The following is a 72,089-nucleotide window of genomic DNA, read 5'->3' as shown; positions in this document are numbered from 1 at the left end:
GTTGGGTCGCCTCAGTGACGCCACTACTTCCTGTCATGTGCGTTCGCTTGCTAACCTTTTTTTGGTAGGATACGTCCGCCGAAAGTGACCGACCTTTCCACACGCTAAGCATAGATCGAGCCGGGGACTGCATCCAGAGTGGCCGGAAAAAAAACCACATTCGACGGTGCGAGCCTCTATGGTAACGTTTACGGCTCCGTCTTTAGAGCTTTTTTTAAGAACACAACACAAAACGGTTAACTAAATACACAGACCAAATAGTTTAACAATAGTTCACGTAACTCATGTTTCATGTTTTGTTATAATTACAACTTTAATTAAAACACAATTTTCTTCATATATATATTTTATATCTTCATAATTGTTACGCGTGGTTCGGTCCGTGTCGTCCATTGTGTAAACCGTAGCCTTTAAAATGACATGTACACCATGCGAGTTTCCAAGGCTGAATAACAAAAACTGACCACTCTTCACTGATACCAATATCCTCGTGCTTCTACAGCGTCCCCTAGTGGAAAATACGCACTGAGGGGAAAGTAATTTTCGGCTCATTCAATAAATTTCAAACGCCAAAAATTATATTAAATTCCCCTCTGAATGTTGAATCCTTCATTTTCTGATTCACATTTTATTATACGTAACCAGCCATAAAAAGAAGAATATCAAACGTTATATTATTGAAATATGTACACAAATATGCTAAGACGTCTTACGTAAGTAGTTTGATGCAATCCTTTTATTATGACTTTATAGACAATATTTTTTCTACTCATAATGATTTTGCATGAGGTTCGTTATTTCTTTATTTAACATGTAATTACAGAAACTAAGTCGATAAGAAACATGGTTCAGAAACACATTGTGGATGAAAGCGCTTAATCATATAATGTTTTACCATTATAAATACAAATATTTATTCACCACCGAATTAATTACATTTGCGTTTTATTTTATAATTTATAAACAAACGACACGTAATAAAATGTTATAATAAAACACTATCATGTTTGTTTCTTTCGGGATATTAAAGGAAAAATAGCAAAAACATCTTATCTCACCACACATTAAATTAAAAAAGTTCACATGCGAACTTTAAAATAAGCTGTTTTATTACAATTTTAAAACAATGCAGAACGCATCAACTTTCTTTGACGACATTATCTTTAATTACGTCACATTTTTCGGAAGCGTTAATTTTATCGCCAGCGCTGATGTTGCATGGATGGAATAAAATATGTGCAATATTGTGAATTTTCTACGGTAAGGCGCCGAACTCATTAGGAAATGTTGAAAATGGTATCTTGAACACAGGTGAGCGATGAAAACGCTTAAAATATTAACTTAAACATGGTTGGCCAACATATAAATACTTGCGTCTTAACAGTTTTGATCTCATAGATAAAAGATTTGAAGCGTTGCTTCTTACTCAAAGTATCTTGAGCTAAGATTCAATTATAAATTTAACGGCAAAAGACTTTAACATACAGATAACTAAAGATGTTAGAGTGAGATTGTACGATATTGTCAAATATTTATAAATTTATATAAATTGTGTAAAAAACTTATTATACATATATTTCAATATAAACTTAAATAAAAGTTTAGAAGAACATGTGTCGAAAAATGCGAAATAAGCCAGATATTTAATTCTGAAATCAAAAATGTCTGTACAGTCGAATTCGCCAGCATGTATATCATGCATGTACGATGTGAGTTTTAATTTAGTTTAACGGGTCATTTTAATTTCCTACAACGATATCTATTCATACGACACACGAACACTAACTCCGATCCTAATAAAAGACGAATGCTTCGGTTTTTGTAGGAAAATACGTACGAAATATCTTCGTCGCATTCGGCTCGGGGCGCTAATTTGTCTTTGCTGCATTTTATGAAATTCGTCTTCAATTTATACTTTTCCTTGCCTATTTTGTGTTATTGTAACATATTTTTATCAATATATTACAATTTAACACATATAACAATCGTACAATCTCACTTTAAGTAACCCGTTTAAGTGACAGTCCCATATAGATGCCGGATTAACACGGATTAAATCTGGGATGATCCGCATATGAGAATTGTGACTGCCGTGTAGCTCCGTGTCAATCCGTTAAGGTCCTGAAACTTTCTGGTATGTTCAAAACTTCAATTTTGATCCGTGACGATCCGGGAAGATGGCAGCTGCCGATAAGGGTCCGGACAGCCGTTTTATGCCGTGTTGTCAATGAACAAATCTATGAACAATGTTCTTCATGGAGCATGAAGGCAGTCAAACGGCTGCCTCCTATGCTAAAGACGATGTAACATGTGCGATTAGATGACGATTTAGAACAAGCTGACACTGATGAGATAATAGCTTCTACTGCAAAAAAGCTTATGTTGAACATGCTGAAGTATCTTGATCGCTAAAGCGAATATATGATGGAGAATCTGAAAAAGCACCAACAAGATTTATCATTGAATAGAATGAAAGGAGAATGATCTGGGTCAGACAATGGCTTGCAAAAAGGCCAGGCATGAGTCAATACCATGGACGAACTCAAAAAGGACACACCAATGCCTTTAAATATCCTGCGCGTGGGCTTTAAGATATAAGAAGAGAATCTGTATTACAAGTATTTAGCAAAGAATTAAGCCGAAGAAACCAAACATGTCGGTACCTTACATCGGGCACAGTTACCACTCGCTGATGTATGGCTTTCAGGTCGCACACAGCACCGTATCCAAGATCATCCACCAGGTCAAAAAATTAACAGATATTGAAAGTGACCAATTTCATGGGTAAATGTGATAAACAAACACAGAATGTATATAAACAGTGATCTTAACACTTTCATGATTAAGCGAATTTAACCCAGAAATCGAATAATGTTATTGCAAAACGGGTTGCAGTGTCCTATTGCGATGGAAAAAAAAGAAATAAAAGCCCGTTTCATAATAAACTCATTTTGCACTAATTCATCACACATGTACTACTTGATTCCAATTGATTGGACACTTTTCGAAGAAAGTCTCAATGTTGTTTATTTAGGATTTTTTTCTTCAAAATAAGACAGAGGTGTAATATTCGACTAACAAATAAAAGGCAGTTAAAGTGATCAATTTCATGAGTACATGTGATACAACAACACCGAATAGGTGTAGAAAGTAATTTTAACCAATGCAATACTTAATTGAAGAAAACCGAGAAATGCAATAATTTTATTGCAAAACGGGTTAGAGTGTCTGATTGCAATTTGATTTTTTCATAACAACCCGTTTTGCAATAAACCCGTTTTGCAGAAAATTTATTGCAAAACGGGTTGGAGTGTCCTATTGCAATTTGGATTTTTTACAACAAACCGTTTTGCAATAAAATCGTTACTCTTGTATAAATTAATTCAAATGGATTGGAAGAGTTAAAGGGGAGTTTGACGTGTTTTATTTAAATAACATTGTTATAAAAAAAGACAAAAATGTAAGTTTAGACTTAAAAGCATAGAAGGTGATGCATTTCGAGATTTAATACGATAAAACAACACAGAATGTGTATCGGAAGTGATTTCAAACAATTTAGTATTAAAGTTAAGATAACGCAAAATGCAATAATTTATGGAAAACATGTTGAAGTGTCTTATTGCAATATGAATTTTGTTTAACAACCCGTTTCGCAATAAAATCATCACATATATACTAATTGTTTCATATTGATTTTAAACGGTATAAAGGGAGTTTTAAATGTCGTCTCTAACGTAAATATGATGAAACAAGGCTGAATGTTTATATGAAGTGATGTTCACCAATTTTGGAAGTCTGTGAAGAATACAAAGGAGTGCATAATTTTATTGGAAAACGGGTTGCAGTGTCTTATTGCAAAACGGGTTGGAGTGTCTTATTGCAGTGTGAAAAGTTTAGAATAACCCGTTTTGCAATAAACCCGTATTGCAATGAAATCAATGTGAGTTTAGACTTAAAATGCATGGAATGTGATGCATTTCGAGATTTAATACGATAAAACAACACAGAATGTGTATCGAAAGTGATTTCAAACAATTTAGTAATAAAGTTAAGATAACGCAATGCAATCATTTATGGAAAAACGTGTTGAAATGTCTTATTGCATTATGAATTTTGTGTAACAACCCGTTTCGGATTAAAATCATCACATATATACTAATTGTTTCATATTGATTTGAAACGGTATAAAGGGAGTTTTAAATGTCGTCTCTAACGTAAATATGATAAAACAAGGCTGAATGTTTATATGAAGGGTTGTACACAAATTTGGGAATTAAGTGAAGAATACCCAGAAGTGCATAACTTTATTGCAAAACGGGTTGCAGTGTTTTCTTGCAATGTGCATTTTTTGTAACAGCCCGTTGTGCACTAAACTCTTTTTGCAATAAAATCTTTACACATGAGCTTATTGATTCAAATTGATTTGAAACGCTGAAAATAAAGATTCAAATGTCGTATATATGGAGTTTGTATACATATAATAAGACATAGGTGTCAGATTCGACCTAAAATCAACAGACATTGAAAGTGACCAATTCCATGAGTAAATGTGATCAACAAACACAGAATGTATATAAACAGTGATCTTAACACTTTCATGATTAAGCAAATTTAACCCAGAAATCCAATAATGTTATTGCAAAACGGGTTGCAGTGTCTTATTGCGATGTAAATAAAGAAATAAAATAAAAAAGACACCATATCTACTATTTTTTTAATTGCATACAAATATGAAAGTTTATAACACACACATATTTTGAAAATTATACAACACAAATATCAGAATTATACCACATATATATCAAAATATTGCATACATATATGCACTTTTAGAACATACATATGAAAATATCGGACATAAATATGAAAGTATACAACATATATGTGTTATGCAGTACATATATCGGATTTTACCACATATATATATATAATTTTATACAACATATATATGCGATTATACCACGCACAAATGGAAATATACAACATATAAATATATACAAATATACCACGTACATATGAAAACATTTAAATTTGCAACGTTTGACACGCCATAGGTTTTAGTCGACCTCTTATACTTGCGTCGAGCTATTTAATGTATCCCCCTCCACCGAATAAAGCAATCATAAAAAGCCAAAAACAAAAGGAGAAACAAGAGAAACGACAATAAACAAATACTCAACATTAACAAGTGTAAAAGAAAACCGGTTGTCCGAATTGATATATATGCGAACCTAGCAAACCCTCGATCATCTCCGCCGCTTGCATCTCGCTTTCATGCAGAACAGATGCGATTTGATATTGTTCCAGTATCTGTTGTACGTAGAGATAACACGGTATATTTAGTCATTATATTAAACCTGATTTGTACAGACATATTTCTGCACAACTATGTTATCTGTGTATAACCATTGTATGAATCCCTGAAGGAAAAATCTGAACAAGACCTATCAAACACGAAGTATAAGCTTCAGAATGTGTAACGGATTTTAACGAACGTATGAATATTCTGCGATATACTTTGTATGTTCTTTTGGGGCTACTACTCAGAAAGGATAAGCTTATACTAACGCAATACACGCTTAGCAAGAAGACAGCAAGAGAGCGACCTGGGGCGGTATTCTGAAACTTTCTTAGATATATTACATAGAATTTTCTAATTCTTATTTTTTTTCACTAAGAAAGTTTTTTGTCTAAGATTTTCATCTTAAAATTTTTCTAAGACCATTCTTAGAGAAAAAAAGTTCTTAGAAAATAAAACTATTTTCGTTCGTAAAAAATTTGTATTATTGACAGATTAAGCGCTTTTTGCAGTTGTGCGCATGCGCGTTTACTACTGCAAAGCAAAACAATATGGCAACTTCGATGAACAATGTGTGTCATTCCAATACGCGAGTGTAATGTGTTTTAAGGCTTCAAACACATTATTTTAATTGTATATAGGACGTGATTCCATCTGCTTTGTGTTAAAGCCGATAATAATGAAATCGCTCAAACGTTCAGAGTAGAGTAACAGTTATAATGTGCATCGAATTTTATTCGCGCGAATGTGGAACGATTGTTAGAATGTTACGTGTCTAAAAAATCTTCAATCGAAAGCAATAAAGGTGTCAAGTCTGAAAAGAAAACGGATGGTTGCATAATGGTATGTTTGGAATAATGTGATTCTATATTTATTTGATAATTATGTCATTGTGTAACCATTCGACTTCGTCACGAATAGGAATTTCCGTTTCTAAAAATAGAATATTTAAAACTGAATGTAAACAGACGACAACTGTCATCAGCGAAAACAATGGCGACAAGTAAAAAGGAAAGGGAGCTAAATTTTCCTTAGATGATTGTATTATTCTCTGCAATTTGATGGCAGAAGATTGTGGATTGAACGGATTGAGCAACCATGAGCTTCTTAAACACCGATTTACTGAAGGTAACCAAATTCAGGGCCAAAACACCAACTTTGGGAAAAGGGACACAGCCTTTTTTTCAGGGAAAAAACACACACTTTTCTGGTTTTGGGGAATGAAAAATACTGAAGGTAAATTGGAAATTTAGAGAAAAAATGCATGATTTAAAAGAAATTTCTGTATGGGAAAGGGACTTTTTGGTTAAGTGGAAGAAAAAAATGCCCCTTGTGAAGAATTTTTGTTGGCCCTGAAATTATAGTTAAATGTTTCTAGCAGATTTTGCGCATTGAACATACAGTTGTTGCTGTACATTATTAAACGAGTAACTTTATACAAATATTTATAAATTATCATTTGCAGTCAAGTATTTTTTGGCAATGCCTTTCAACATGTGATTAGTATTATAATTAACAAACATAATTTAAATCAAACTAAAGAATAACTTATTTTAAAAAAATACCAATATTATTTTTAACACAATATAAAGGGCAAATACTCGTTTATCTTATTGCTAATGTAAGGGGAAATACTCCTCCAGTCTTGTGTGAATGTACGGGAGACAATTGAGAGTGTAGGGGAGCACCTGTTTGTTGACAAATAAATATCAGAAAACTTATCAGGGTTTTATTAGATTTAACAATTGCTATATTCAATATAAAAATCACTTCAAGTTTCCGCTTGTTGATACTAAATTAAGTATATAATCCTAAGCACATTTATTTGTTCAGTCTAGTACATATGTCAAAGTATGACTAATGAATTCTCTTTGTCAGATGTCACTGCAGCTGTCACAGAAATGACCAATTTCAGGAGATGTCTATGGAGCAACTGAAAAGAAAAAAGATCATTCTGGAAATTAAGCTGTTAACGCAAAGGCTGCAGTCACAATAAATGTTGTTTTTTTAATGTTAACTTTTATTTTTGTTATCAAAATTCTTAGTCCATAAAAGAATTAAATACTTTTTAAAATAGCATTTGTTTACATGAAAATATAATACATTTTTTATACAGAAAACAAGTTTGAAAGCATGAAATGCGTAAATATTTATTATGTTTGAAAAAACTTTTACAGTATACAATAATATATAGACTCTTCTAAAAATCACATTTTTAAACAAATGTATGGACTTCATTTTCATTTGAATATTTTGTACAGTTGTGCCAGTATTACTGACAAGTTAAATTCAGTTTAATAATTTAGAAGTAAGATAAAATGGTCTTCATTTATACATTCATAGTTATTGTTCTTTATTGTTGAAAGAAACATACTTTTACAGTTCGATAGTTATATTGTATTACCAAAAATTGGTAACAAGTTTATGCTCTTTTTTACTGTTAACTGCAATGATAATTAACATCAAAGAAATCTTATACAGTTTGATGTTTGTAAACAATGTACATGGGTTGTTCACTCTAATGTGTATATTGATATTCACTCTTATGTCCATATTGAAATTGTTAAGTCATTAATTTAATTTGTTTTCCTGTACCTTAGTTAAAATATGTTAGTGCTTCAATAGACCAGTTGACGAGTGACGTCACGCGCACCTGCAAAGTTTAGACTCCGCCCCCTGGTTGGCAAAAAGAGGTAGAATTCATATAAGCGCATATAGAGAATGTTGACAAAATCATCGTTTTTAAGGATAATCATGCACAATATCAAATATAATTTTAATAATTATGTCTTAATAAAACATTAGCATGCAAAAAAATAAAATGCATCATTGGAACTATTATATTGTTGTTATTATTTGTTTTTACTAACAACGAACTCGGGAGTGGAACACAATCTAAGAGCTCTATATGTGGTAACCACAAAAATCTCTCTACTTGGCACTTCTTCGCGACCATTTTTAGTTTAAACATTCTCAGAAATTGAAATTATTTCAGAATAAATTAAATTTAATTAACTAAAACAAATAAGGATGATAACAAACAACCAATAGGTCAATTTTATGCACGCAACATAGGGTAACTGATTTGAACCTTTATATGTCTGAAAAAAAAGACCCATACAATGTATTTTATAGGTGTTTGGAAAAAAACTAACCTTGTTACACATTTATTAAATTCTCTTGATTAATGTCATTGTTTTTATTTAATTGTTCATACTAATTTTGACAATCGTTGTTGCAGCATTTATATCCCGGTGTTTAATTGCACCTTTGTTCATCACAAACCGATTATCTCGTTATGATCGGATACTGTCCAAACAATTACAAAGAAAACATGGTGTCATAAACCCAGGGACCTATACTTGGGTCCCTGCATAAACCACATGTGGCAGATCAGTGTCTGGTCATTAATCACAAGTTACGATACCTCCATGTCATCTCTTGGCATATTGAGCAGTCATTTAAGCAAAATTTTAAAGCTAAAATACTGAACAGTTGCTTCAATAAAATATTTTAACATTAAAAAAGAAGACATTTGTCGGAAATGGATTAACAGGAACTAGTGTATATTTTTTTTTATTAGCCAGTTTTATCATAATAATACAGTGTTTAATAACTATACCTTTAAAATATTGTGCAATTAAACTGCTACGCAATTAAGGTATTTAACGGGTACCGGCACAAGTAAACTTCGCTATTACGTGTAAAGATGGTAAATTACTTCAGTGAACGAAACACCATCATGAACACAAGCAATCACAATAGGGTAAAAAAGAATTGCGTTAAATAAATTACATATATGCATTTGTCATAAAACGCTAGATTTTTATCACTCCTTATTACTAGTTAAGAGATGTCAATATACATGCAAAGACAGTTCAATTTGCATAATATGCAGGGGTTTTCCGTTTGTATGCAAAATTGTATTAATATTGTCATTCTATGTAAACGAAGCGAAAATTCATTTAATGTAATATAAAATTACCACAATATTTGAAAATTGTAATGTATTCCGCTTTTTAGGGCTTTGTTTTATTATTGATTAAATGCATCTTTGACACTATCGATCGCTGATGAAAAATAACACTATCCACACCACTTATAATTATAATACAATTAATATATGTTTTATTATTGTTGAAATATAATTTATTAAAGTCTTACTATCAGAAAGAATACGGCTAATTTATTGTTTTGTTTTGTGGAATTGTCAGTATTTAGTCTTCCGATCACGTTTACTCTATGCTTATAACTACTTTGTATTTTTATGAAGAGGAAATTTGTTTTGTGACTATACATTTATTTGGTAATAAATATGATATATTTGCACTATTTTTAAGAGTTTTAATGTTTATTTTGGTTTTATAACCAATTTAATGTCTAAACAAAAGCCCTTTATACATGTTATACGTTACTGTAACCAGTGTTTTTTGCCAACCAGTCAGTGCGCATGCGCGGAAAATCCCGAATGTAAACAATAACATTCAACTGGTCTATATCCCTGTATCGCTGAAAGTAGCTCAGGCACCTAGTCCCCCCAGATATAACTCGTATTAGCTGCTCTGTGGCAGGGGTATCATCGGACGCCACCCGACTCATTGTCGCTAGGTTCGGCTAATATCAGCTTCTCCTCCCGCTTAAAGTTTAAAAATCCGTGTGTCACTTGTGTTCGGAGGCACAGCCCTTTAAATGAACATACATTAAAAAGACTTGTTTTGTCTTTATCAGGTGTAAATGTACACACATTTTTAAGACTTGTTTTGTCTTTATCAGATGTAAATGGACACACATTTTTAAGACTTGTTTTGTCTTTAGCAAATGTAAATGAACACACATTTTTAAGACTTGTTTTGTCTATGTCCATACCTTAGTTAAAATATATTTGCGATACAAAATCCCTATATCGAAGCCCATTCTGTATGTCATGGTAAGGTACTTCCTGCTGCATGTTGTCTGGTATATGATCCCCAATCATTGGAATCTTCATGTCTTTGCATATGTTATGCAACACTCCACATGTCATGATAACTCTGTAAAAATGACATTAATTTACACTACATATAACAGTGTATTATGACTATGTTGTCATTTTATTTCAAATAAATGTGATTTTTATGTTAAATCATCATTTTTATCATTGTAAATTTGTAATAACCAAAGGATCACACCTCATAGATAACACTGCATAGTGAGCCATGCTATATTTATGGTATTGGTAATGATGATTTAGGTATACATAACTAAATAATGTTTGTTTTAATCATATCATTTGTTTACATTATTCAATGTTGTTGTGGGTTTTTTTTGCAATAAATTAATTACTTACTGGCAAGCCTTTTCAGGTTTCAAACGAATTTCGCCATGCAGCACTCCCCATCTTCTTTTCAGTTGGCCTATTCCTCTTTCGACTTTTGATCTTGTTATTTTGTGAGCTCTGTTATATCAAATATACATTTAATAAAATCCAGCAAAATTATTTTTCTGATTATACTTTTTAAATAACAATCATTGTGTGATATTATTGCACTATATAAATACTTAATTTATTATTGCTTGTATTATAACACCTCATTACATAAAAATCTTATATATTGCAATGGATTAAGTTTTAAACATACATACAAAAACACTCACCATAACCTGTTATTGTTTTATTTCACAATATATTTGAAATATGTTTTCGTGTTTCTAATAAATATTGTGAACAATGAATATGAATCATCTTACCCTGGTTACATCATGCATGTTGATTGGGAATGAAATGTGTCTTGACATTGTTTCCCTGTTAGCCAGCATCTCTGTGAATTGTGACACAGCTCTTGACACGGATGGCTGTGACAATTTATGTATGTCTCCGTCATTTATTTGAAAGTCACCTGACGCAAAATAGCGTAGGGTGACAAGTATTTTCTCTAAAGCAGAGCCATTTCTTTGGCCAAGTGTTCTTGGCGATAGGCGATCAACGTATTCCTCGTTCAGCCGATAAATCCCATTCTTATCTAGACGATATCGTTGAACAACTTCCATGTTTGTGAGGTTTTCATACGTATCGAGTCTTTCATTCATATCTACAAGTCAATAAATAAAAAAGGTTTATATCCATATCATCTTACATGTAAAACAAATACACAAATAATAATATTAGAAATATTGTGTAGTGTTCTAAGAAAACTGGGCATAATGATTGTGAGTAAATTGTCATCCCAGATTAGCCTGTGCAGTCCGCAATTTCCGCTTTAAGGAATTTTTCGTTAAATGATGTCTCTTCTTAGCGAACATCCAGTTTAGGCGGCAAGTGTCGTCCCGGATTAGCCTGTGCGAACTGCACAGGCTAATCTGGGACTACTCTTTAGGCACATGCATTATATCAGTTTTCTCACAACGTGACACAATAGAGTAATAATAAATTTTAATTTACATCAGCGTTTACATTTGGGGAAAAAATAATCATAAACACATGATAGTGGGATGCAATGGTTGCTAATTTCCTCATTAGGTGGGGTTTCATTTGTCGGGTCAGGTATGAGTGCTTATAGGTCTATTAGATGTTCACATCTTATACACATGTTCATTTCATAGGTAATGAGTATAATGTCATAGCCATCCAATTACAAATTTAATATGAACAGTTCAACAAACAATATAAACAACGCTAGGATGACAATAACTAAAAATGGAAACCAAAACAATAACATCACATTTTTTAAGAAATTCAGTATAAAACTTTATAAGTGAAAACGGTAGTAAATTGACATGTGAAAACTTACACTTTCTCCAATTTAAGAATTGTTACCAATTTATAAATCCATACAGTTTGATAAAATTATGAGCATTTAACTTGAAAGCACAAGAGATGATGTGCTTTTGAATCGTTATGTTTCTATTTACATTGGAAACGTTCATTTAAAATTTTCCAAGATATAAACAAACGGACAAGTCCGCCATATTTGTTGTGACGGAAATGTCTCTAAGGAGGTTTCGTCACTATACAGTTTCGTAATAGGAAAGTGAAGGTTTCGACAAAGTAATAAATTGTAGGATGATAATAACTGTAAACATATATTGTGGTGAATTTGTTCACACATTTTAAATGCGTGTGTACACTTGTAAACGAGGGATGGATATTTATGTTACGTTAAATATTTACATATTAGTTGCTTTAACGTCATTTACAATGTAAACATTGTTTAACGATGTTAAATTTAACTTACCTGTGATGGTTTGACGTGAAATTTGAGCTTTGATTTTATAAATCAACACAAAATGGCCGATAAAAAATTTCTCTAAGAAAATTCTATAAGTTTTAGACAGGTGTAGAGGTTTCTAACTTTCTTAGTATAATTCGGCAACTCTTAGAAAATTCTAAGATATTAGAACGTTTCTTAGACAAAAACTAAGAAATTATTACAGTTATAGCAAAAAACTTAGAAAAAACGTGAATTCTTAGTGAATATTTTGTCTAATAAAGTTTCAGAATACCGCCCCAGAAGTACACACGTCAGCGTTACTGTTATACATGCCGCACTGCGTCTGTATCAGGTCTATATGCGGTATATACTTGATTCGCAATGCGTCCATGTTCATTTTACATCCTCATATCGAGCAGGCTACACCACTATTTGTTCGCTATACGTTCAAGCAAACTCTCGCCTTGTCTTGATTACGTAGGATGTAGAAGACGTTGTTATACGACTAAAGTCTTGAAATGAAAGCAGTATGACTGAAATAACATAATTATTAAACTCATTTTAAAACTAAAATATAACATTAACAAAACACGCGCTAATTCAAAACAAGCTTGATTTTTGCTTTGAAAACAACATACCCTAGTTCTTTACATGGATCATGTTTGCTATGAACGCGGAGGTCTCGACGTGTTTGCAACATCATCTTATGCACTGGTAAAGACACTGGCAACAAATAAAGTATTTTATTTCCAGCATTTTTAGCAAAACTTCTCACTTATTAATCAAAAACAAAGGCTCTTTCTCCAAAAAGTATACTTATCGAACGCTGAATTTGTTTTTAGCCATTAAAAAAGCGGAAGCGAAGAAGCAATATGCGTTTTTATATTAATATTTAGTCATGGTTAAAATGACTCACAACCATCGGACATACATAGATCTAAGCAAGGTTTGTATAAGAATAATTTCAGAATAATTTTAAATTGTTCAATGTTTACATTTGCCTGATTAACAAACAATCAAATCAATGTTGCCCCATTCATCCAAAATTAGATCGCAACGAAAATATACACATGAGTTCTTAAGTCATTGAGCCGAAACAAATGTTCTGCTTCATAAACGGTAAAACTTAATTTTAACAAGCCCATTTTTATTTAATATGCCATTCCAATCGACAACATGGTATTACATTTCTATGTTTAAACTGTTTTACAATCCTTTACGCTATTGGAGACTGCAGTCTATTGTTATACTGATACAATTTGCTTATTAGAAATGCATAGACGATTTCTTTCTATAACTAACTAGTAAACACACATTACCTTTCTTGTGGAATCGATATGCTGCAGATCACTAAAACATAACCTTTTTAAAATACAGTAAACATTTTCAGTTTTTCTTTTTTGCAAAAAATACAAAATTGCAGATGGTTAATTTCTGCATAAATTGAACTATTTATATTACTTATATATATATCAAGTCGTCGAAATGTTTTTGCTAGTTTTTCAGAACTAATAACTGAAGTCGCGAAAGTGTAGTTAGTAGTGTATTTGGATTGAGACCGGGTGTCCGCGGTTCGATTCTCTTCTTTCTTAATATCTTATCAAAGACAAACAGAACATATTCTTTCCAGATTTAGGGCATCTCAATTCACTATAGTCTCGAGAAACAATTGATATAATATACATGACGTTAAACTCAGTAATAAAAATATTTTATATAAAAGAACTTTTAAACGTTCATTATCTTACAATTTTATTTATAATTTTGTGAAATTCTAACACAAGAGATTGCATTCTAAAATGTGTTAAGGAAAAAACACGATAAGTGACGCTTAAGAAAAAATAAACATACATCGATCCTTACGCTTTTGAATATTTGAGCATATAAACAGGCAAAACGTGCATATGTTTTAATTTATATTTGTGCTTAGTGTTGCTAGTTGAGCTTTAATTGTATCTGACTATTCAAAAACGGTTATTCGCTGACCTGTTAAGTACTGTAAACATGTGTCGGAGATTATTGAATCGGTGTCCGAACTACCGCTTTCTGTAAAAAAAAATATGGGGTAAAGTAATTGCGAAACAATATAAAAAAACCTATCGAATTGCGTTCAAATTCTTGTATGCAAGTATGACATGATCATTTTCAATTATTTAAGTTGAGTTTTCTAAAATAGTATGCCGAAAAGGCAATATCATAATTAAATACAATTAACACAGCTTACAATCTACAAGTTCCACAACAATCACGTTAACAATACAACGACTATCGTACTATTAATTCGGAATCGGCTAATGCTACTGTTACAAGATGTTAAACGGATGCTACTAAAACGTATACTTCTACTAGTAGTAGTAACACTAGTTCTACTACTTCTCCTTTTTCTTATACTACATGTACCACTACTGGGGTGAATGTACATTAACCAGGTATTTGCATAGCACCCGCAGCATTATCTGTGAGATTGTCTGACTGTGAGATTTTAATTTTGATATAAAAGGAGATATAACTCTTTAATAAAATTGTATAATCTACGACAACACCCAATACTGTCATCTTCAAAAACATCTCCTATTGAGTTTTACTGCTCCTCAGCCAGGTTTCCAGTGCGATCCAGGAAGTCATAAGCGACTGTATGGGCCCTGTGCATATTACAGCGCAAATTTCTCAGACAAGTGGAACATAATTTGTAATCAGGTAGTAGAATGCTCAAAGTAACAATGAATTGTGCACTGCTTAATATAATCATTTGAGTGTCTTTAAACAATTTCAAAAATTGTTGTGTTGGAGTGCATGTTGATGACGTCAATACACTCGATATGAAATCAAATGGAAATTGAACTGAAAACGTTATGAATTGTCATCAATGATATCCTTAAAAAATCTCATCACGCAATGAATTTATACCGAAAAGAACAACAACAATAAAATATACCAGGTAAATTACATACGTGTGAGTCTTGACACAAATTTTATCTGAAAATAAAAAAAAACAAGACGCGTGCATACCATGTCATACAGACAACTGCATCTTGTACTTAGCTAACGCGTTTCAACTTGTAGAAAAACTAAACCGAATTCGTGATCTTGAGTTGACTCTGCGATATTTATTCAAAAAATACTCATCGACCGTGTTTGGGAGGTCTTTACATGAATAATAAGAATATTAAACACGTACCGCGGGCATTTGTTCCACCAATAATTTGAGACGGGGCTTATTCTAAATGACCATTATGATCGTCATGTGGATTTATACATGACTGTTTTCGGCTCATGTAAATTCAGTGGTAATGCTCGACATGTGGATTTAGACATGAATGTTTTCTGCTTATGTCAATGCAGGTGTAATGGTCCTCTTCGTCTGATAATGTAAATGCGGTAGCGTTTCCCACCGCATGTATAGTGCTCAGAGACATTAGCGTGTATGTTATCGATCTCTGCAAGCAAACATTGCATTGAGTTATTTAAGTTTGATATGATTGATAAATGTATTTTACTGCATATATAGATAAGCAGTGAGAACTATATTGACTATTTTCGTTTATTCAACTGAGGTATACATTGAAAAAAGGTATGTGTTTCCGTTTCGTTAAGATTGCTTATACAAAGACATATTCAATAAATAATATATTGTTCGAAATGTGTTAAGTGAATCGCCATCTAACATATTCATTCTTACCTTCATGTGCCTTATTACGAAGTGACCTTTTCATACACACTCGCAGGAAAACGCAAATGCATATGACAAGCACCGTACAGACGATAGGCGCAAAAATGACGTCAATTCCCGTTGCTTTTGAAACTAATGCAGACATAAACGGCTTAAGCATATTATAACTATGTTATTTTATGCCATATCGATATTGACAACGGAAATAATATTAAAAAACATATAAATATAATAAATGTTAAGCATTTTGTAAGATATCTAAAACAATATATTTAATAAGCACTTTTGTAAAGCAAAAACGACAATTTGCTTCAAATCAAAATTTCGAACGAACATAAGACTGAACAACATGTTTATTCTCAAAACATCGATTTATGTTATTATTTACTTATATACTAAACGTTCATAAAATGCGTGTGTACATTTCGCATTAACGATGACTCATGCATGCATAATATGGTTTTTGCAATGACAAATTTATTTATGTATTATTTTATCGCTGAACTGTGTTGAAGGGTTATTGGGATTTGGGAAATGATCAACTATTGCCACTCAATCAAGACACACAATCAAGACACACAAACAGTAAAGCTATACATAAACGACAATGTCATGAACGTGAATGACGGTGCGATGGATTTATTGCCAGTCGATAAATTTGGAATAAGTTTAGCTTCATATTGAGTATCAGGACCCAGGTTCGTCAGTTTGAGATCCAGCGTCAGAGACCTCTGCATCAGATTCATGTTAATATCTGAGATTACGTTGATCCACTCTCTCTTTTCACTATTCTTGTAAAGTAAATAGCATGTCTTTTTCTTCACTACTTGGAAAAAAGCAACATCATAAAGTATCCATCGCAAAGTGGCTGATGTTTCATTTCGTGTTACCAAAGACGCTTGCATGCTATTTGCAATTTCTGAAACACACAAAATATGCACATAACAATGTTATATTGAGTAAACATAATGCACTTGAGTATACTCTGAATGTCCCTTTCATTTTGTCAATGTTAAATTTACAACATGTGTTGACATAAACAAAGCATTACAAGATAAATACCGTTAAATTGTTTTATAATTAAATGGAGTGTTCTAAACTCCTTGCCATAACCGTTGGAAGCTTCACAGGCGTATATATCAGAATGATGACTGTTAACTTAAGAAATCTCATAACGAAGATAAGTGCTGTTGACAGTGTATAAAGTTTCGTTACTTTGATTGTCTGCACAATATTTTATTAACGTAAGCGTCGGCTCTGGATGCCCTCGCCATAGCAATGAATAGTCCCATTGTCCGTTTTTACGAATATCACCTGTTTCTCCTCATACATGTCGTTAATATAAAAACTTTTGAGTGTTGTCGGGTCTGCAAACAAGAAATAAGCATATAGCATAATATGTTATAGCAGCATGTACGATACTTTACATAATAGGGCGAGTAATAATTAAAACAGTAATATTTTACGTATAGATATTATAAAGTCACTTTAACAAATATACGAAAAATTAAGCCCCAGAGATAGTATAAACCAAGAAGTTCTTGTTAACCTCTGATTGTCTTTAATTTGAACACGTGACATATTGTCTCTATACATTACAGGGTTATGTGTGCTCAATAAACCAATAATAGAAGTTGGTGGTCATAGCCCTGGAATGGACAATGCACATTTGGAGTTTGAAACTGGTTTGATGGCTAGAATATTCGCCTACTTAGCTCAGACTTTAAAAAAACAATTGAGTCGAAAGTAAAATGTTTGTGAATAAGATGCATACACGATTTTGGTATTAACATTTCAATATGGTTTAAGAACAAATGAAAACGCATATAATGCAAAAACGCAAAATCTTGACAAGCATAGGATAACCGTTGAGATAGACCTTTTATCATGTTGAGAACGAATCCGAAAAAATATAATGGTTTTTAAATGAAAATACTAGTTGTATACACTTCCTTTGAAATAAGATTCAGTATTTTTTTAATCATTGATGAATAATTGTGTGAATTATTTCATTTCGATATTCTTCTTCAAAGTCGAATCATGCAGGAACAATGAAAAGTAATGGTTTATCCTTTCTTCCTTAGATCATCAAGTTCAAACCTCGTGTTGATATTAAGATTTATGAAATACTTTCCGGTTAATGACAGGAAAATACTAGTACAAACAAAATCTTGAGTAAAGGTTTTTGGAACTAGTGTTTCTCCCTTGCTTTACGCATACAAAGTTGTCAATTGTATTTGCATCAAACGAAAGCAAACATAATTAAATAGAGATGTATACAATATGATTTACTTGTATTACCGTTTCATGTTGCAACATAGAAAACAACAATAAGTGTCACACATTGACTTGAACAGTAACAATATAATAAAACATACACACACAATAAATCATGGGGTAAATGTAAATGATAGCAACCATGTAGCTTGTTGGTATTGATCGAGATATCTCTAAAAAAAAATAATACATCAAAACAACACACCCTGAAGTACAAGTATTCAATAACATTGTGTTGTCCAAAATGAACCAAGGGACATGTAGAGCATCCCACCCAAAGAGCGCAATGGCTATTTATGTGAATACGCTGTTTTAAGGTGAATATATATTGCCCGTACGGAAACAGACTGGATATAAATACTGAGGTACCTTCGCATGGTCAATAGATTTGTGTCCCTTGATAAGCATGAACGTATTTTTGAAGCCTCGTGCATTTCATTAAATTTTAATTATATGGGGATAAATATTGTTTGTTGGAGAGTGCGCATTTGTTGATTTAGCCAACCACATAAAACAGTGTGTCGGATTGAAACGCTTGAGATAAGGGTGCTAAATGTTATTATTATTATTATTGTTATTATTATTATAATTATTATTATTATTATTATTATTATTATTATTATTATTATTATTATTATTATTATACCTGACTTGTTTAGCGCTCTGATCACACATAGATGTGCGTTCAAAACCGCTTAACATGAAATTACATGACAAAATTAAGTATAAAATACAACGTAACCATATAACAAGATGTATTAACATTATAGGTAAAAACATACAACACGGTTAAATGAATTTATCTAAAAGTACTAGAAATAAAAAATCAATTGATTAAATGTACATTCCATTGATAAAATGGACCCTTACAATGAGCATGACATTAATTCAACAGTGGAATGTTAAAAGATTAAGAGTAAAACAATATGTTCTGACTGGAAAACATGAAAACAGCTAAAAAGATATAAAAATGTATGATTGGCAGGAAAGGGGTGTGATAGAGGCATGACAAGAGTGCGAGGCAATCCTCAATCACAAGTTCACAAAACTGAGCACACTGCCCCCGGAGACTTACTTCCCGTACACCTCAATGCAATAGTGTGTTTTAAGTGACCGCTTAAAAGAACACAATGATTTGGCATCCCTGATTCCACACGAAGTGAATTCCAAAGAGTCGGAGCTGCTACTGCGAAGCTGCTGTCGTCATAGGAGCCTTTTATACTTGATATCACGATGTACAACGTATTTTCTCAAATAATTAATGCTCTTTTATACTCTTAGGCCGAGAACAATAATACAATCGACGAATCGCAAGCTGGTTGCAGACGCGGGTCCTCGACAGTTGACAACATGTTTGCCTCCAAGCTATGCTAGGAAAATATCTATCGAAAAAGAAAGGCATATTCTATTGTTTATATGTTGATTTCAAAAAAGCATTTGATTCAATTAACCATTTCAAATTGTTTAAATGTCTTGAAAGCAATGGCTTGCATGGTAAATTTCTGAATGTTCTAAAAGCTATGTTTAAGAACTTAAAGTCCTGCGTAAAAGTTCAAAAGAAATATACGTGCTCAGATTATTACACACAATCAGTTGAGCACGCTGTTACCAATTAGTTATCTTGTAACATCGGCACCAGACAAGGAGATAAAACAAGTTCGACAATATTTGCCCTCTTTATTGACGATATATCTACCTTTCTGCGTGGGAACTGTGATTCGGGTATTTTGTCACTAATGATATTCCTGACATCATTTGTTTAATGTTCACTGACGATATCGCAAATTGTGCGGAAACAAATCAAAATTATAAGAGCAAATTAATTTAATTTAGTTATTCTGTAAAAACACAGAAATGGAAGTAAATCTCAATAAAACCAAGATAATTGTTTTAACGGTGGAGTATTAAAACGCACCGAACGTTGGTATTTTCGGGGCTAAGAAGTCAAAACAATACCAGTATACAAGTATATGTGCCTTATTTTTACCCTTTTATTATCATGGAAATTGGCAATTAATAAGCTAGCTGCCCAAGCACAAAGGCTTTTTTCTCAATAAATAACTGGCAAAAGCCATTTGGTACTTCCAGCCTCTCGAAATGTTCAAAATGTTCGATTCGGGGGTCAACCCCATTCTTTGTTACGGATCACAAATATGGGGATGTGAGTACGTATAAACAATCGAAACTGTTCACAACACTTTTTGTAAAACATTTACACTGAGTAAATATATTTTTAACCGGCGAAATAAATTGTCATAAACCGTCTGATACGATTCGTGTCATACGTTTTCGGGTCATACTGTTTAACGTACGAACCGGTCCAAAAGTCTTAAAAGCGGATCATACGGTTTAAAACGTATCATACGGTGTACGGACAGGTCCAAAAATCTCAACCGTATGATATGATCGTATCAGACGGTTTTGACTTTTGGACCGATTGTACGCTTAAGTGTTTGGTGAGAAACCGTATGATACGATTCGTATCAAACGGTTGACGATTCGTATCATACGGTTTAGCGTTAACAGTATCATACGGTTTACACTGAATAAATCCATTTTTAATACCCGTCATAATTCGTCTTATACGATTCGTATCATATTGTTTCGGATCATATGGTTGAACGTTCGAACCGGTCCAAAAGTGTTAAAAGCGTATCATACGGTCAAAAGCGTATCACACGGTTTATAAACCGTATGATTCGGTTCTAGCTTAACCGTATGATACGATTGAAACTTTTGGACCTCTTCGTACACAATAGTATCATACGGTTTATAAACCGTATGATACGGTTCTAGCTAAACCGTATGATACGATTCAGACATTTGAACCTGTTCGTCCACCATAAAAAGTTGACACATCGTTATAACAAGGATGCTACTTTGTGTAATGATGTAATTTTAAGCATACCATGTGAACTATTGTATTGACTTTAAAACTTAAAAGCAACTGTAAAAAGTTGTGTATTCCTTTGTGTAGACACTGAACTATGTGTCCACGTAACGCATGCGTATAATAGTGCAATAATATACAACATGTAATGGTAACCTTGCACAAACATGTTTAACCAAATGTTTCTATTTTCTTTATATCCTATAGCCAACAATAGTAAATAATAGCTTGTTCGAAATATTAAGGAATTTTAGAACTAGAACACTAGGAGTAAACAATAACAATAGTAATAATTGCGTATCATTAAAACCTATACAATAAACTTAAAAACAAATTAGGAGGGTTAGCGTCCGGGTGGGGATGTATCCAAGGAGGCAAGTGTCTATCTAACTCAAATTCGACGTGGTTTCTTATGTCCGAGAGGGGCATGTGTCTGAAATTCTTTTTCGTTATGTACATATCAGTATAAACCTCCAAAGGACAGTGCTTGTTGTACACCTTTTTTTCTTTTTAATAATCTAACTACTTTGAGGTGTTGAACGTAATAACCTGAAAATACAATGCCAATGGTAACTATAAAAAACCATAGCATGATACAAATCACTAAATGCATTACTTATCTATTGCTTGATTGCTCCCCATGATTTAATTCGTAAAACAAATAACAAGGACGGAAAATAACAATCCATTTTAACAAGAACTTCCTGTGCTTAAAGTGAAATTGCTAATTAAAATAATATTTTAAAAACACCAGTGTGATGTGTCTCGAAAAGTAAATTGGCATGCTTTTTCTGATAATGTCATGACATTTGTATATACATAAGACTATAACCAGACTTTTTCAATACAGCCGTTTGGTATCTCTTTAGCTGTTGATACTTATGTTGTCACAGGACTTGACAAAGGACTGTTAACAATTTTAAGTTTGCATCGAGTGACTTTACTTTTTTCTAGACTTATGTAAGGAAACTCAAACTTAAATTGAATTGTCCAATTTAAATTGCTTGCACTTGGACTTCAACTTTTATGTTTGTTTTTCGAAATTTAATTGCTGTCAGCAATTTCAACATGAGTTAGCTTTAAAATCAATTGTTCCATATTTTATAAACGATTGATAAATAACTCAATTTCCAACAATGATTACGCGTTCAAACTAACTGTATTTTTAGTATATAACGTTCGCTCATTTATATAAAAGATTCCATTATTTGTATATAGGCTGCGAACAAGTTTAACACAATATCAATCTTCTAATTTTTAAACAGATGCTATTTATTTAGTAATTCGGAGCATTAACTATAATATAATTAGCCGCATTCTGTTTTCAAGAATATCATAAACACGATTATCAAAATTCTTAGATCCAGTTTTTATGTACAAATATCTTGCTTGGTTGTCGGGTTTTAATAAGATGGTTTATCATCAAGCGGTTGTAATAATTTATAGTTGAACGTTCATATCACCCACCGTGAAACCCTTTAAACATTTAGTCTCAAAGAGCATGTGAAATGGTCGACAATAAATGCATTGTTGTTGTTACAACGCTGATACTGGTAAACATACCATTAATTTATAAATTGCGGTTTGAAATGGAAAGTTAATAAGAAAGACTGCATATGATTGTGGAAAATATCGCTTAAAGACAGCAATTAATTATATATAATACATGATATTCATATTTCAGTGTGCACATTCATGTGTGGGTAACATATGCGACGGTAAAGCATGCAAGCAGAAAGATTTATGCGGTGAATATTTGGGAACATGTATATGCAGAAAGGTAAGAAGAGTGATACATGTCGTTGCGCACATAGTGTACAGGCAAATTAAATAATAATATTAGGTTATGTAAAAGCGATGTGTATAGTGATGATATGATTGGACGAGTAAACATGGAATATACCCATCGGCTAGTCCGATTTGAGGACGCCAACTGTGAGCAAGTGCCAATATATCACTGCATTGTACACATCGCTGGTACTTATATATAATGATTTTATTATTTCCGTTATGTGCGTGTTTCAAGTTTAATTTACATAACGCAGAAATGCGAAAGAACGCGAGTACTTACGTAGGTTTATGACGACGTGAGATTTTTATTGTAATCATCGTTTTTCTGAAAGATATTGGAGTAAGTTTAAATTATTTAACCGAATGTCTACATATCTGCAACATAACTATTTCCAACAGAATGTAAATAATATCTTATTTCATACAATATCGTTTTGGAGTAAATAGTTATTTAATAGCATATTCAACATTTCAAAAATATGTGTTTAAAATGAAACTTCCAGACGACTCAAATTATATTATCTGAAATAAGGATTTATGAAGGGTAAATAAAAGAAACATAGTACATGATACACCTATTTGAAAACATGTTTACTATCTGATTGTAAAAGTAAGATATTGTTGGATTATAACAGTCTTGTCTGTAGCAGTATAAACATATGTTGTCAAATTTAGTTATTTGGTTACTTGTAATCTTTCCTTATAGTTGAAAATACAACAGTAAATATTCAATATGTAATAGGTTTTTAAGAAAATAATCAAGATGGCAGCACCATGATATTTCTTGAAAACCGTGACCTAAAAAGTATGCAACGCATAGCAGGTCGTATCAAGAAATTTACTTTGTTCGAAAACAAATTTTTCAACGCTGTCTAAAATAGGATTTATATACGTTAAAATGTACCACAAATATCAAATTTTATTGCACCCTTATATTCGTTTCACTATTCCAAAAAGATCAATTAATGTATAAATGTATGCAGTGCCCCAGATAATTATTTGGGAAATAGGGTTTTCACCCATTGATTTTGAAAAATAGGGTGATTTCATTCTTGAAATAGGGTGAAATGAGTTATAAAAAGGTATACCTTAAAATCATTGATGCTTTACTTCTGTTGAAGCTGCACACTTGTATTGATTCAATAAAACTGTAAACTATTATAATTAACTTTAATAAACTGATATTTCATAACTTCTTTAATCCTTGAAACTATCCATAATAAAACTTTAAAAAAGAATTGTTAATTGACATCTTTGTAACTGTCAAACATATAGACTGATATTTTGGCGCAACAATCGCGGACGTTTTCGACCTCTTTTAGACATATTTATTTCGGATCGTTATAGAAACTGAAAGTACAGTCGCTTTACAAATACATGCACAATGATTGACATATGAAGTCAGATTGAAAACGCATGTATGTTATCGTAAATAATTTGGTCAGACGCTTTCTTTAACTATGAAATCTGGTCCGCAGAGCGTTTGAATAACTTTGACTGTTATCCTGCTCCGTCATCCAGGCGCTTGCTGGATGAAACTGTCCCCGCTTTACAATAATAATTCCAAAGAGCAAATACCTAAAATGAGCAAAGCATTTTCGATCGAAGCGATTGTATCGTACGCATTAAATTTGCAGAATTAGCGTAATTTTCAAATTGTTTGCGTTTTCAATACGCATGATATTGTATTTATTTGCGTTTTTAGATATTTTAATAGAGTGAAAGACGCAGATACGCAGCTTATCTGGGGCACTGAATGTCACTAGTATAATGCGATTACCAAACATAACACACTTTTACTACTGTATTTTGCAATGTGTATGATATTTGTATATACACATGCCATATCTCAATAATGTGACATATTGTCTAATGCGATGTGTTTCATTGTACTTAAAATTGCTCTAATGCACATATAAAATAACAGGACAAAAATTAAATAAAATATTCGTCATGTAAAATAGGGTTACATTTTTGATGCCGTCTGAGAATGTTTAGACATTGATGAATGTGCAGCCCATCACCATGATCCGTGTGGACACAGGGGGCTGTGTTCCAATACCATTGGGGATTACACGTAAGATATCAATTCTTAATGCTTACACGAATTATTCAGAATTAAGGCTAGAAAGAAAAGGTATTTTAAAATTTATAAGAACTAACAGATTAAAAGCACAAAACGTGACAATGATGAAAATCTACTCGTCGCCATATTTACTCTTTTTACTTATGATGATTAGAAATGTATGGTTTTACGACTGGAAATATTGTATAAAGCATCCAATTTGTGATCGCATATGTATCTTTCATTTTGCAAATGTATCGCTTTTCTTCAAATCATAATAAATCTGTATTTAATCTGTGTTTGTTTTAACATGAAGTCTAATGCGTATTTCTGTCATACGTTCGAACTTATTCCTAGCGTAAAACAACACGTGTGAATAGTACTGTTTTCAACATGTTAAGTTGGTATTTTAAGTATTTGTATTGAATTGTTAAGGGTTTTTTCTACTGACCAGGAAAAAGACGTTACTTTGACAATATGTCGTCATCAACGTCACAATCCGTAAAAATAAAAATAAATTTCAGAACTTTAATTGTTCAAAATTTAGAATATTAATTTTACAAACAGTGGTTAAAATTTGGAAACAAAGGCTCTTCGTTTAGAAATCTTAAATGTGTAGGACTAAAACATATTTTGTTCTAAGTTTAGACACATTTGCCATGGATTATAAAAATAATGTTTGTTTGAAAATTCATAATCCTTATCATCCGCCAATTGTTAACATTTTGTTCTACACAGTCCATTATGTTTCTGTTTAATTAAAACGTGTTTCACTTCTTTTACAGATGCAATTGTCTAGAAGGCTGGTCGAATGATTCCCATTGTTTGACGAAATTATCCGACCCTGCTTTCTGCATGCCTGGTTACACGGGGAATAGGTGTAGCGATGCAATATGCGGTCAACATGGGTACGCCCAGCCAAAAGACTGGAGTGATTTCGAGTAAATTGCTTTATTTAAACATTCGAAACCTGCAAAGTGCACTGATCATATCATGAAAAGACTTCATTATCGACAAAATGATGCACTGTTTAATGTATTGTTAAATAAAATCACGTTGTTTTTCTATATATACTTTAGCTCGGTGATTGATGCGGCATTTAATATCGTGATGAAAATATTATATTTCCGATTCAGATGCATCTGTGATGCTGGATGGACAAACATCCATGGTTCAAGGAAGAACCCATGTAATCAAGATATAGACGAGTGTCATGACCCAAATGCGTGTAACCAACGTAGCACGTGCATCAATAGTCAAGGTGCAAAACTATATATAAACGCTTTAACCTTTAACCTTGTTAACAATGCTGACGTAGTTTTACAACATATATACCGGATGCATTATTATTACCATGGGTTTTAATTTGAATGTTTGTAACCAACATAGCACGGTCACAAGTAAACAAGGTGATCCAAATCCCGTATGCGCCTTTTAAGGGACAATTTCACAGATGTTGGCATGTATTGAAGTTTGAACTTTAATGCTTTTGATTTATAAATTTAAACAATGGAACTTAAAAGTTAAAAAGTTATCCTCATCTGGTCTCGAGCCACTGACTCTTGTAGTAAAACTCGAACATCTGCACCACTCAACCATTCCTGCTCATACAGTGAGTGGTGTATTTTATACTGTATAAAGCAATTCTCGTAGTGTCACCAAATATAACGATAACAACAGAACTCTCCAAATCATTCAATCGTTTCGCATTTGTCACGCCTCATAATGTTTACGTTGTTAATTCGTTAACAGATGCATATAACGGATATTTTTATCATGGTAACTGTTCAGTAGTATTGTTTTCTCTCGTTTATCCTAACTACAATGAATATTTCCGAATCTGCGACAATTCTTTTAATGTGCTAATTTTTCAAAACGTGAAATGGTCACTTTGACATTGATATAAGTTGACTAGTTCTGTGAAGATTCGACGTATGGTTCTTATACATTTACCTGACTTATTTTATTGCCATGGCTTTAATGCATATATTTGTCACCGACAAAGCACAAGTTCCCCCACCTTTACAGTAACATGATTTCCCATTAGCATAAGCGGGTTATCTTAGGGCGTAATAACGTTACTGAATTTACATTTGTTTTGGCCATGCATATGTGTGATGTTTCCCTTATTTCGTAACTGTTTGCTACGTAACTACTGTACATATGTTTAACTCGACCCCAGTGCGGAAACTGATTCAATGGACCAATAAAGTTTCTATATATTTCTGTATAAAAACGGTTGGAGAGTTTGTCCAAGTGAAAAACAAACACAAACAAACAATTTAACGATAAAATAACGATCAGTATTTTAAATTATGTAAGAAGCAGTGTGCTATGCATATGTAATTTTAGGTGTTTCTTAAAGCTTAACCAGTGCATGTCTTTCATGTAGCACATATAGATAAGTATCAAGGCGTTAATTTTGAACACACAATCTGATTTATAAACCTTAAAAAGTGAAGAGCAAAATGCCGATGAAGGCAAACAATGTAGTTTCAACGAGAAATGTATAGAGGCTTGTTCACAGACCTTTTGCACGTTTTGAATGTTTAAATATGAAGAAGTGAATGTCATGTTTCGAAGATTAAATCGATAGGTTTTATAATCAGAAATTACTACTTAAAGCATAGTTATAAAAACAATTAACGAAAGAAAGGTATGTTGAACCGGAATAAGAACAGTCCGATTTAAAGGCTTATACTTAAACACGTCGACCTATGCTGACCGTTTCATGTTTGTCATGCATCGTTCACTTTATATAAACGACGTTTTCAATCATTTAATAAAAACAAAACAACAGATAATCGTTTTTTTCTGAATCACTTAATAAAATTATCAATTTCAGCTTAGGTTAAAACATAAACGAAACTGTGTTTACAGTATGGGTTGGTTCCACGGCAAAATTGCTCACACAGATACATTTTTAGAAGCTTCTTCATAAATGAAAATGTATGTTTGGCAGGGTCGTTCACATGCGAGTGTCTTGTTCCCTGGTCAGGAGAGGATTGTCATGTATACAACTGCTCCACTGGCTTATGCAGCAACGGTGGAACTTGCAACAATGACAAGTGTACATGTTTATCTAATTGGACCGGAGAAGATTGTTCTAAATACAACTGTTCTACTGGCGAATGTAAGAATGGTGGAACGTGCAACAATGACAGGTGCACGTGTTTACCTAATTGGACAGGAAACGATTGTTCTATATACAGCTGTGCCACTGGCTCATGCAAGAATGGTGGAACATACAACAATTGCAAATGTACATGTTTATCTAATTGGACCGGCGAACATTGCTCTATATACAACTGTAACACAAGCTTATGCAGCAATAGCGGATCACGCTTCGATAACAAGTCTACGTGTTTTTCGAATTGGACAGGAGGAGATTGTTATATATTTAATTGTACCACTAACTTATCAAGGAATTGTGAATCATGCATCTATGACACGTGTACATGTGTATCTAATTTAACTTGGGAAGATTGTTCTAAATACAATCGTACAACACGCGCATGTAAGAACGGTGGATCTTGCAACAATGTCAATTGTACATTTTTATTAATTTGGAATTGTCAAGACTGTTCTATATACAACTGTACCACAGGCTTATATAGGAATGGGGAATCATGTGTGAACGAAACGTGTATATGTATATCAACTGTGACTGGGAAATATTGTTCTTTGCAAATATGTTGCACAGGAGAATCTGGCATTTCTAGAAAAGGTAAATATAACATCAATATTAAAATTGTTGTGTTCCTATGACCATTGCATATGCATATATGTAAAATAGTATTAAATATGTGTAAAGGTGGTATAAGATTGTCATTTGAAGAAAATTCATGTGTTCCATAGGTTAATTGCTTTCGTATTCGATGTTACAGATAATGCTGCTACAAGAAACTATGTGCTGCACTACACATTGCTAGGACTCGCCCTTATATTTATGACGGTCATTTGTCTATTGACGGTTTGCATATACAGGTAAAAGATGTGTGATCTGTATTTAAAGATTATTGACGTTTGACGCATGAACCAATGCATTTGTTCCTAAAATTATACTTTTATGAACAGTGTCAATAGCCAGCAAGCTACATCATCATGACGTCACGATATCATTACTTTTTTTTATTTCACTGCACAATAAAAACAACATAATTTTGTTATCATAGTTTTGACAAACTGATTTACATGTAGTTATCGTTGTTTTACAGTAAGATGCAAAAAGCCCGTTCCCGTTCGAGACAGATAGACGATGTAACAAGAACACGTCCAACTAAAACTTATAATGCATACGATACCGACCGTAACGATTCAACTTGGATTACTCGAGTTGCACCAGTTGTGTGAAGAAAAAAAAACAAATTGCCTGTATAAACATGTATTAATTGTTAAACGTATCGCTGAGCATTGCCTTTGCTATTGTATTAATGTGAAGGTAGAAGTGACACTGCTTTGAGTAAACGCACATTCGTCAATGTGTCGTAAAAGAATCATAAAATCTAAAGAAATTAAATGAATTTCAAAGGAAATCTGTTGTAATTGAAATCAATTGCGTTGCTTTTAATCACCAATTATTGTGTTTTAAAGAAATTCGTCTAATTATATGCATTGTCAAAGATTCTCGGTATGAATAGCTTAAAGATTTTGAACGCTTGGCAATCGATGTGTTTTACTCAAATCATCAGAAGCTATCGCATGTAAAGAGAATAAATAGTTTGTGATTCCAAATAGTTATTACTTTACCGATTTTAGTTCATTAATTGGTATTCAACACACACAAAACTACCAAGTTTACTTTTTAGCGTCATGATAGCATTATCCGATTAAAGTTAATGTTTGTTAAAATTAAATGTTCGAATACATACAATTAACATAACGTTTTCGAATGCATGGTACATTTACGTATTAGATGTATAGAAATCAGTAAGTCAACTATCAATTTCAACCATGGCAATACATTTTTGTGTAACCATATTGAAAAACTTGCCAAATTAATATAATCTGCTAAACCTGATTTATCCTAAATCATAAAGCTTAGATGGAATTACTATTATCTTTGCCCTTATCCCAGGGTGTTACACATCAAACACTTGAATGTTACGTTTAGTTTTCATTTGAACGATGAATATCAATAATAACATCGCACAAGACGAACGTGTTTGCAAAACAGGTAAATACGCCTTAATTGCTTGTAAAGGTCAGATATCAGTTAGAATCCCCACTAATTTTGTACCGTGGTATACATCTTCACTCCTATTCCGAATGTCGTACATGATATTTTTTTAGTTCAAAAATGACTACTGTATACTATTTAATATTTCTTGTTTTCTTTTTCAAAAATTTATGAAAGCCTGAGAAAAAGTATTTGATGCATAGGGGAAAATTTTCGTTTATTTAAAGGAAAATAAACATGATAGTCGACCGATATTCGAACCGGAGTATATTCAAAGGAAAGAAATAATGCAAACCTTTTAACTACAAATGCTGATTAGACATTGCATTTGTAGGACTTCAATTCTACTGTGTTACACAATATCCGGCCTGTTCAAAGCGTAAGGATTATAGGACCAATACTTTCAAAACAATGCGTCCAACTTGCTTGAACATTTGTACCAAAATGGTTAGATTCACCCTTATATTAAAATTGTATTAAAAATCCAGGGTTCACAAACATTGTTATGTCTATATTGTACTTTCACATCTATGCATGCGAAAGTGATTCGTCATAGTTCAGCATAATTCGCCGGTAAGGATGTAAAGATTAGCATGGGGCCTAGCAGGTTCGATTACCGGCCGATGCCTTTTTTGGAAGTTGTAATACTGTATCGTATGTTGCAATGTGCTTAACAAGACTGATTAAAAAATCAAGTATACCAAAATATACCAAAATATACCTGACATGTTTCAGTGGGAATTATTGATATTAAAGAGCAAGTAGTTTATTATTTATTCTCTCCATACGTTTATTGAATATATATGGGAAAAAGACATTTTGAAAAACACAGTATATGTACAGTTTTTGGTCAACGTGAACATAATTATATACATGGATGTCGAAGTAACTTATGATGCTTGCAAACGAACCGAGTCTGTTGTATCTTTATCAATTTAAATAGCGGTTTTATTGTAAAATTATTTTTTTTTGGATTAAACTCAATCAATACTAAACCGGTCATCGTATTGCCATTTCCTTTGGACGTGGCCTGTGAGGATAATTAGAAAAAGTCAAAAGCACAATTCGGGTTATTACGTACGTTAAAAAGCACCGTTACCACGTTCTGAATTGTTCATATTTCAATGAAAATTATATGAAATTGATGACAATTCGCATTTTTTTATAATAGCTCTCTGGATCATTATATTTTACCGAGTATTTGAACATGTCAAATGTATGTCTTATAGCGAATTGTAAATGTTATTGTTAAACAAACACATTATGTATTGTTAATACAGTGCCTTCTTTATAACGTTTTTTTAATTGTCTCATTGCATGATTATGTTTAAACAATGTGTATACAATGTCCATAGGTAGTTGTTAAAACATATGTTACTGTACTATTCAACTAGCAATTTGCTTATTTATATTTATAAAGATATGTCTTCCGGGTGTAAGTTGTGGTTACAAATCATCACCCATTACTGAGACCTACATTTAAACAGATGGATGCCTCATTGTTATACTTTTGTAAAATTCAGATGCATTTAGAGTGCAGGGGAATATTAAAATAACGAAGAAGAGTAGTTAGAACCTATCACTCCTATTCTAGCCATCTATAATTTTGCATCTGTGATTGCCTAACGTAATGTGTTAATTGCGTCTTTATCCTAAGTATATATAATTATCGAACTATATTCTTTTAATAACCTCGAACTGTTCTTGATTCTTTATACCTTGCAGGATTGAATGCAATCCATTTAAAGGGGCCTTTTCACAGATTTTGGCATTTTTTAACTTATTCATTAAATGCTTTATATTGATAAATGTAAGCATTAGATCGTAAAAGCTCCAGTACAAAATCAAGAATAAAATTAAAAAAAGGAAAAGAACATTGCCCGGAGCAGGTTTCGAACCAGTAACCCCTGGAGTCCTGCCAGAGTCCTGAAGTAAAAACGCTCTAGCCTACTGAGCTATTCCGCCGAGTACACATACGTGACGCATTTTATACCTTATATAAGCAATATTCGTAGTAATACACAATTTAACGACAAAAACAGAACTCTCCAAATTATTCAATCGTTTCGCGTTGCAACGCTTTATAATTTTTAGGTTTTATAATCGTCAAAAGATGCATATAATGGCTATATTAGAGCATGGTAAATGTTCAGTATTACTGTTTCCTCACAAATATCATAACTAAAACGAAAATTTGCGAATCTGAAACAACTTTTTTCAATTTTGTCAATTTACCAAAGCGTGAAAAGATCCCTTTAAAGTGAGGTCACGATTCTACTGCTGGAACGAAGGCTTGTTTAAAACCTACGATTACACGTTTTAAGGTCAATGTTGAAAACAACTTTAAAGTATTTTGGTCAAAAAGAATATCACGATAGGGAAAAACAACACCTAAATGATAAACAATATACAAGTGTATATAATGCAATATGGTAGTAATTACAAAATAACATAGTTTTTAATTACAAAATATCTGACGGTTACAATCTGCCTAATAAAAAGGGCACACAAATACTGTATAGATGTCGATAGTTGATTGCGAAACTGTAGCATCTTTTTTATGAAAAATGCAGTTCACATCGTTTCAAAATGAACTGCTGCTTCCATTCGGATTGTTTTTTTTCTATGTTACCTTTTTTGTTTGCGGGTTTTAATGAATTGCTAAAAGCAAATTTACGAATTGTTAGTTTTTATCTGAGTCGTCGTTATTCAGCACTATGATTATTTTAAAGAGATATATCCATGCATTACAAAAACACTTTCTGTAGCAAACTGAAAAGTTAATTATTTAATTTGGCATTAAGTGCATGGAGGATTTTTTGCGTTTTATGTCAAATGTATTGGAACTCGGAAAATAAGCATGTGTCCGGAACACGTCTTCTTGTTTAAATAAATATTATACAAATAAGTTACATATATATATGTTCGTAAATATATATATTGTTTTAATTAACTACAAAACTGTATCGGATTTAAAGATGATATGTGTACAAAATTAAAATACAAAAGTAATTGACATTTGAGGAAGATTAAAGCTATCTTTAATAATTGTATAGCGCGGAAGATCGTTTTCAAGTGTTTTGTGGCGAAGCATCTTTATGCAGTAGTGATAGGATTCTAACACTAAAATTGAGAATATTTTTAATTTTAAACAAAGTAACACTGAAGAATTTGTCTTAGGAAATGTTATCATAACCCATTTAAATCCGATGGATTCTAGTAAGTCATGCACCACTTCGATATCCGATACAATTTTTGATAAACAACACAATTTATCATAATAATACTTATCAAACTTCCGCTTGCTTAAATTAAAAACGACTAAATCATTCAAACCTCGCAAACTAGGAACATGTGTGATATATATCATGGATTAACTATATTAATTCCAAAGAGGATGGCGCTGAAAACAATCATTCAAGGAACTTTTTTCTTGCTAGTGGTTCGTATTCTTTTTACAGTTTTGGATTCGTTTTCTCCAATTAAGACAGACTCTGGAACGTTTGTAAAAATAAAAGAACGTATTCAAACATTCAAACGCCCAATTGTTTTATTTATTAACAACGCACATAAATATCCAAAAACAAAAATACTCTGGATCTTTTAAATGGCTGAAAACTTATTAAGAAGTATTTATTTATACAAGAGTGCAAGATTTTATTTGCTCTCATTTTTTCTTCTAATAACGAGAAGGTTAACAATGGTGATATTTCGTGAAAATAAAATTCTTAGCTTCAATTAGTTTATAAGTAACGAGAAATTAACGTACGTTTAAAACGAACATTATTTGAAGAACCATTAATTTACTATACGCTATTTTTTAAAACGTATTCTTTTCCTCAAATTAAGTGTGGCTATGTGTGCGAGGCAGACCTTGACAAGTGTTCGGGAAAAGCATGTAGGGACACAAACATGTGTCAAGAAGCCCACGGCGTATGCACGTGTCAAATGGTATGTATCCATGTATATTTTTGTGAACATAAACGTAGCTGGAGGTTCGGTGCTAGCGAATTAACAAACAATAGTGCATTCGATAGAAAATCACATGAAACTATATACATTTTCTTTATACGTCCAATTCTTGAATACGACAGAATACTTTTCCACAATCGTTTAAGAGCCGAAGAGCATGACATTGAATCAAATCAACAAGAAACAGCGGAACTTGCTACCACGGAAATAATAAAATATGTCATATGAAAAGTTAACATATGTTTTTGGTTGGGAATCTCACACAACTTGGCGCAACCAACCCCATCTTAGTTTGTTTCCACAAAATAAAAACGTGGTCGACGTGGTGAAGTTGATATGATGTCCGCCTAGCGACCAGGAGTTCATGGGTTCGATCCCCACTGTGGGAGCGTTCTGAAGATCTCCTCAATAGACACCAAGCACTGGTTATAGTCCCAGGAAACGGACTCGAGAGCGTTTCAAATTAGCAGAAGGCTTTCGATGCAATCGAGCTAAAATAAATAGGTTTAAACAAACTAAAATAATAACCTGAAATTGCCCCGGATTACCTTGCTTACGTTATTCCACTAACAGTAAGAGGGACATTTCCTTACTTATAACGGAATTGAATCGACATTAAACAAAGTCTTTTTCAAACGACCAATACAAAAACACATTTCTACCATCACTTGTTGTCAGCGACAACTTGCTGCCCGACTGTATACAAAACGCCTCTTCTATTGCTCGCTTACGAAATAGCTCAGCGCTTTTATGCTAGAATCTATAGCACACTACTTCTATTATGTAACGCTAAAACTAGTCTAAGTCTAATAAACCCGACGCTGAACCAATTAAAGTGCACATTTATGTCGATCTTCTTTAAAAAAAATGTAATTGTCACAGCTAACTGCCTATGAAAGGTTTACCTTACCTTTCAGCCCAAGTCCCGTGTCAACTTTGTAGTTATATTCTATGTTATTAGGTCATAAATATATGTTTAAACCATTATTTATAACTTGTGTTTTTGCTAAAGTGTAATGAAGTACTAAACCTTACCGTACAAACTTTATGTAAAAGCTTTATCATAATTCGCCTGAAGATGCAGATTAAGATTCACAAAAAGTTAATTAATTAGAAAATACTTTCATTATATTTGAGTTTTTATAACTTTATTCTACAATTTTATACAGGGTTATTCACTAAATGCTACTACTGGGTTATGTGACGACTTGGACGAATGCGCCAATCATTTTCATGACCCGTGCGGACACAGAGGGCGCTGTAACAACAATGTTGGAAGTTATGTGTAAGTCATTTATGACTTCATAAATAATTCTGGATTTTACTGCGCAGCGAAAAACAGTGTTATGGAAAAGACAAGGTTTATCAGTTTATTAAGAAAGTAACTTTTATTGACGAAGATAACTGCTTTCAGAGTATTCACTATCATTATAAATAAAAACTCCGTGAATAAATAAGTAATTATTAAGCTATAAAAAGCTCAATTATGACACTTTTTTGCAATATAAAAGTGTTGACCTATTGTATTGCATTTTCATGGCGTTATTACACAAAAACGCGATGTTTTCTCTCGCGTTAATTGTGCTATATATTCAAAATAAAATTGTATCGTGATATTTAAAGACATAAATGTTTTATTTACATTACATTCTGTCCATTTCGAAATGAAACCCAATAATTGTTCATGTCTAATTGAACTGAAACGTAAGCAAAGCGAAACTGCTATTGCACCAGCAAGATATTAAAATCTATAAACAGTATACGGTCGTTTTTTAATGAATCACCAACTGCGAAATACTTGGCACCTAATACGATACCACAAAACGCGCATAAATTACATAAATACACATACATATAAGCTTTTATGGTAAATGAATGGAAGTTTACTTACATTCTTTCTAATTTCATTTATTTAGCTGTAAATGCCTTGCCGGATGGACACAGACAGAACATTGCTCCCCCAACATATCTGAAAACTTTGTTTGCATGCCTGGCTATTCGGGAGACAACTGTAAAGACACAGTCTGTGGAGACCATGGCTATGCTTAAGCACTCAATGTGAACGAGTTCATGTACGTTTTAACTATAATCCATATCTGAGGTCAGTATTTAGTATTTAAAAGCCAGCAACGTTCGGGTAAAAAATGCGTTTAATCGCGATAATTATATATAAAAATGCCCATTTCATAATTGTGTTGTTTGTATATAAGCTCTGATCATAACAATTTCAGATGTATATGCAGTCATGGTTGGCAAAACAATCTCGGCGATCAACATAGTGTTTGTAACACAGATGTAGACGAATGCACGATTCCGGGTGTTTGTAATCACATAGGGTGCTGTACAAATACACCAGGTATGACGACTGAGCGCCGTTACTGTGAATCCTTGGTTTTACTCAATATTTTCGTAATTCCAGACATATATTGCTCAAGATGACGTCTTGTTTAGAGATAACTGTATCACTCTTTTTTCGGTTATTTATAAACGAGTTTGCACCAATCGATTGGATTTTACAGACAATTCATCGTTATTCCGGCTGAAACATAACTAGATAATTGGCAATTTTGGCCGGGTATGACAAATATACTTATACATTAAATATGTATTAGTATTATATATTTACGGAATCGTCTGGACTAACCCTTGCCAAGAATGAATAAATGTAGATTCTTGTGTTGAAGTTTGGGCAAATGCCATAAGTAACACTGATGTTTAATTGTTCAATTTTATCTTACGAAATAATTAAAGAAATGTTCGTTGATTTTGAGCGTTATAGAGGCTTTAATAAGCGATTATAATATCTGAACATGTATAACTTCATTAAATACCATTTGGGAATTAAATGTTGCATGCTGTGCGAAACAAATTATGCGATACAAACAAGTGATTCAATTTGGTATGCGTCCAACTGTGTTAAACCACTCATAAATGTGGATTGATATGGGCATTTAGAAATATAACTAAAGTTTTTATATTTTTAAGGGATATTTTCACGTTTTTAAAAATTGACAAAATTGAAAAAAGTTGTTTCAGATTCGCAAATTTTCGTTTTAGTAATGATATTTGTGAGGGAACAGTAATACTGAACATTTACCATGGTCTAATATAGCCATTATATGCATCTTTTGACGATTTAAAAACCTGAAAATTATAAAGCGTTGCAACGCGAAACGATTGAATAATGTGTAGAGTTCTTTTGTTGTCGTTTAATTTTGTGAAACTACGAAGATTGCTTATATAGGGTATAAAATACGTCTCTGATAATACTTGGCAGGATGGCCGAGCGGTCTAATTGGTTTTTTTCTCCAGTACTCCGGGGGTCACGGGTTCGAGCCCTGCTGCGGTCTACGTTTTTTTCCTTTTTTAAATTTAATTCTTGATTTTTCTCTGGAGCTTTTTAGATCCAATGTTTACATTTATCAATATAAAGCATTTAATGACAAACTTCAAAACATGCCAAAATCTGTGAAAAGGCCCCTTTTAGGTACGTTCTCAAATAGTTAGTTGAAATATTTGTCAAGTTTTTATAAACGATGATCTAATTGTATACGCATAACACGTTGTATCCGGGTATATTTTTTAAGCAGACGGGTGTAAAATTAGTTGTCGCTATTAAATTGTTAAGAATGCTTTATACATGAAGTACCGCTTTACCTTTGCATAATATAACCTTTAAGACTTGATTGCGCTATTAAAACATCAGCTCTGAATCCTCTTCTTTGGTACTAAATTTCTTTTTTTTTAAATGATTGTATCATTATAAGATTGTTTCTTGATACATAACTTCTTGAAAAGAGGGATGCGCTATATTATGTTAATTCATGCCATTATTATGGTGGAAATATGCGCTTTCTTAATACTTAGAGATACGTGGTATATTTATACAGGTAGTTTTACGTGCGACTGCTATCCACCTTGGACCGGAAGTGACTGTTCGGCATATAATTGTACGAACGAAAAATGTCATAATGGAGGAACGTGCGAAGAAAGTGTTTGCTCATGTGTATACCCTTGGACGGGAAAAAACTGCGCTGAACAAATCAACGACGTCCATACTGACGTGACAAAACATCGAAACACAAACTTGTTAGGTAATTTAGAAAACATCCGTATTAAACAAGTTTTTGTTGTTTAAATTTGTGTGGAGATTTAAAAAAAAAACTATATCATGTATTGGTATTTTAGTTGTATTGCTGGCTACGTGTTTGTTGCTTTGTAGTGTGTGTTGTTTTCACACAAAACCTAAGATAAAACATTTCTCAACAAAAAACTTGTAAGCTGATTTGAATAATGTTTTTCGTGTAAAAAGAATATGTATTCTACTTTAATTCCAAGTTTACATCCGTATTGTGTATTAAGAGATAACTTTTTAGATACTAAACACACTTTGAAACATTTATAGTAACTATCAGGTATATAATTCTGCGTTAACCTTCATCCTGCCTCGTACATCAAGGATTGTATGATAGCTGAACAACCTTCCCGGGCAAATTTTCACATTTTAAGCATGAAGAGGCATACGTTGTGTTATTAAGAAGTATATGTTAATGGATTGTTATATCCAACATAATTTGTCTTAGTGCTGCTGTTCTTTTCTTTCTTTTGTAGATTCCCTACACCTTTCAGACAGGATATTTCTGTACATCACGTTTGGAGTAGTTGGCCTACTGCTGCTGGTTGTAGTTGTGCTCTCGCGATCTTTGTGTCAAAAGAGAAGGTTGGTGCACCATTTGAAAATGATTACGAAGGGAAAGTTTTAACAGTGTGTCTATCAACATCATGTCAAACATCTTAAATCCAATTCCATCGTTAATCCGTGGGATTTTGTTTTCGCTTCACGAGTGTTTATGTTGTCAATTTTTAATAAACAAAGAGCAGATTTTACTTTAAATTCCTTATTCGGACGTTAAACATTTCCTTTTCAGAATTATGGTTGTTGTTTTTTTTATAAATGAAACTAAACCGTTTTCAATTTTAGGAACCAGCGTTCCATCTTATATGCCTTATATTTTTCAGTCTCTCGAAAAAGATATCAGCTTCGTCGCAACAACATACAGAGTTTGCAACGTCGATGAAATGAACAAGACGTGAGCCCACTCTATTGAATAAGATATCTGTGTTAAATATGTGCATATTTTCATTGTAAAGACTTAACTCAAACGAACATATAAATGTTAGTCTTAGCAAAATGATGACCTGTTTTAATACAATACGTATTCTTTCATGTAAAAGACAGATATTAGTCTATAACGATGTTGTAAAAAGAATACTGTTAAGAACATAACATACATCAAAATGCCAAAAAGATTATTCGAGATGTGTTTCAAGTGGAATACATGCCAAAAAAATCGCCTAATTGAGAACTTTACTTCATAATAGTCACCTGATCGATAGTGCGCATTACAAAAGCGTGCACTATTGTAATATTGTAATATTTATATATTCTAAATAGTTTTTTCATTATACCAAAAAGCGATTGCGGTATATTATGTTTATGTTAACAAATAAATATTCAATGACCATCAAGCACTAACATAACATTCACGATCTTTGACCTGTAATACTAATATCTTTCTTCCTCTGTATTCAACTAACAATCACAGCAATCTTTACCTGAAGAATTACAATTTGCTTTATCTAATTGTAGGCTAGAAGCTTATTTGTAGCTTAATTGCCGAAATAAATGTTGTTGTTGTTGTTGTAAATTTACTTAATGTAAATTTAAATAAAAAGATTTAAAATGAAGTACCGACTTTTGCGCCCGCTTAAAGTGTCATCGGGAAAACGATACAAATTAAGGGGTGATGGGTTAATTAAGTTACCAATTTATCAATGCTGAAAAGATAATCGTATCTATTAAAATATAAATGGCGTCTGAAGAGGGCAGAAACGACTTAACCACTCCTCTAAACTTTGTTACGGTTCAAAGTTAATGTACAGTCATTTGTAAGCATATGTTTCAATAGTACGTAAAACAATCCACACGATAGAACATATAGTGAATAACAGTTGTCTGATCAGTTCGAATAAGCTCGAGAATTTTGACGTGGTCAGTAAATTATAGTAATTTCTAGTTGAGATATTAAGACGACTAACATTTAATACAATTGTAACAAATATAGACTCTTTCATACATGATTAATTTAGAAAACATAAAAAAAATGAATTTCTCGAACATATTAGTGAGTTGTTGAAGATTGATTCGCATTACAATATTTATGAATTGCATAAAGTCTCAATTTTTTATTTCCGCTATGACTTATTACTATCTACGACCGATAAACATATACATTTTACTTTCCAGTATTTCATTCAAAAATGTGAACATTCGAAAGCAATTATTAAGCTGTTTTAATTGATGTGAAATTTCAATGCTTGATGTGGTATGGTACCATATATTGAACGAGATACAAACTGCTCGTTTTAATGTGTTTTTGTTTGTCATCTATTCATACAACACACGAACACTAACTTGGTAAATGAACATGTGTTGAAATTATTGTCCCACAAAAATAAAAGATCAAGAGGTATCTGTCAAATCTATGTTACCGGGCCACATCTAGCGTTTACATTTTGGGTATTGCTATAAGAAACATTGATAGTTTTATGTGTTAACTTTTTTTTCGAAATAGTGTACGAAATATTCGTTTGATTTTCAGGGTTAATGGGCTTTTACAAGGCTCGATACACAATTCGCACATAGTATTACACATCAAACGCTAATACACTGAACCAGCATAAAAAAAACGCAAAAAACACAGAGGGATTATGTCGTGTTATAGAAGCGCCGAAACTCGCATATCGTCCAATTTTCAAAGCCAAACATATTTATGTAAGAATTACAGACCAAATTATGTTTCAGGGAATAAATGTTGTCCATATGTTGTGAAGGCCAGATAACCTACATTGGGTATAAGTATGAATGCTGTTTATATTACTACACAACTGAATTTTGTTTTCCAAACACAAGTTAAAAGTCGACTAGCGATTATTTTTAATTTGCATTGAAACCATGACAAAATCAACATGACCCTTGAACAATTAGTCACGGATGTTAGGTTAAACATTGTAATTTAATAAACGTATTAGTAAATGCCATGCGATATATTAGTGATCATTTATTTTCGAATGCCCCTCGATACCAACACATAAATTTAACACGCAATATATACATTACTCATGTTGTATGCGCAATTGCTTTTTCATTGCAATAACACTTAAATCACATTGGTTTAAATCGTCATCAATGTTTCGGTTTTATGGTATTCATCGTTAAATGGATCTTAAATTCACCTTAACATTCGTGTGTTCGTCGATTTGAACGAAAGTGTATATGCAACATGAACAAGTCGATACACAACGAATTAATGTACTAACACTAAACAAGTAACAATTCCAAAACGTGGAGTATTGTAGCAATTTCAATACTTTCAATATTAACCCCGTAGTCAAGTGTCGTGCGGTGTCCGTCGTCAACAGTTTTCTTCAGTCGACAACTTTTAAACTGCTCGAAATAATTTAAGGTAGCATCAGAGGAATGATCCATATGTGACCCTCTTGCAAAAGTGTTAAACTTGTTGAAATATGCTACATATGCAGGGAACGAGAGCTTAACTTGAATTTAACAGGGCGAAGCTTAAAAATCCCCCCTGAAACCTCAATGCCCAGAGGTTGAAAACTTTCTGGATCACGTAGTATCAAGGGCATCTACTACGTTTATGGACATAATGCCCCGTTGTTACAATTCGGCATGAAATGTGGATGGGTTGAACGCACATCTTTGATATTTGATATCTGACATCAGAAGGTTGTCATCTATAACGTTAATTTGATCATGTTGTCAAAACAGGTAACGCATGTTTTATGTTTACTTATTTTACAATATAACTTCAATCCATAAAACCAAATGGCAAGCAGCTTTGTTTTCGAGTCCGCTTGCGGAAAGACCGATGTATCACTAACGATGGTCAATTGCATACATGAGTGTACGTGCGTATGTTTGTCAGAGCTTGTAAGAACTGTTACTTAATAATTCACCGTGTTATTTTAAAATAACTAACGAAAATTGAAAGTGAACGAAACCGGCCACGCCGATTGGGCAACGGATGTAGATAGCAAAATAATAAAAAAATAGCTAAAATTACCTGATAATGCGTATTATATTTCGCATGTAATATCACACAGTGGACCTCAACTAAGTTTTTTAATCATGCGCATAGAATCTACACTGGTCAAACCATGTTGGTAACTTAAAGTATACTGCACCAACTTTAAAATTCGTATTCTCTGACTTCCAATGTTCCAGAACAAAACAGAACATAGAACAGAACATAACCTTATTTAACTCAAGTTACAATTGCAACACATGAATATACATTGATTAGTAGTGCTGTACCAACTTTGTTTAATCAATTCCCCAAGGGTCAATAAATGTCCTGAACTATGGATGAGACGTTTTCCGTCAATGTTATAAGTTACCACTTTAAAAATCCTCTATAAACTCGCAGGACTCAGATTTTAAGTAACTGTTGTTAAACATCGTATGTTTGTCTCGTGAATTGTTGGTACAATCATATGCCTGTGCGTCGAAATTAGTCTCTCACTGAGGGTAAGTGGTAACTTGTTTCAAGTTGTTTGCCATACTTTACATAGTTAACACTTTAAACAAAGCTAAGGTCTCTCCAGCGTCACAGTTTGAATTCAAGAAAACGATTCAGGGCCATATTGTCATGTGCAAGTCCGTTGTTGAATATATGAAGGTAATACTTCGGGTTTAACGATAGTCAGTATTGAACTAGCTCAGGATAAAGTTTCAAGACTCATGATAACATCGCATGCGTATTATCATGGTGATTTATCAACTTTGCCGCACTGACATTTTAACACTGAATTTTAATAGGCCGTAGTTGGACGTAATGAATATGCAGGGGTTTATACAAGCAGTCTTGTTTCTTTTGACGGTACAATGCTCAGTGTAAATAATAAACGTTACCACTTAATTGTACATAACTACTTATTTAGGCTTGTATTTATTCAAACTATTTTGTGTAATATTTTTACATAAGCGGTGAATTGTTTGTTTATAAAATATTTACAAATTCACGTAATCCACAATTTTGTTTTATTTCAGGTAATGAATGTGTGTAATGCAAACTCGTGTTTCGGGAAAGCATGTTTAACAAATAATATGTGTGTGGATTTTCATGATCAATGTATATGCAACGTGGTATGTTTATTGTTTATTTTAGCTATTGACCTAGTTACAAAAAAACACAATATACTGAGTGTATTCTTTAAAATTCAAATTACGATATTTATGCTATATGTAAAGCTAATTTATTTTGTACAAATAAAATAAAAATCAATAATTTATTAAAATGATGGGGTGATTACAATATATCCTTTTACGCAGATGTGAAAATCAATTGATTTGAATGAGGACAGGTAAGTGTCCTATGCATATGAATGTTTATGTTCGAAAAGTGCTTATGGTTTGTTTAAGCCTCGCTTAATAAACCGTAATACATAAATACGAGCTAAACACTAAACTTTGTATACACAAACCTAGGTTTCTGTATATATGCTTTATTAATTACGACTCTGGCAGGGTTATAAAATGAATTCAACCACTGGGGATTGCGACGATGTGGACGAATGCGCCAACCATTACCACGATCCTTGCGGACACAGAGGAAGCTGTACCAATTCTCTCGGCAGTTTCTTGTACGTATACACATGATTGTTCTGTTACTGCATTGCGCGTGTTTGTTTTGTTTTGCCTCAAACCATTTTTAATGCACTCAGAACTAGTGTAATCGCGTCAAGGTAACCTTTACTGAAAATAGTTTTCCCTCAATAACTAAGTAACAAAGTATGGTAAATTAATTGAAGTTTATTAACATTTACAACGTGCTTGCATGTTTTCATGAACTGTTTTATCTTTTTAATATACTTCTTATCATAGAAACATTTAAAAACCCTATTTATTATTTCTGACAGGCTTAGTATATTATTAGTATTTAGATTGCACGCATTGTGTCTTCAGTTGCAACTGTCTCTATGGTTGGACAAATGATACGCACTGCTTAACGAAAGTGCAAGACTGTCCTCTATGTATGCCAGGGTATGAAGGATCGAGATGTGATTACACAGTCTGCGAACACGGGTTTGCTGAACCAATAGGCATGAATAATTTTTCGTATGTATAATATTCTCAACGCACATTTATCAAACGGTTAACATATAATCTATAAAAAAAACATGAACATTTATTGGGTACATAATCGGGCAAAAACTGTGTTTGTTAGTGTTTATTCTTTTAGCAGTATTTCTTTGTAATAAACGATACAATCATAATTTGCAATCCAAAGCGCTACAGTTGCTAGAGTGTGCAAGGCAGTTCTTATGATGCTTGTTAGATCACTATCGGAAATGTTGTTACTTATTAGTGTTAAGCGGCAAACGAACAACTATCTTGCGATCGCGTTTTATAAACACATTTAAGATACTTTTTAATTACAACTATAACATTTATAACAATTAAAGAACAATTACAACTATATGAATATATTACACTTTTATTTACAACTATATGAATATATTACACTTTTATGCCTCAGTCACAAATAATCCGGTCGCCGGCCGATGTGTCCGATCTCCAGGCATCGGGAAGACTGGACACGTCGGAGCCGTCCGCCGTCCGATGAGTGACATGGTTTTAAACCTCAGTCACAAATAGACACCGATCACCGTCCGATCAGCGGCCGACGTTTTTTTCCTTTCATCGGTCTGGCGCCGGTCGATGATCGCACGGACATCGGGTCATTTTTTAGCATCGGACGGCGTCCGGATTAATTTTTAATCTCACAGTTTGTTTTACCCGACATCGGGCCCGGGAAGGAATCGAGTTGAGATCGACAAAAGATCGGACGATCGACGAACGGTTATCGCTTGGCGTTCGCCCGACATCGGATTCATTGTACGTGAATCATAACGAGCGCCGTCCGGCGTCCGTCGGGCATCGTGCGGAGGTCCTCCGGCAATCAGACGGTCGCCGGCCGATGTATATGCCCCTGCGAATTACCTTTACTTTTTCCCATACACGTTCAATGAATCCGATGTCGGGCGATCGCCGGGCGATACCCGTGCGTTGATCGTCCGATCTTGTTTCGATCTCAACTCGATTCCTTCCCATGCCCGACGTCGGGTAAAATTTTAAGTGAGACTTAAAATTGATCCGGACGCCGCCCGATGCTACAAATTTACCCGGTTTCCGTGCGATCATCGGCCGGTCGCCAGCCCGACGAGTGGAAAAATACGTCGGCCGCTGATCGGACGGTGATCGGTGTCTATTTGTGACTGAGGTATTAATCCAATGCCAATAGTGTACTAGATCGGCCTACGTTTAAGACGTTGTTCCTTCCGTTCCTTTATTTCAGATTGTGCAAGTCTAGTATCAATAAACATCCATAGGTTCTTTCCCTAAAATTGCAATACGAAAAAATGTCATGCTAGGTCTATGACGATGCCTGTCATATAAATGCAGTCACCTTTGTTTAACATAATTCCGGTAATTAAATTTCATCAAAATTCCAGCACCTCAACAAACCAATCCAAACGCTCTTCTTTCAACGCAATCCCCATTAAAATGGTCACAAAATTGCAGAAACACTTAAAGTGACCTTTTCACAGAATTTGGCATTATTAAAGTTTTTCATTAAATGCTTTATATTCATTAATGTTAATATTGGATCCAAAAAGCTCCAGTAAAAAAGAAAAATAACATTAAAGAAAGAAAAGAAACTAACCTTCACTTAACTCGAACCACTGACCAATGGAGAAAAAGTCTATCGCTTAGACCACTCGGCCATACGCGCTCATACGATCATTGATGTATTTGATACTTTACATAAGCAATCCTCTTATTTTTTAGTATCACAAAATATAGCGACAACAACGGAACTCTCCAAATGATTCAATCGTTCCGCGTTGCAATGCTTTATATTTTTAAAGTTTTTAAATCGTCAAAAGATGCATATAATGAATATTTTAGAGCATTGTAAATGTTCAGTATTATTGTTTCCTCACAAATATCATTACTACAACAACAAAATTCTGAAACATATGTTTTTTAATTTTGTCAATTAATCAAAACATGAAAAGGCCTCTTCAATATATTCCCTCCCATCTTTTTGAACAAAGGTGCATCTGTGATCCTGGATGGCAGAAACGGAATGGTCCGAAGAGCCCTTGCAATATAGATGTAAACGAGTGCCTGCAATCTGAGGTTTGCGAGAAGACCCAAATGTGCATAAATACGAAAGGTAAAATGTTTGTTTGTGTTGTTGTTGTCGTTGTTGATTCATTTCCGGGCAGCATTTGTACACAGGTGTAAACACTGCAACTGATTTCACACTTTAGAAAAAATTATCATATTCTACTATTACCTTATTTGCATATGCTTTGCATTGCACTGACACGATACAAAGCTATACTTATGTTCGAAAGTGTGTATATATATATGTGCCCTGAATACAACGTAAGCGAGATATTAAAGTCTGCTGACAAAGTGAATTAATGTTAATACGATGAAAATGTGAACGAATCTTATGTTTTAAATGGTATCAGCTGACTATCTTTAGGAAGCTATATATGTGAGTCCCAACCCTCATGGACTAGAAATAACAGTGTCACCGACAACAGTTTGCACGGAAGTTGTGACAATTGCAGTCAATGTATGAGGACACATTGCAAATGCCCGGAATCCGTGACCTGCCCAACCTGCCCAACCAGTGCTGAAATCGTAACGCACTCTAATAAGGATAGTGTGGGTGGGTATTGAATTGCCTTTGGTTTGAGAAAATAACTTGACAAAACTAATACTTTTGTTTTATGTTTGAAAATGTGTATTTATATGTGCCCTGAATAAAACGTGTGTATAAAGTGAGATATGAAATTTTACTGACAACGTGTATTAATGTATACGTTGAAAATGTGAACGAATCTTATGTTTAAAATGTTATCAGCTCACTTTCTTTAGGAAACTATATATGTGAGTCCCACCCCTCGTGGACTGGAAATAACAGTGTCACCGACAATAAGGATATTTTGGGTGGGTATTGAATTGCCTTTGGTTTGGGAATTTTTTTTACAAAACTAATGCTTTATTAGCGTTTGTATAAATCTTTTTTTGTTCAATCATAAAACCTAGATGTTATACTTATCTAGCATACTTTATGACAAAATACAATTCTTTTATTTAAAATATTTATTGGTACATTTAGAAAACGTGTAAGTTATTGACGTTGTATTAGACGCTAAACAACTTTTTACCTGAAGTACAGTGTTTTATAGCAGTGTTACCGGACCGAATACTCGTGTACGTTCTGTTTGGCCTGCTGTGCCTCATGCTGTTGATTATCATTCTGCTATCGTGCCAATTGTGTCATCGTACGAGGTGAGTATGCATAGACAACGAAATTGCTTTTCTTATGTATTAACAATGTATATACATACATTAAAGGTGTTTTAAAGTTGAATAATAATGAGTTCACATGTTTTTATTATTTTTCTCACAGAGAGAGATCTAGAAAGCGTAATTTTAAGGCCCCCGAACAGTTGCGGACTAGTTTCGGGTGCGTTCAATACTTTATTTGATGTAAAATAATGTCGTATGCAAATATAAACTTACCGCTTTTATTGAATGGTCATATGAATTTATGTGTAAATTAATAACACTGTTTTTATTTGCCACGAAAACCAAACGGTTCTGTAAACGGGTCATGAATAGAAAATGATTATAAAATAAATATGAAATTAAATTATCTTAAAGTGTCGAGTACGGATTTTTGTTTTTGAAATTGTTTATATTAGAGCTGTTTTACTTATAAATGACATAATAATAGGTATCTGCAATGTCTTAATTTCAGTCTTCAAAGGCTGTAAGTAGGAAAGCTTTTTTGTTATGTGGATAAAATATATTCAAGATATTTCTTTAACAAAGTTTGTAACACAAATGTATGGGGATACGTCGATTACCTTGGAAACCATCATAGTATTGCTTTAATAAATTGTCGTTACTTAAGACACGGGTACACTAAAAATATGCTATGTATGAAAAATTCGACTTTCGCGAGTATTTATGAGGGCCGGGTAGCCCTAAAACCGGTTCAAACCCCGAGTGCTTAGAATAATCATTCCAAGGCGATGATCTCAGTGAATCGTTATTTGTAGTTGGGATTCTGTTAGATAAGAAATGTGTATAAGCAAGCATTGAGCAATAATTTTTCCCCTAATGTATTTTCTGGCGTATCTGTGTTACCTATATTCAAACATATCTTAACTATGTATTTTGGTTTTCTTTACAGTTCAAAAAACCGGATATCATCAATATAAACCAAGGATATTCGAAAGACATCTACTTCAACAATACCGTCTTGATTGTAATTAACACTTACGGGTATGATATTAATCTGACACGGCCTGATATTTAGCTGATGAAAGAAATTATTTGTAATTCATATTGCCTGTTTCATTCTTAAGACATGCTGTATAATTGATTTTTATTTTCGTTTGTAATTCATGTATTAGTGTTATTACAAAAAAATGGTTGTAGTTGTTTTTGTTTATTTAATGTTTCCTCGAGTTGCTCCTTCATTTCGTGATTATTCTACATTTGCCATTTGTATTTGCCGTTTGTGACTATCTTAGATATGTTTATCTAAAACGTTTAATACTTGTCGAAAGCTCTTGAAAGAAATACTATGTTTATCTGATTACAGTAAGCCATATGTAAACAATATTTCATAAAGGCGCATGTGTTGTTTAAATATAAAATTGTTCAATAATTAAGCCGAAAAGCATGTGATATAAATAAGACACCTGAATCAATTAGATTATCTAAAATCCATAACGAAATGAATTTAGTGAGATTAACTTTCACTCTTTATATCTATAGAATGTACTAGGCCATATTTCGGACACAAAGTAAACTATACGATGTTCATATATGTCACGATGTATCAATGTAATAGTGATTTTAGATGACAAAGGGAATTGTGAACCATGCTGTTATTGTCAATATGTCGATTGTTGTTTTTTGTCTTAATATATTGACCGCATTCAACACATTATAAATAAATGTAAACAGACGAACATGTACGATAACGTTTGGCATATTAACTGTATTATTATATCTTGTATTTTATATCGGCGTCGCATTTGATTCAGCTCGTACCACTATATTTCTGCAAATGGTATATACTCATATTGTATATTAAACATACGGTATTTTAATATGTAAATAAAATATTCTCATTGTTTAACACTGTTTTGTTTAACAATATGCTCTTGTGATGGTGTAATGTAAGCATACGCAATTATAAAAATCTGATAATATATTTATGAACCAAATGTATAAAACTAATATTATCCTTAGCTTAGGGATCAATTAAGTGTAAACAAGTTCATTAAACGTAGTTATATGACGGATATAATGATCACAACAAACAATGAGAACAAAACCCATGCATATTTTTGTGGTCTAATGTGTTATGGGCAAGAAAGAAGCAAATGATTTATATATGATTTGGTACATACATATATACATATACATTTCAACTACACTTTATTTTAACTACACACAACAATACTCCAACTACACCCTGTATTGACCATCTATATTACTTTCCGAGGAATACATAAACTGCATCCTTCAGAGTTTGAAATCAAAATTGTTTTAAAAATCGTTGTTCAAATAAATAGGGGAATATATTACCATACACTATAAGATGACCAAGATGATCGGTATCTTGGCTTCGACAAACACATAATGTAATGCATGCTTTATTAGTACAGCACAAAGTGTATACATGCTACGCGAATAACGATATAATTTCAAGGTAAATCGATACTGCTTTTTCCGTAAATTTTATTTCATTAACTTATGTATGTAAGGGTAACCAAGTTGGTTACAAGTACCGAAATACAATGCTGAAATAACCAATTCTTGTTATTTTATATTATTATTTCGCTAATCTATTTCAATTTATTAAACGTATACCTACAATATAACATGATTGATTGCACTACTGAAAGTCTTACATGAAGCCAACCAACCTTGAATATTGATAGAATTTTGCTACTCTGATTGTAAGCATTATAATTTCTATTTATATCAAGTGTCCTATGTAAAAGGCCAAATAAAATTACTTCATTTAAACAATACCGAAAAATTTGTGTTATAAGAACAATAAGGAAAAAACGTTCAAACATATGCTTAGTACCAGAGTTAATTTTAAAATGTCTATAAATGTATGTTTGCATAATTTCATGAGTTGTTATCCAAAGAGAATGCACATGTTATTGGTCTATATTTGAACAAAATGCATCTTTAAAATGATATACGGTGTTTACGTTTATGTATGAATGAAATCGGTTCAAAAGTCATATCAACGAAATAAAATAAATTTTACCAATTACTGTCGCGAATTTTGTATGCTCACTTTAGATGCATCACACACGCTTTAATTGTTATCAAACAAAAAGCAGGAAATCAAGTTTTGTTAATAACGTTGGTTTGAACTAAATTATCCCGCCCTCTATGATACATCAAATTTATTTTCTATAAAAACAATTATTGTTTTAGGATATTTCTGGTTTCGGCAAAGCAAAAGTAATAACATTTAACGAACGATTTTCAGATTGTCCGCGCGCTGACTTCGATTCTCTGCGTGATAAAGGAAAGTAATGCATTTCAAGATAGTGCACGATTGCGCGAATGGAAAACGGGCTTATGTCCAATAATATATTCGATAAAATACACTAGTGCATATCATGCAGTAAAAAATCACATGTTAAGTATGAACACACTGCCTCTACATATAGAAGCTCTTGGTCGGACAATGTGCCAAATATATTGGGGCACATCAAAATGTATGGATTTCATGAAATTGATGGATTAACTTAACCTTTCTATACCACATAAAAAGTTTCACGCTGAATACTCTTTTTAAAACGCAAAACGTAATGCACAATCCCTATAATTTTCAAATAAGCCGATGCAGAATTTGAATTTATTATTGCAGGCTTACTTGCTCGAAATTAGCTTTAATTGAAACGCAGGTAAACAATTTAACTAAATACCTACGCCGACAAAAAGGGCCAGTTTACTTTTCCGAAGTCAAGGCGAAAAGCTTAATCTCTTCTGGCGCATTATTCTCCCACTACGAACACAACTGCAAAAATCCAGATCAAATATGATCATAGTGGAATCAGTCAGCGAAGCCTAATGAGCCCCGCCTACTGCCCATCCCAACAAAAAAGAAGCTGGCAGTAATGTGTTTGCTTATATTCCTGTTAGTTGCTCTCTGAAAGCGGTAGTAAATAAACGTTAAAACAAACCAATCCCTCTTTAGTCACAAAATATAACGACAACAACAGAACTCTCCAATTTATTCAATCGTTTCACGTTGCAACGCTTTATAATTTTCAGGTTTTCAAACGATGCATATAATTGATATTTTAGAGCATAGTAAATGTTCAGTATTACTGTTTCCTCACAAATATCATAACTACAGCGAATATTTACGAATCTGAAACAAAAAATAATATTTTTGTCAATTTACCAAGTCGTGAAAGGGCCCCTATAACTGCTGTATTAAAACATACAAAGTTTCTTCATGGTGCCGATTTCAACTTTTATCAGCGATTTCGGAAAATTTCGACTCAAGTTATGGAGAAGTTTGAAGGTCAATGTGTCCTATGCATACTTGCAAAACATTATTACAAGGCAGTTTATGGTATATTTTTGTTTCACATTCACATCGTATTTGTAAGCATTGTCATTCAACAAATTACAAATACTATAGATTACTACAGGGTTCTCAAAACTTCATTGGAAAACACTAGAAGAAAACTACAAAAGTTTCATGCTAACAAAACAGGAAACCTCACGGATATATAGAGAAGAATGAGACCAAAACTTGAAGTCATAATCAGTTCGAATGTTTCCCTATGTTTCTCAGTCAAATTACGGCATAACATGTGATATCACATCACTGAGGCGTAGTAAAACGTGAGAAAGTTAAGAGCCATTTTAAACATATAGGTCACTGTCATAAAAACTGATTTGCAATTTTGAAACAAAAGCAATTAAGAATCATAAACTTTTTGATATTATAAAAGAACAAATTATTCTCAAAATACAAAAATTGGATAAAATGTCATTCACAAATCATAGCGATAACTTATCAAAATGTAACCAGACGTACAAAGTAGATGGTTGTTAATGTGTTGCAATCATAAATTGGTACTGGCATCAAATTTCAATTAAATGCTATCAATTAGGTATGTATTTTAAATATATATGCGAATGTTTTCTATGAAGCTCATCGTGCATAACTGCTATTGTAACGATCATAATAGTAGCAAATCTAAGCAACAAGTTAATGTTTTATTTACTTTTCCACCAAATTAACTGGCGAACGTAAACCGATAATCATTTATATACAAATAGTAACGGATAAGTGTCGATCGATATTTGTCGTAATCATAATTTGTGTATACTAAACGATCGGATGCGCATGGGCACAAATACTGGTCAATTTACCTACCGATATAGCTCAGTTATCGAGTATGCCATTGCAATCCTGAATGTTTTGTGTTCTTTACCGCATCCGTAATATTCGGGCAAGCTAACATTATCGAGTACGATTTAAAAGCACCGTCACACAAGCGAAAGGTGCATAGAGTAGCATAAACGCAAAATTGAAACCAAATTTATCGAGCAGCTTTATTAACAATATGAACCAATAGAAAGTTGACCACGTTAAATATCTGTGCGATTATTGCACTTTTGCACCATCATCGATTTATGAAATAACTAACACTTTTATCGTAATGTTCCAAAATGCCGCTACCAATACGTTCACCAAACAATGCTATACAATCATGTATTTTAAAGGCAATGGTTTGTTATTTAATGTACACAAGCAAACACTTGTTATTTTAAAGCCAAAAAATAGATATAAATGCGCGCGGTAATTATCAAATACGACTCTTTTACAAATTGCTAGTAAGAATTACAAGAGAACTTTCATGTTTTTAAATAACAAATATACATTTAAATATGCACGAACATAACGTACAATTCATTCGAAGAGTCCAAAAGAATACTGGAACTATATATATAGAATTAGCGCTAAAAATCTCAAACGAAATTGTCCCGTAAGACAGGCTAGAATTAAACACGCCCTTTACCAAGATCGAAATTGAAGTGAATGATATACGCCTAAATATTCAAAAGCAGCTTGGCCAAGTGATAACGTACTAATTGAATATATGTAATGCACTAAACACATGTTTCTACCTATTTATATTAAGTTGTTCAACAAGATACTTGATACTGGTCATATGCCTAATGTCTGGCTTGAAAGCACTTTTTACGCTATTTAAACAATTTAAAGGGACAGCAGCGACTATAATAACTTAAGGCTTTAAAATTGTTAAGTTGTTTTGGAAAATTATTCACAAACAATCTTAATGAGGGACTAACACATTTTCAGAATCAAATTTTATTTTAAAAGACAATCAGGCAAGGTGTAGAACTCATCATTATTGTTTGGACCACATTTTTGTTCTTCTTATTGTAACCCTGCGCATCAATAAAAATAATTAACTTTGCGTATATTGATTTCTCTCAGGCTTTTGTCTGGAGAAATGGACTCTTATTTAAACTGCTATCAAGCTCCGTGACAGGATAAATATTTAATGTAATGTATAACCAGAACATCAAATCATATGTTCCAAAGATTATAACTCGTTCTTCTCAATAAAAAACGGCGTTCGGGAAGGCGACAATGTAGCACAGGTCCGTTTTTCTATATATGTAAATTACATTGAGATACACATTCTTATACGCAACGGTTAAGGTGTTGAGATACCTGATCCATTGAGTGATTATCTCTGGCTAAAGCTATTGGTGTTGTTATACGACGACACTTTAGTTCTGTCAGACGATGAAAAAGATTGTCAACGGTGTTTAAATGCATTTAATGAATACTGCACTCAATGAAAACTCAATGCGAACACTTATAAAAACAATCATTATGTGGGCAAGAAGCATCGCACCCTATAGATGTTACGTTGGCTGAGGTGAAATTGAAATTGTTAAGCAATACAGGAACCTTGCTGTCACTTTTTCAGTTGACGATTCATTTCTTAGTACACGTCAAATTAATATTGAACAAGCTAAAACAATGTATTAACTTTTTATCCGTGCAAATAATTCAGATCTGCCACTAAATATATTGTGTATCATACTATTGTACCGATACTAACGCTACTATGGCTACGAAATAAGGGGTTGCGAAAACTTAAATAGTATAGAACGCGTACATAAGAACAATTACTATGTCACGTAAAATTACTCCGTCATATATGCTTTGTGGTGAACATGGGAGGTACCTGTTATTTGTCAGTTACAGCAAAATAACAGGCTTTTGGAATAGAACTATTTTAAGTATGGGACCGTAGTCTAGTGGTAGGATGCTTATCTAGGAACCGGAAGGTCCCTGGTTCAAATCCCGCTCAGACCACGGATTTTTCCTGAGCAAAAAAATAACCCCGCGCTTGCTCCTCTCCACCTAGAAGTATAAATGGGTACCTGTGAGGGAAAAAAGCCAATGTGCCGTGGCTGCAAACTTCGCCGAATGTAAACGGACGACGTATTTCCCAGTGATCGGGGGGCAAATGTCAAAGTCGATTGAATATGAGTCTAGTATAGTAATCAGACTAAAACACATGTATTTGCATTTTAGTAATGACAACAATTATTTTTGTTTATATAAATTTGAGCCACGGGTCTTCATACGCCACCCTGTCATAAAAAAAACAATTAGGAAGCATTATGGTTGCATATCCCGCTCTCGGTTTTACTTGAATCGTTCATTACTACCGATTATTGTATGGGGTGTTAGTGAGATATGTGCACTTATCGTAATAGGTGGTAAAGGATACATCTTGAAAATAGTCCAGCTACTTTTAACAAAACTAATGGGCACTTTTGCGATTCTAAGTTACGGCTTACCGTGTGATTAATATGAATACTATTGCTCTATTCGCATGTCACATACGTTCATGATTAATAAAACATAACGACATGTCCTATATAATTTATTTAGTTTCGCTTCAGTTCTTTTGACATATGATAATGATGTCGCTACGTTAACGGGCTTCTCGATGATTTGATATTCGTTAAATTAGACGCCGATAAGTTTGCGTTATATCACAACGCAAAACTACTACCGTTTTACTCTAGGTTTTGGAATCCTTGTTGTTGATGCATTTTCTGAAGAATGGGGAACTAAATTTGTTTTTTTTTCATCCCATAATTGTTTTTCACGGATTCATTGATAAAATGGCGAATGATTGAGTGATTGGTATACTGGTGGGTCTTTCGGGTTGTGACCGAATGGGTTGTTTATCGATACAGTAATTGATTGGTTTTCATTTGCCTACAGGAGATGCACTTTGTGGAATAATTTGCCTCAGAATATAAGAGACGCTGTAACATATAATAACTTCAAGTTCGGTGCTAATGAACTTTTTATTAGTCTATGTGATTCTTAACCTTTCACTTCTTTAAATTATCCATCTTTTTTAGATTTTAATTTTGTCTGTTGCTCAGATTTTTTGGTAATTGCTTGTTGTTACTTAATTTTTAGAAGATCTAAAAGCTACATACATGCCGCAATATAGATGTTTTGTATTATCTACAGTGGCCTTTCGTAAAAGTGACTTGATGAAGGTGCTCAAATCTGTGATACGTGCGTGTTTCTTTCCTTCTTAAAGTGATATTATGGGCATTTTTCACTGTTGAATTGAGCTTAAATGAATTAATAGGTCAAAATAGTAAGTTAAAATGTGGTTACTGACCAATTATCTGCAACTCATCTTGCTACCAGTTGTTTATAAATAATATATTTTATATTATATATTTTACGTGACCCACCCAGTCCTGTTAGCCGAAATGATTCGTAAAACAAAATGGTGTCTTTGTGTCGTATACACGAATCTTCACTGAAACTAAATTAAGGTTCACATTGTACATGCGTGATCAGTTGTCAAACGAAAGTACGGTTGATATTCACATTTATTATTTATCTCTTTCCGGGATATTGTTTTAGTATGTTGATGCTGCATTAACAAATGTAAGTGTATATGAAGTGAAAACACCAAAAATAAACAACGGTTGCGATAGACACCTATAAACTGTTAGATACCCATAATATCACTTTAAGTACATGTGTTTGTTATTCTTGTATTGCCATGTATTCCGACATTATATATTAAAATCAATCAATCAATCAATCGATCATTGCTACTATTGATGAAGGCTATGGCCGAAACATGTTTAGTATTATAAAAAATAATAGCTTATGATCAAAGGTAACGTGTTTGTACGGATTATTTTATTTTATGTATGCTTTAATGCATTAGATGAAACGAGCGTAACTTCAAAATTGCACGTTTGTGTGTACGACGACGTTAACAAAATTACGTCAACAATAATTCAATCATTGCTGTCATCTTTATGGTTACAGTTTGTTGATCGTTGAAGATAAATGATATCTTTATTTACTTGCATCAACTTGCTGGCAAAAAAAACATGTTTGTGAATAATATGCACGCATTTACAAGAAAACACCACACAAAGTGAGGATACCGTGAACGTAACGCTCATCGTCCACTTTAAATCGTGATTGTAAAGGAACGAACGTGACCATATGTGTTGATAAATTGTCAGTTGGTATTTTTTACAATTGTTGTAACTAACCTAATAAGAGACAAACAAAACTTTTACAGAAAATCAAACTATAAACTTGTATAATAACATGTATAAAAAAAAAAAAGGTAAGTTATCGATTAAAGGGTTTAAATGAAAGAACTCAAAATATGGTGTGAGGAGCATTGTGCCTGTAGGCTTTTCGCATTCGACTGCAGGCAGAAATTACAGCTGTATCGACACATGCTGAAACATTGAGTAGACATGTAGCAAAATCTACCGTTGAATCCTTGTTCAATATCGTAACGTCAGAGCAGGTGAAACGAGACACTCCCTTTATTCCACCGCTGTTATGGGAAAAGAAACGCGGACTGTGGGAGAGTGACGTAAGATTTTATTTCCATGGACACGAAGAATTATTCCTTATGCGCGAGGCGTTCAAAATCTATGACGACAATATGTTCGCGACTGCGTGGATTGCGTCATGCATTCTCGAGTCCTTTCGCTATTGAAACGGACCGATCCAACTGAAGAAGCCATGATCGCCGCGGTGAGGTCAATCGCAGAATACCACGACAAAAACGTGAACTTTTCTAATTCGCTGATGACGTTTTGGCCTCAGAAATACAACGCATTCTTTAAAGCTTGGTCAAGCTATCCGTACAATCTGCACCATTTCTTCGACCTTGCTGCATCCATAAATTTTTCGGCGTTCGAACAATTTTTGAATAAAATTGGTCTGCATGATATTGAAGTGATAATGGCAAGGCTTCTTGCTTCTGTGTACGTTGACTTAAATTAAATTATGTAAAAAGCAAAATATAAAACGCTCCTTTTTCCTTTCAGTTAGGGAATAATGTTTCCCTTTTTCGTCAAAAATGTTATTAAGAAGTACATAGCTAATTAAATGGGTTCCCTATTTTCGAGTTTTCCGTTATATAACAAAATTAGTAGTTTGCGAGTCTACGTAATGAAAAAAAATCAACATCACAACTTCATATATCAAATTAAAAAAATTGAACGTTATATGGTAGGTTTAAAAGATATTTTACTAATATTTTTTGTCCTTATTCTTATACTTTCAGAAACGGCTATTTGCACGCGTTCATGATACCATCTGACTTCGACGTCACCTTTGTCAACCTAGGACTTGGTTCGCTGCTGGCGGAAATGAAAGACGAGTTTACTGAGACGCTTGCGCAATGGCGATCTCAGAATACGAATGTCACGTCCGTTTTGACGGCTTAAAGAAATACGCATATCGTCCAAAGTCGAATGATAGTAATACCAATGCTATAGACTGTAGAACCTACCTTTATCTACGTCACTTCCTTCAGCAGGTTCCCGAAAATGAGGACATAGTGTTGGTTCCCACATGGGTAAAATGCTTTTCAAAAATCAGTTTTTTTTCTTCAATATTTATTTTTTTTGTAACTTTCTCCACTTTTTGTTATAGTTCATACAAAATGAACATGTTAAGAATTACTGTCTTTAGTTATTAGTTATAACTTATTATTATTTATCAAGCTGATCTAATGGAGCTTTTCTAACATTGAAGTAAAAGCAGGGTAATAATGCTTACATTGAAAAAGGTCAAACTTCAGCTATGATTCACATTTAATGCCCATGATATAATTATAAATCGTTATTTCTCTTTCTAATACATCCACGGTGAACTGATCATATTATGTGGTATATTATAAGAATTCGTTTTTTCTCATGTAATTCGTAAAACTGATCAACTGTTTCAGATTCAAGACGCTGCCGAGGTCATAGAGTGGGGTAAGAGAGGTGTTGACATGCCGTATAACACAAACAACGTTGACGTTACTGTCGCCGCCAACTCCGTGTTTGGCATTACGACGGCAATTCTAAATGACGTTGTCCCAGCAACAACATTGGATGATTCAGATATCAGGGTAACGATCAGTTAAACTTGGACCACGCAATGTATTTGCTAAAATAATTGAAAAGGTCATTCTTTAACATACAAGCTTTTGTTGAAGAATAGCATTTTTCACAATTATATGAAATCTGTTTCCGTAATTAAATGCAAGGAACGTGGACTACTTGTATATGTTATATATCATTTGTATCGTTATGACCGATGTTTCGACAGGCACAATCTATTTACTGTGTCAAACAAAATCTTTGTTTGCGTATTCAAAACGTGAGATTCGTTATTTTTCTTGTGAAAACAATCACATTTCTAATAAAATATCTGGTGAAAAATTAATTATGTTAAATTTGTATCTATTGTATGTAGGTAATTAATAAATTACATAGTGAACAATACTGAATTTTTCGTTGAGTTGTATCGCATCGGCTGGTGGAATACATGGCACAATTAACTCGTGCGATACAACCCATCGAAACAGCACAATCACGCAGTAAGCCGTATTTAGCAATTTGCATTTAAGCAAATAGAATATGCCTCTTCCAGGGAAATCAACTGGCAAACTGACTATACCTGTTAGAGTGTTGCATATTATACAATCCGTTATATCTACTTTGATACTGCAATCCACATGGTCGCTTAGTTCTCTTTTGCCTGCTGTGAATACATACTCTCCGCTGTCAAATAAAGAATAGGCTGCGTTTTTTCAACCACAAACTCTATCGGCTTTCCTCTTACTATACAATATGAGTTTTTCTTAATCTCAAGCGATTACGTTTCATCTGTTAATAACGATTGTTTGCCTTAATTAAGTTATTTAAAGCATACTTATTTATTTTGTATTGGGAATACAGTATAAGTAAAACACAATTAAATGAAACATATAAAAGGATTAAAACGAAATAAATAAATTCTAAGTTTGTTTTGCTCTCCTTATTGGCCGTATTAGCAAACAACAACAACACTTGTTTTCCTCCTAAAATTGACGACCATTATCTTTGAATTTGCTATTGTATTTACATTTGACTTATGTTGTTCCGCCATCAAATTCTCGTGTTGTATTTATGGCTCAATACCTTACATTACTTTGCCGTGGCTTTGTCAACTGTAGTTAGTTCCTTTTCTCTTGCTCAGCGTCATCTTCACCTGTAAAATATAGTCGTATTAAAAGATGTTAACCGCAGTACGCACTGCATGCTTTTTTTGTTCTATTTACAGCAAATATATCTTAACACCTCCAATCTGATAGCGAAAATGATCGCAACAAATTTCAGTTCCCGTCACAACCTAGCTCTACTCTACTACCCGTCCGCAATAGAGTTCTATTGGTTCGTGGTCAGAACCTATGGCGAAATAACCAGGAAAGATAAAAATGAGAAATTACCACACGCGGTAGGTGGGACTTGTAAATAAACTAACATGCCCTGGCTACAGTAGGTAAGGCACAATTACTTTTACAAAGTAATCACCATAATATTTTTTTCGTTTTTTGTCGGATACACATGGTCATTCAAGCATTATGTGCGTTGCGAAAAAACAAACAGGTAAAGACTTAGCAATATTACACATGTTAACGGCATTTGTTTTGCAACGACGTTTAGCATAAACGTCCGAAATATAAGTGTACTGTTCTGATCACGGTTTTTAGCCATTTTTGCACCATTTGCGATGCGAGGCCCTATATTGTGTCCAGTCAGACGGTAAATATCGTTATGCAAAGCAAATAATGCATAAATGAAAACAACAACCTTATTATTAATAAAGCCAAAACATGTTTCTCGTTTTCCACAGTTTAAAACCCAGGTTCGGCGTTTATCATATTGGCTTGTATCTGCTTCATATAAGGGCGCTAGTGTAATTTATTGTTATTGTTTAATGTCATTCAGGTACTCGAAGAGGTCGAAGAACTATTGAGTGCCGTCTTGGACGATCACATGACTTCAGTATTGATCAACCAGACCCAGGAGGACATTCGGGGAGATATCTACTTTGACGACTTTGTGGGAGACGGTGATCTGGACCGCAACAACAACACAGTGGTAAATATGGTTTCATGGCTTTATTTCAGAATACATTAGGCTTGAAGCCCATGAATACACATACATGTAACACAAAATGTAGTCAACAGTGGTCAACGACATACAGGCATACACATATATAAGTTTTAGCAATATAATTTTATAATTAGCAATAGAAAGAATTTGCAACTCTTAAGACATGCATATTGAAAATAAACAGCTATTTTTAAATATTATTGCTGCTTCTTGCAGTCCACAAACATACACATGCGCGTGTTTGCCGTTCATTACTTCTAAAAATGACTATCTATAATATGGAAAATGACCGCTGCAAAATATCCGGGTTAATGGGTGTAACTAATTCATTATGTGGTAGATTTTTTAAGATCCATAGGTTAAGTGACTGTGTTGTAAGCTTTTATGTGCATTTTTATTCAATACATAATTTTTTCAATGATACTCAACTCAACTCAAACAATTTTATTGAAGTAAATACTGGCCACCGGCCCAAAAATACACAATATACACAAATTTTATACAATCACATAGTTGCCTTGTAACTATTTCTATCCATATTTAATTATACATTTTTAGATAAGTAAATAAATACAAACAAAGTGATGTTGTTTCACATGTAGATATACATATAATTACAAAGTTATGAATTGATGTTGTTTAACAGATGGTATACAAAACTTGCGACTTTATGGATTATTTTATCATTATTTGATCCCATTAATGAATAAAAATCAGATATTGAACATCCCCCATGGTACCAATTAAAAAGATATTGGGAACGGATGTCTCTGTGTTTAAAACAATAGAAAAATGCATGAAATTCACAATCAATAACACGTATATTAGTGTTAGCCAGACAAAAATAACATAGTCTATCATCAAATGGGATATTTGATTGTCTACCAATCTCAATATTTAATTTGTGATTAGAACATATAAATTTAGAAAATGCAATTTTATGTTTATATGGTATGTTTTCTAAGGTAAGATATCTTTCAGTATTTAGCATTGTTTTGTAATACATGTAATGGTGACAGCGAGAAGAATTATTTTTATCACTTTGCCAGTTTTGAGTATAACATTCAATAATACGTTGGCGAAAGTGTCTAATGAATTAATTAACATCACCAATTTCTTGACTTATCCATACATTTCCATATCCATAACGAAATAGCATTGTTTTGACTTCTGAAGCCCAACATTTTCTTCCGGAGTCATCAAGCCCTTTTAACATTATATAACATTGTTTAGGGTATCTATGATTAGGCATAGTTAGTAACGTACACCAATATTTTATAAAATTGACAAAGTAGGTAATACATAATGGGAGACGTCCGCATTCACCATGAACAAGACATGTGTCAGTAGGTTTTTTTAACATGCAAAATTCCTTTACAAATTTTTTTATGTACAACTTCAATTGAGTCGATATACTCGTAACCCCATATTTGTGATCCATAACATAGAATTGGTTTGATCATACTATCAAACAATATAAATAATTCTTTAGTCGGGAAATACCCAAATGATTTTGTATAGTTGTAAATAGAAAAAAATCATTTTTGTGCTTGTGCACTTAGTTTTTCATGTGTAGCGCTCCAAGATAATTTTGGTGTAAACATTAACCCCATGTATTTATGAATAGATGTAGTATTTATTCGCGTGCCCCGGAAACTCCAATGTTCGTAATGTCTTAAAGGTTCACCGTTCCTAAATACAATTATTTCTGTCTTCTGTAGATTAATTTCCATTCCAGTTAAAGCACAAAATTCGTCAATAACTTTTAATTGCTGTTGTAATTTAATGGCTGTTTCGGCACAGCTAGCAACATCATCGGCAAACATTAGACATATAATGTCGCTGATTTCATTAGTAATGAATATTCCACTTCCACATTTCTCTCGTAACATCGTAGATAATTCATCGATAAATAATGTAAAAATCGTTGGACTGGTTTTATCACCTTGCCTGGTTCCAATATTGCATTAAAAAAAAATATGTTATGCTTACATGTGAAACCAAAGACTGTCCGTCGGGTTGGATTTGCGTATTTTGAATTTTAACGCATGAATACAGCGATGTATACATATTAAGTAAAACATAAAAAAAAATCCATTTATGCCTTTTCTTTGTAGGGACTGGAAGAGTACATGATGATTGATTTTATCGAAGGCTTTGCGGAAGTCAATGTATAAACAATAAAATCTACCTCCTTTTTTGACAGATATTTTTTAGCTATAGCTTGTAGACAGAATATATTATCGATAGCTGAGTAACCAGTACGAAAACCTGACTGTGATTCATCAATTTTATTGTTAGTTTCTGCCCATTCGTACAATCGTTTATTAATGACACCCGCGAAGATTTTATACATTGTATTTGTAAGTGATATTACACGATAGTTTTCTGGCATATGTGTTGGTCCTGATTTATGAATAGGACAGATAATACTTTTCCCCATGAATTCGGGAATTCTTTGGTTTCAAAAATCATAACAAGATATGGTGTTAAAATGTCAAAAGTATATTTATAATATTCTGATGGGATGCAGTCTATACCACAGCTTTTGCCATTTTTCAGTTTTCTAATGGCATCTTTGACTTCTGATAAAATGATTGGTGAATTAAGGGATATTGTATTAGGAGCAGGATCTACAGCTATATCGTCCAATAAAATGGGTGGTGCTTTATTATCATATAGTAAATCAGAGAAATAATTTCGCCAATCATTTGGACTTATACTTATGTCAGTGCATATTTTTTGTTTTGCTTGTTTAAGTTTTGTCCACAAATAATTTGGGTTATTGCGGTTATTAATAAGTTCCCTTCTGTTTTCTGTTTGGAATTCCCGCATTTTGTTATTGCAGTAATTTGTAAATGTGTTTCTGCGATTTTTGTATTCCCGTAGATCAATTAATGAGTTGGAAAGCCGAAATTTCCGTAAATACTTATATTTCTGCATTTTAAGAAAGTTACAATTTTCGTCCCACCATTTCGGTTGTTCGTCTTTCTTCCTCGGAGACTGTGACATGACTTCGCCAGCTTCGTGATAAAATGACGTAATTTTATCAATAGCTCCGTAAATGTTTTCATTTATAATCTTAATCAATGCTTGGCTTTTTTATCAAACAAACTTTTTAAGCGATCTAGAAAGACATGTTCAAATTTACTCCTCCATTTATACTTTTTAAAATACGATAATTTACCTTGGTTATTTCTGACATTATTTATGTCATCAATATACGTCATATACATATGACATGTAATCGGAAAATGATCGGATTCGCCACGGTTAAGCACTTGAAAATCGTTAATATGATCGAACAATTCAGATGATGCAATCATATAATCAACCACACTAGCTCCATCGTTTGAGATACACGTAAATTGACCATCTTTATCTCCTGGGATAATTCGTATATAATACTAATTTAAATAGAAGCTTAGTGAACGCTGGTTTTTGCCGGCTGGTGTTCATTTGTTATTTTGTACCTTAATATAGTCTTCCAAATTTTCAATCAAATTGCAATGACATCACATTTTTCTCAAACTTTCAACTTTGTGTGTGCAAAAAATACATATTTCAGCAAACATTCGTTTATTTGAGTTCCGAATAAGATGTTTTTTCTTATTTCATTGCTACATATAGGTACGGGGTCAAGATCGCCTGTTTACCACAGGTATGGCCATCAATGCCTTGATGAGCACGTGGGCGGTCTTCGATGAGAAAACAAAGCATCTGTATTGGGAAAAAGATAGTTGATACTTCAAGAAAAGTAGGTGACTTCAAAACTGAGGATAAATCGGTATTAATACTGATGGGAAATCGTTGACAACAATAAAACTAAAACAGTTTTATAAGCCAACTAGAAATTTTGTTTACGAAGATAATAACTAATATCCGCCTTCCCATATCTTTTAAAAATTATTTTGTGCAGACACCCCCGATGAGGTCAAGGACACGGTTTTGAAGGCAGCGTCTTTTCTTCATAACAATGTGTTCGGACTCACATACCAGCCTTGGAACGCCTTCTTTTCTGGTTCTGTCAAAGGTTCAACGGTAAATGTATTACATACCATGTTTAATGCGACTGTTATATTGCACAGGGTATTTTAGTAACATTCCGACAACACATCATCCACGCAACTCTGTATTGTGTTTAATTTAACATGTATATGCAACATTATAATCGATTATTTTATATATACAAAGTATGAGAATGGCCGGACGAGGGGGAAACTCAGTTGCGCTCACAAAGAAACTTAAAATGACTTACTACAATCATTCTCTTGAAACATGATTTTTTATTTGGTATATCTCTTTAACACAGACGTATTGCCAATAATACTAGACGATGTATTCAATAATGTCAGTGACCACATTAATAACAATACCTAGTTGTATTACGCCACACAAGACTGTCAGCTACATATATCATAACAATTCTCAAGACTGGCAGTTACACATATCATAACAATTCTCAAGACTGGCAGTTTCACATATCATTACAATTTTCAAGACTGGCAGTTACACATATCATTACAATTCTCAAGACTGGCAGTTACACATATCATAACAATTATCAAGACTGGCAGTTACACATATCATAACAACTCTCAAGACTCTCAGTTACACATATCATAACAATTCTAAAAACTGGTAGTTACACATATCATAACAATTCTAAAGAATGGTAGTTACACATATCACTACAATTCTCAAGACTGACAGTTTCACATATCATAACAATTCTCAAGACTGGCAGTTTCACATATCATTACAATTCTCAAGACTGGTAGTTACACATATCATAACAATTCTCAAGACTGGCAGTTACACATATCATATCAATTCTCAAGACTGGAAGTAACACATATCATTACAATTCTCAAGACTGGCAGTTACACATATCATAACAATTCTAAAGACTGGTAGCTATACAACATTAAAATTCTAAAGACTGACAGTTACGCATTTCACTACAATTCTCAAGACTAACTGTTGCACATATCATAACAATTATCAAGACTGGCAGTGACACATATCATAACACTTCTCAAGACTTGCAGTTACATATATCATAACCATACTCAAGACTGGCAGTGACACATATCATAACAATTCTCAAGACTGACAGTTACACACATCATAACAATTCTCAAGACTGGCAGTTACACATATCATTACAATTATCAAGTTTCAGTTTCAGTTTATTGGCAATCAGCAAATGCATTTGCTTTTTGCCATTTACAAACACACACAAAAAAACTTATGGCAAGGACCATCACAAACATCAAATAAGCATAGACAGATATTGCAGAACATTACATAGATATACAAACATACATATAAGCGATCAGAAAACAGGTAAACTATCAAGCGTATTTTGCCGTATACATAATGCTTCTTTAACATATTTTGCAAGATTATATATACATTTTTTTAATTGAAGTTGACATTAACTAATTACATTTTTGTACTGTGGGCCATGAACATTGACCTAGGAATTTTATACAACTGTATTGTGAGCAACATAAAATAAAGTGATTTAGACTCTACTGCATTTTGGTTACATTATTTACACAATCTATTATTTCTTTATGTATTGTTATACCTTCCTAGTTCTATCTCTAAACTATGAGAACATAATCTTAAACAAGTTAATTGATGTCTAAGTTTATCATTTGATATAACATCCAAATACTTTTCAAAACAAAATTCAGTTTTATATTTACAATAACTATCTATCTTCGACATTCAATTAACATTATTATTCATCTTTTAAACAGATTGATCTCTATTCTCGATTTTAATGAATTATAATAATTAACACTGGGATAAAAATACAATCTAATATCCCGTAAACCTAAATGGTCTATGATAGAATTTATTCTACTTGCCCAACAAGAAGTACTTACATTGTTACATAGGTCACTATACACTCTATATATAGGTGATTCATTATTTTCATGATTTTCAACCAAATTTCATTCCTTTTTCCTTACAAATAACTGACAAAGGTACTCGACCGAGTTCACCATAAACAGCATATGTAAAAGTTTGTTTCTTTACACCTAGTATATATTTACGAAAATTAACATGTAAATTATCAACATGTTTATAATTATACACTCCCCATACTTCACAACCATATGTCAGTATAGGTACAATCATAGAATCAAATAGGGATAGCTTTGTCTTAATATCTAGGCTAATTTTATCAAACACATTTAAAAGATTAGTGTACTCCCTAAGGGCTTGATCACTGCATTGACCATGTTACCAGTATAAGTAAATTCTATTCCAAGATATACAAAGTTGTCAACAATGTCAATTTGTTCATTATCTTGAAAGAAGTCAGGATACACAGTTTGCTTTTTTTAATACACATATTTTAGTTTTATTTACATTTATTTTTAAACCCCATTTTATAGAATAATGATGTACAGCATCTATTTGCGATTGTAGACTATTTGGATCCGTTCTGAATAATACAATATCATCGGCAAATATAATCATATACATGGACAAAAGTTCGTGATCTTTTTCAGTCAACTCATTAAAATTCATGGTTTCAGTGATATCATTTATGAACAATATAAAAAGAAGAGGAGATTAAGGCTCCCCTTGTTTTAATCCGATTGTTACATTGAAAAAGTCAGACATATTCATATTACTCGACAAGTTCACACAGGCTTGCACATTTAAATCAAAACCATTTGTATTTCTAAATTTCTTTATATACTTCCAAAATTTGTGGGGAAACGTTTTGCTAATATTAGACATTTTTACTTTTTATTTGTAAAAATAGTTCCTTTTAGCCGATCTCTTTACTGTATTGTATTGTTTTTTACAATTAAACAAATCTATTTTATTTTCTTCCGACTTAATGTTAGCATAACGTCAAGACTGGCAGATACACATATCATAGCAATTCTCAAGACTGGCAGTTACACATATCATAACAATGCTCAAGACTGGCAGTGACACATATCATAACACTTTTAAGGACTGGCAGTTACAAATATCATAACAATTCTCAAGACTGGCAGGTACACATATCATAACAAATGTCAAGATTAGCAGTAACACATATCATAACAATTATCAAGACTGGCAGTGACACATATCATTACAATGCTCAAGTCTGGCAGTTACACACATCATAACATTTCTCAAGTATTGAAGTTGCACACATTATAACAATTCCCAAGACTGGCAGTTTCACATATCATAACAATTCTCAAGACTGGCAGTAACACATATCATAACAGTTCTCATGACTTGCAGTTACACATATCATCACAATTATCAAGACTGGCAGTTACACATATCATTACAATTATCAAGACTGGCAGTTACACTTATCATAACAATTCTCAAGAAAGGTGAACTACGGTTCATGAAATGCATGTTAATAAATGTACCCAACCTAACTTCTGGTAGTTTTTATAGTCTAACTGATAAGATGGGTATAGTGAAAGTGTTGAAATTAAGAATCTCAAATAGAAATATTAACGTAATAAATACAACTCCAGTGAGTTAGTTACAAAACAAATAAATAAGAGATGTTCACTTATCAGTGTAACATTTTAAAGGCTCATGTTTTTGTACTAACTTTTTCACAGATTTGTAAATAATGACTTGTCGCCTCGCCATTTATTTTATCAATTTTATTTTTGGGGGTAATTCTTATATACCGGTATTTTTTGAGACAGGGACCTCTTACCCGATGAACCGAAACTACATTACCCCAGGGAATCCCAGAGACGGATACATGGACGCTGTTCAAGGTATCATAGACGAGAAGACATACCAAGCCCTTATCAAGAAGGGAGTGCATGGTCGGCCCGTGCCTATTGATTTTCATGGGTACAAAACTACCCGGACTACTGGCCATTCTGGAGCTCTGAATCGTACACCTATGTGACCAACATGCTGGTGTCCAGATATGCGAACACGTATGACCAATACGAAAGACTGTAACGATTTGAGATGTACGTTCGCTGACATTATGCCACGCTGCTGGCACTAAGTATATAACCAGATTAAAAAATCCATTTGTGACGAAATAGAAACTGATAAAAAACAAGTCATTTGAAATAAAAGGTCATGTTTTACATTTGTACGCATTTCATTACTTTGTTGCAAATGTATTATTTATGGTTTTCAACATTCAAAATGTACGTAAATAAACCAATTACATGTATAATTCTTTTGTTTACATTAAATGGAATTCACATAACAACTACGAGTTTGAGATAAAAATAGATAAGATTTTGACGCAAAAACTTGGTTTCAAAACATCAAATACTCTTATTCTGATATTTGAAAAAAACATGCGAATAAGTATTGATGAAAAATATGTATATACAAATTAAGACGTTATTACATTTATAAATGTGTAATAATGCAAAACCAATACATAATAACGCAAAACAAGGCGTGAACAAGCGAAATGAAATCTTAAAAACGCACACAAATGGAATTATAAGGAGGGATAAGGTCGCATTATCTGTAATAATAACCCAACACACAAGCGCAATCATGCGGAAAGCGCAATCATGCGGAAAGCGCAATCATGCGGAAAGCGCAATCATGCTGAAAGCGAAATCATGCGGACTGAAATGCGTATTAACGAAAAATAAAGGCATTAATAAGTGGAATAAAAGCGTATTAATGCCAGATGAAGGCATAACAATGCGAAACAAAGGCTTTAAATGCAAAACAAACGTCGCAATAAAGGCAATATACAGTAGAATAAAATCTTACTTTCGCTGACAAAAAAATCATAATAATGCGACACAAAGGTGGAATAACGAAAATTAGATGCGTGATAACTTTTAATAGTGACCTGAGGCGCAGAATCGAATAAACTCAATGCAAATCAGTCGACAGATGAGACAACTTGTCCTATCATAATGACCTAGACCATGTTTATTTCAGATACGTTTTTCTGAACTCCTTAAATATGAACATATGCGTATATTATATGCGTATATGCGTATATTATAACAATGTGAAAAAAATAGACCTGAATTTATAGTATATTGAACATTGAATATCAGAGGAGAGATTTTCGTGTACCCATCTTCTTGTCTTGCAATTAAAGCGGCCTATAGACGACACATACGGTGTTTTATGTTAACAAGTACTATAATCTTTTCTGGGCTAGGCTACACCAAAAAAATACTGGGTCGCACGCGTCATTATAACGCAAGTTTGCCAAACTAAACTTTGGTGGAAAGTGTGAAAAGTTTGGCTGATAATTTTACCATGTTGATGGTTAGGCACCGTTTGGAGTACAAAACTGGGATAGTACCTAAAGCCAGCAACCTTCTGTATTTGGCGACGGTTGCAAACCAATCTGTGTAACCCGACAACTTTATTATCTGCAACAGGACGGTTTTTACTCATATGGTGAGTTATGGTAGGATGTCTTTGATGAAGAGTTTGCAGCAGTAGTGTTTCCCCTTCGGAAACCGTCTAATGAAACACGGACGCCCCGGTTGTGCAGGTAGGACTTTTTCTACCGGCACGTGTTGCATAATATACCACAGAGCATTCGCTTTATAAACAGTCCGTTTTTCCATTTTTTGACGGCTTTCTGTAGATCAATTTATGCAGCGTTCATCGTCTTCCGCACATGGAATGCATCTTCTGTAAGATGGGAAAGGCGTGTTGTTTTGGTCTGGCCTGTTCTTAACCCGTCTTTCTCTTGTGTAACGATGCTCTCTGTCATCCGGCACCACTGCATGATTATCAGAGTGATTGGTTGGTAACTCAGGAATGTCGAAATGGTCTTCCCTTTCTTCAGAACATTAATCCTCTGTGCCGTCTCTCAGATTGGAATACGTAGCCATGCGACCAGCTTGCGTTGAAGATGTTCAACTGCTTCTTGGGATTGTATACCGGATCTCATTTTATTGAGTTATTGTTTAGCCTTCTTCGTTTCATCTATTATGGTATCTTTTGTCATGGCTTCATGCGCGTTGTTGTCTTAAGAGGGTTTTTTCCTTCTTACTGCCGGATTTCTTTGTCTAGCGACCTGAGTAATATGCTATTGGTATGGTTAGAGTCTGACTTTCCCATTAAGTTTTTTATTGTTCCGGTTGTTTACGACCAGGGTCATCACTCCTCCCTTTTTCCAAAACAATCGTTTCTGAAAATGTGGTACCCTCATATCATGAATGGCTTACACTCTTGCACGTGTGTTGCTGCTGTGTACATGCAGTAAATTATGTCGTAATGTTTCCCACTGCATTCAATTCCGCGATGTTTTTACTGGGTAAATATTTATGTCTGTTGTAGAGGATTTTCGACAGCATCTCTCCTGTGATCTTTTTCGTTACCCCATATGACGAGTTCAACTGCAGCTTTGGTTGGATTCCATAGCCTGTGCCTGTGATGTCGGACTTCACGGACTGATCAACATTATTGTAATATTCCACTGCAATTTATTATGTGTTGAGTTGAAGGTTGGTTTGTTAGAGTCCGCTATTTGTCATGGATGGTACATCGTGGTTTATGTCCGGGTAATGTCACACTAAGCACACGGTAAAAGGATGACCCCTGTATGCAAAGACAGCGAGGGTTGTCCCTGGACTTATACCCTTTGGCTGTAAAAATAGCACAATTCTAGACTACTTGGCGTTCCTATCGCTGCACGAATTGGTTTCTAATATTCCTATATCACATTACAGTGCAACTCTTTTATCACCCACCCAATGCACAAACACATTCTGGTCGAAACATCAATAGTTTGTGTGGAGCTATGTTTTTGTTGTTTTTTTCCAGCCAGTCACTGTTTATCTCACAGCAAGCAAATTTATCAAGAGGTCGTTTCCTAGCCGATACCTGGGAACCTACTGGATATAGGACGGTTACTCATGTACCTTAATTAGGATAGCCTACTTCAGAACATATAATTATAACTTTTGAAATAATATACAGTATTGGCCGTCAATATGCCGCTTTAAATTCAAGGCTAACGTTTAACCGATTATCCCTTTTCTGCTTTTGATTGTGCATGTTAACTAT

General features: G+C 33.3%; 2 protein-coding genes and 4 long non-coding RNA genes across 6 annotated transcripts; all 6 read left to right on the top strand.

The window, feature by feature from the left end:
- Positions 1-28,527: 28,527 nt before the first annotated feature.
- On the top strand, positions 28,528-29,803 carry LOC127840947 (uncharacterized). The gene is made up of 3 exons (XR_008030643.1): positions 28,528-28,906; positions 29,067-29,166; positions 29,397-29,803. It is a non-coding gene; the product is annotated as an uncharacterized LOC127840947 (long non-coding RNA).
- A 3,867-nt stretch (positions 29,804-33,670) lies between these two features.
- On the top strand, positions 33,671-35,612 carry LOC127841169 (uncharacterized). The gene is made up of 3 exons (XR_008030745.1): positions 33,671-33,800; positions 34,208-34,309; positions 35,500-35,612. It is a non-coding gene; the product is annotated as an uncharacterized LOC127841169 (long non-coding RNA).
- A 950-nt stretch (positions 35,613-36,562) lies between these two features.
- On the top strand, positions 36,563-39,681 carry LOC127840326 (uncharacterized). Its single transcript, XR_008030527.1, has 4 exons — positions 36,563-36,686; positions 38,221-38,424; positions 38,942-39,050; positions 39,350-39,681. It is a non-coding gene; the product is annotated as an uncharacterized LOC127840326 (long non-coding RNA).
- Positions 39,682-43,468: 3,787 nt separating this feature from the next.
- On the top strand, positions 43,469-44,722 carry LOC127841129 (uncharacterized). Its single transcript, XR_008030714.1, has 3 exons — positions 43,469-43,559; positions 43,941-44,056; positions 44,379-44,722. It is a non-coding gene; the product is annotated as an uncharacterized LOC127841129 (long non-coding RNA).
- Positions 44,723-46,487: 1,765 nt separating this feature from the next.
- LOC127840388 (protein kinase C-binding protein NELL2-like) lies at positions 46,488-47,989 on the top strand. Its single transcript, XM_052368800.1, has 5 exons — positions 46,488-46,656; positions 46,975-47,163; positions 47,373-47,444; positions 47,687-47,789; positions 47,911-47,989. Exons 1-5 carry the CDS (start codon positions 46,488-46,490, stop codon positions 47,987-47,989), a joined length of 612 nt encoding a protein of 203 aa, XP_052224760.1.
- A 9,738-nt stretch (positions 47,990-57,727) lies between these two features.
- On the top strand, positions 57,728-69,244 carry LOC127842388 (uncharacterized). Its single transcript, XM_052371872.1, has 8 exons — positions 57,728-57,899; positions 58,202-58,495; positions 58,868-59,035; positions 60,232-60,405; positions 60,900-61,052; positions 64,698-64,824; positions 64,987-65,108; positions 68,764-69,244. The coding sequence occupies exons 2-6, from the start codon at positions 58,319-58,321 to the stop codon at positions 64,809-64,811; spliced, it is 786 nt and encodes a 261-aa protein (XP_052227832.1). The 5' UTR covers positions 57,728-57,899; positions 58,202-58,318; the 3' UTR covers positions 64,812-64,824; positions 64,987-65,108; positions 68,764-69,244.
- Positions 69,245-72,089: the final 2,845 nt, after the last annotated feature.

The sequence above is a fragment of the Dreissena polymorpha genome, chromosome 8, assembly GCF_020536995.1.
Source record: "Dreissena polymorpha isolate Duluth1 chromosome 8, UMN_Dpol_1.0, whole genome shotgun sequence".
Lineage (NCBI taxonomy): Eukaryota > Metazoa > Mollusca > Bivalvia > Myida > Dreissenidae > Dreissena > Dreissena polymorpha.
The sequence above is the reverse complement of the archived record's forward strand: the minus strand, read 5'-3'. Positions and strand labels throughout refer to the sequence as shown.

What these genes read in the sequence shown, in the direction of transcription:
- LOC127840388 (XM_052368800.1), top strand. Translation starts at nt 46,488, where the DNA reads ATGAAAAGGCCTCTTCAATATATTCCCTCCCATCTTTTTGAACAAAGG. An exon ending in AATGTGCATAAATACGAAAG is followed by an intron (nt 46,657 to 46,974) that starts GTAAAATGTTTG and finishes GACTATCTTTAG; the next exon opens with GAAGCTATATATGTGAGTCC. An exon ending in CGACAATAAGGATATTTTGG is followed by an intron (nt 47,445 to 47,686) that starts GTGGGTATTGAA and finishes AGTGTTTTATAG; the next exon opens with CAGTGTTACCGGACCGAATA.
- LOC127842388 (XM_052371872.1), top strand. Translation starts at nt 58,319, where the DNA reads ATGGCGATCTCAGAATACGAATGTCACGTCCGTTTTGACGGCTTAAAG. An exon ending in TGGATGATTCAGATATCAGG is followed by an intron (nt 59,036 to 60,231) that starts GTAACGATCAGT and finishes TTCTATTTACAG; the next exon opens with CAAATATATCTTAACACCTC. An exon ending in ACCGCAACAACAACACAGTG is followed by an intron (nt 61,053 to 64,697) that starts GTAAATATGGTT and finishes TGCTACATATAG; the next exon opens with GTACGGGGTCAAGATCGCCT.